Below are 70510 nucleotides of genomic sequence, written 5' to 3'. Positions count from 1 at the left end.
CGTGGCCTTGTGTATGAGACTTCCCATGGGGCCCAGCAGCACACTCCTCTCTGGTCACTTGAGCTATGTGCTCAGGTGGGCTCTTTTGTTGTGGCAGGGCTGGCTACTGTGGATGTGCTGGTAGGTGAAGTTGGCCCCTGACTTGGTTGGCTGCCGGGCCCTGCCTTGTGCTTGCTGGTGTTGGGGGGCTGGGGCCTGGTGTGGCTGGCTGCACAGCCTGGGGGGTCCTGGGACTGCTGCAAGTCCGTTGGTGGGCAGGCAGGCCCCCGGCGCTAAAAGACTCGAGGGAGGACTTCAAAATGGTGCTTGCCAGCCCCAGGGTCACTGTGGTAGAACAAGATCCCCAAAATGACTGCTGCCAGCACCTATGTCCCCAGTTGCCTCCTTCCTCTCTGGGAGCCTCTCCGAGATCAACAAGTGGGTATGACCAGTGTCCTTTCAAATTATTGCCTCTGTGCTGGGGCTCAGAGTTTGTGAGATTTTGCACGTGTCCTTTAAGAAGAGAGTCTGTTTCCTACAGCTCTTTAGCTCTTCCATAGGCAAACCCCGCTGGCCTTCAAAGCCAGGCATTCTGGTGGCTCGTCCTCCCAGTGCAGGAACCCGGGGCTGGGGATCCCGATGTGGGGTTTGGACCCCTTGCTCCTTGGGGAGAACCTCTACCGTTGTGATTATCCTCCTGTTTGTGGGTCACCTTGCCTGGGGAGTGGGTACTGACTATACCCTGTCTCACTGTGGTTCCTTCTTTATAGCTTTAGTTGTGGGAAGTCTTTTCCACTAGTCTCCAGGTCATTCTCATAGACAGTTGTTCTGGAAACAGTCATGACTTTGGTGTGCCCCTGGGAGGAGATGAGCTCAGGGTCTACCCACTCTGCCATCTTGGCCACATACCTCAAGAAACATTTTTTTTTTATAGTATTTTGTGGTTTCTGAATTGTTTTCACGAACATTGTGTTATCAGTGAGGTAGGTCTTATTATTTCTATTTTATACTAGTTAAGACTGGGGTCGGAGAGGCTCAGCAGCTATTTGAAAGGTTCTGGCTGAGCCCCATAAGGGTGCTCCCTGACCAGCAGCAGCATCACTCAGGGAAAGTGAGAAATGCGCATTCCCAGCCCCCACACCCTAGACTTCCTGAATCAGAAACTCTGGGGTGGGGCCCAGCGATCTGTGTCTTAACAAGGCCTCCTGGTGATTCTGAAGCACACTCCAGGGTGAGAACCACGCCTCAGTCTACCCAGGAATTTGTTAGGTTAAAAAAATAAATGAAAACAAAACACTGATGTCCGTTTGGACCTTTCTCCAAAATCTTAACTCCTCACTTTGACTCTAGAGGCAGTTACTTTCATCATGAAAACAGAACTAATCACAGCTGCTGGGTGTTTTTAGATGAACCCATTTTGTCTTTTGTAGGTCACATTGCAGAGGAGAAGAGGGATAAAGAATCCTCTCTATTCAACAGGGATGTAAGTGATGAGCAGTTAACAACCATAAATAAAGGAACAGTTCAAGAAGCAATCAGTCCAGGTAATAATCTATAGAGTGTGAGCTAAATAAGGTGCCTACATATGGATGACTTCAGAATGCAACTTTTGCCTTTCATGGTGTTTTAATGGACTAGATGTCAGCACACCTTTAATTTACCCATGAAAGCACATGATCTACAGTTAAAATTATGCATTAAACTAACTCTAGGAATTTGCCACCCAAATTCAAAAAGATGCTGCTTTTTTTTTTTTTTTTTTTTGCGGTACGCGGGCCTCTCACTGTTGTGGCCTCTCCCGCTGCAGAACACAGGCTCCAGACGCGCAGGCTCAGTGGCCATGGCTCACGGGCCTAGCTGCTCCGCGGCATGTGGGATCTTCCTGGACCGGGGCACGAACCTGTGTCCCCTGCATTGGCAGGTGGACTCTCAACCACTGCGCTACCAGGGAAGTCCAAAGATGCTGCTTTGATGTTGTTTCTACAAGCCAGGGTCATCCATAACATGGGCATCATAATCACAGTCCTTGACATTACTGAGCACTGATGCTTTCTACCAAACAGGAGGGATTAAATGCCAAAGGTTAACCTAGTCCTTGATCTTCATCCTTGGATTACTTGAGGCTGGGCCCATTCAGAGTGAGTAGAAACTTGCCGTCATGGCAACGTGCTGGTACCAAGTCCAGGACGCCCCCTCCATGTGGCTACCCACTAACAGAATTGTACCTGGTTGTCACTTCCTAACTCTAAGAAATTGAATGCTGAATTATTCCAACAGAGCCCTTAAAGTTGCTTGATGCTGCTGCCTCTTGACATAGCATCGACGAAGGTGGGAAGTTGGACGTGCCTCAGTTTTCTCCCCATAACCCAAGAAGGCCCTTGGCCAGTATGTCCCGCCTGCATCACTAGGCTCCCCTCAGCGGCTCTCCACATCTGATTCCTATCATCGTACCTCTGTGCCCCATTTCCCTGATTCTTTTATCTCTTTTGGGTCACATTACAAATGGGGTAACAGAAGCTCTGAGTCCCCAGTGGCAGCTGATGACTGCTTCCCTTGAGATCTAGCTAAGATTGCCTTGGACAGTATTCCCAAGCCCACATGCAGTGGCATTCCAAATCTACCCTCAAGGTTTCTACAAGTCCCTAAAGGGTTGAAAAAGCTTGGGATCATCTTGGCATCATGTTTGCCTTATGTCTTGAAATTCCCCCAAACCTACACACCCGAGGCAGATAATGTATATGGCAGAATTACCTGGAGCTGGGGGTGGGGGAGGAGGGATGAGGGACAGCAGAGAAGAGGTTGTATCACTGCCCTGTGAAAGCTTCAGACTGAATACTTGACTCCATTATTTTTAATTGAAATATAGTTGATTTACAATATTGTGTTAGTTTCGGGTATTCAGTAAAGTGATTCAGAATATACCTATACATATATACACACACGCAACACACACACACACACACACACACACACATATATATACATATATATTCTTTTTCAGATTCTTTTTCATTATGGTTTATTACAGGATATTGAATGTAGTTCCCTGTGCTATACAGTAAGACCTTGTTGTTTATCTGTTTTATATATGGTAGTTTGTATCTGCTAATTCCAAACTCCTGATTTTTCCCTTCCCCCCCTTCCCCTTTGGTAACCATAAATGTGTTTTCTTTGTGAGTCTGTTTCTGTTTTGTAAATAAGTTCATTTGCATCCTTGTTTTAGATTCCACATATAAGCGATATCGTATGATATTTGTCCTGGTCTGACCTACTTCACTCAGTATGACCATCTCTAGGTCCATCTGTGTTGCTGCAAATGGTGTTATTTCACTCTTTTTTATGGCTGTTGACTTCATTTTTCTTTTTTTAGATTTATTTATGGCTGTGTTGGGTGATTCCATTTTTCTTAAAAGCCATTGTAGTGGGACTTTTCATCTCCTGTAGTGGCCCCGTCTCCTCCCTCCATCTTCACTCTCCTCTATTCCTCTCCTGACCTCCAAACTCGTTGCTTTGCTGTTTGCCAGCTCATACCCTCAGCATCTCACCTCCACCATCAAAGGTTAGGAATGTCTTTTCCTAAACACAGCCAGTTTATTCCCCAAGAGGACTTGTGGAACCAGCAGCTAAGATGCCAAGGTTTTCATTCTGGCTCCAAGCAGAACCAACCAGGTGTCCCTACAAAGGCGTACAGGGTCGTCGCTCTCTGTTTACTCGGCCGTGCGTCTTCTCATTTAGATGTTCCAAGCAGGAGTATGCCATGCGCACAGCTTCTGCGCTTTCTGTAGAGGGACATCAGCGTCGCCGCTGTCTCGGTGGCAGGAATCCTCACGGCCACAGTGTCGCTGCTGCTGGTGTTGGTCACGTACATCAGGAAGAAACAGCCATTGTGAGTAGCTCTTAGCGCCCGCCTTCCTTCCAAGAACTCACAGATTTTTGTACCAACGTTGCCCCCAAATTTCCTCTGACCCTGGATTTAGGAGGACAGTGGGGACCTCTGAGCCTGGCTGTGCGTCAGCATCAGCTGACATGCCTCCTAGGCGTGCAGATCACCCAGGCCATTGGTTTTCAGACACTGCCTTGTGGTTCTGATGCACAGCTGGGTTCAGGGTTTCCTGGTTTGGGCCATCCTTGCCTCTGAAGGCCACCAGAGGTGAGGCCGCACCTCTTCCCATACTGAGGACCACTGAAAGACGAGATGGTACAGCCTCTGGCTGGAAGATTGGAAAACAGGAATATGGATGTAGAAAAGAAAGGCAAAGTATAGCTCCAGGTGTGTGGGGATGGATGAGGCTGAGGAGGAGAGGAGAGGAGGCTGACGTTCGGCTCGTTCAGACTGCTGCAGCCGCGCTGATGGTTAGAATATTGAAAGATGCCTCTGTTGGTTGGTAAACAGCCCCTTTCCAGGACCTCCCCACACTTCCCAGTCTTCCCCATGACCCAGCAAGTGAAGGGTTAATGGCTGGTGCGGAGGGGCGGAGGGGTGCGGTGAGAGGGCCTCCAGGGCTCTACTCCATCAGTGGCCATTTTCAATAGTCAGTGTATGTCTGTACCACTTGTTAAGTACTTCAACTATCTCCCTGATGAGAGGGCTCAAGCACAGTGGCGCTAACCAGGAGCAGGCACTAGAAAGCAGAGTTTACAAGATTATGCATTTGCAGTAATTGCGCCTCGAAATTATGTGCCTTGGTCTGTATCCCTTGGGACCCACATTCCTGATCACGGGGAAAAGCAGCTCTCCAAGGCCCCTCACGTCCTGCCCAGCACTGTGTTAGGTCCTCGGCCTGTCCACAGAGAAAGGAGGCCGTGGTGTGTGATGAGGGGTGAAGTGTCCACCCCCCATCCCATCCCTGCCAAACTCTGCAGTATTTAAATTTCCCCACAAGAGTTGCATTGCTTTCCCTAAGTGTGCTTAAAAATGCCAGGCTCCCGGAACCGGTAACCCATTCCGGCCAGCCACCATCGCCTCCCACCCAGCTTTCTGGGAGAGGAGAGAGAGAGCAGTGGGTCCCCTGAAGCGAAAGGGGAATCCTGAATATGGCAGAAGTTAGAGAAGATTTAAAGCCCTCTTGGAAATAAGTTTGACGGGCTTCACAGTTCTGACTGGGGCTTATCCATTGGATTCACCATTTCCCTTCCGTGTCTCTCAGAGGTATCAAAAGAAGTGGTGAAGGGGAATTCCCTGGCCATCCAGTGGTCAGGACTCTGCGCTCTCACTGCGGAGGGCCCGGTTCGATCCCTGGTCAGGGAACTAAGATCCTGCAAGCTGTGTGGTGCAGCGGGGTGGGGTGAAGTGGTGAAGACTGGCTCCGTCCCACAGAGACGAATCAAAGCTGTGGAGAGCCTGTGTTAGTTATGAGAACGTGGTGGGAAAGGATTTTCCCAGAGACTCTGTGGTGCCCCGAGGCAAAATGAATTTCACCCGCGACAAGCCTTCCTGATGGGAAGTACATAGGGTCCTCACCCCGCAGAAACATCAGCCGCTATTTCCTCCCACGGAGTAGCCGGTAGGAATTGCTACCCATTTAGTTGTGCGGTACAGTTCCTGTGTGCTTTGTTTTAGATCTCCTCCAGCAAACATGACCTACAGTATTTTTATAATGAATGGAAAGACTTGGTGGCAAAAGTCTCAAGCAAAGAAGACCAGAAAACATGGAGGAAAACAGGAACAGTTGAAGTTACAGTCCAGTGTCTAAGCCAGGTGATGGGGCCAGCCAACCAGCACCCAAAGCCGTGACGCGAGGCGATTCTCCATCCGGACTCCGTGGAGAGGCAGTTGGATTTCTGGCTGTGAGGTGCACGCTGCAAAATGTTTACCTTTTCCTCTCAACTTTGAATGGACCAAGAAAATTTTGACCACAGAATGCTCATAATGGTAATGACTAGTACGGGAGACTTAGCACATTTCCCCAAAGACTGACCTGACACACAATGGATTCATTTATTATAGCAGTGCTTCATTTTCTCAGCCGTTCACTGAACAGATATGAATTGAGCACCCCATATACAGACAATATCAAAATACATGAGGCAACCAAAGATGCTCGAATCAGCAGGCATGGCCCTCGCAGGTTTCTGAGGACATGGCAGGCAGCTGGCTGAGGGCCTTTGGTAGTCGGTCTATGCCTCTCTGTCCCCATGGCCAAAGGGGCCAGGGGTCTGAGGGCTGGGGTCCAGAGGAGAAAGGTGAGAAGGGGGGGACTCAAGTTGGTGTTGCAGGCTCAAGAGAGCAGCCATTGCAGCTCAGGCAACTCTCGCCCCTACACTGGAAGGCAGGGTCCAGAGAGAAGGACGCTGCCCCGCCCCCCACCCCGCGGGAGGGAGGGTCCTGAGGCTGGGGGAGGATGTGTTACGCCACACGTGCGGCCACAGCGGCCCCTCAGGTCCACGTGCTCCAGGTCTGATTCATGCCTTCTCGCCTCGACCTGAAGAGGATGCACACTGTCTTGTGGTGCCAGTCAGGGGGTGCAGAAGGGGCAGTGGGGTAGCCCAGCCACGAGCACGCTGGCGGGGGCGTCTCAGCCGCACTAGGAAGGGCGAGGACGGGAGCGAGATCTGAGGTCAGAGATGCAAAGAAGGGGTGTGGCCTAAGCCAAGGGTCCGAATCAAGGGGTGGGGGGACCTGGCCAAAGACACCCGTGAGGGGCATGGCCTGAGGGCCCAAGCGAGGGCTTGACTTGAAGGGGTTTGGGGTGGGGCGTGTTAACCGGGGAGGGAACGGGGCTCTAGGGAGGAGGTGGCCTCGCGAGGGCCGAGGGCACACCGTGCTGGACCTGCCAGCAACGGGTAGACTGGAGCGCAGATGGAGAACCCGGGAGGGGCGCGTCAGGGAGGGCATGGTCCAGGGACCAGAGGCGTGGCCGGGACGTAAGGGCATGGCTGGTGTTCACCCCTCCCTGGGGGAGAATGTCCTCTGGCGCAGGGATGTTGTTGGCTGCTCTTGTTGTAGGAAACATCTGCGGTTTCCCCAGGGGTAGACCTCTTGCAGGCCAAGACGCCCGCCCAGGCTCGTACTCCCCCTGGCTGGAGAGGACCCAGGCCTCCTGCTAGCTGCCGGCCTCCACACTCCTTTCCTGGGTCTCAACAAGTCTCTTGGGTCACCTTCCCGGCTTCAGCCTGGGACCCATCCTCCACCTTAATAAGCTACACTTACTGAGACCCTGTTATGTGTGTAAACTCTCGATCCATATTGAAGTATAGTTAATTTACAATGTTATGTTAATTTCTGCTGTACAGCAGAGTCATTCAGTTATACATATGTATATTCTTTTTTAATATTCTTTTCCATTATGGTTTATCATAGGATATTGAATATAGTTCTCTGTGCTCTATAGTAGAACCTTGTTGTTTATCCATTCTATATATAAAAGCTTACATCTGCTAACCCCAGCCTCCCATTGCATCCCTCCCCCAATCCCCTCCCCCTTGGCAACCACCAGACTGTTCTCTATGTCCATAATTCTATTTCTGTTTCATGGATATGTTCACTTGTGTCATATTTTAGATTCCACATATAAGTGATATCATATGGTATTTGTCTTTCTCTTTCTGACTTACTTCACTTAGTATGATAATCTCTAGGTCCATCCATGTTGCTGCAAATGGCATTATTTTGTTCTTTTTTATGGCTTAGCAGTATTCCATCGTATATATGTACCACATCTTCTTTATCCATTCATCTGTCTGTGGACATTTAGGTTGTTTCCATGTCTTGGCTATTGTGAATAGTGCTGCTATGAACATAGGGGTACATGTATCATTTTGAATTGTAGTTTTGTCTGGTTATATGCCCAGGAGTGGGATTACTAGATCATATGGTAATTCTATTTTTAGTTTTCTGAGGAACCTCCATACTGTTTTCCACAGTGGCTACACCAACTTACATTCCCACCAACAGTGTAGGAGGGCTCCCTTTACTCCACAACCATTCCAGAATTTGTTATTTGTAGACTTTTTCATGATGGCCATTCTGACTGGTGTGAGGTGGTACCTCATTATAGTTTTGATTTGCATTTCTCTAATAATCAGCAATGTTGAGCATCTTTTCATGTGCCTATTGGCCACCTGTATTTCTTGGAGAAATGTCTATTTAGGTCTTCTGCCTATTTTTTGATTGGATTGTTTGGTTTTTTTTGTTGTTGAGTTGTATGAGCTGCTTATATATTTTGGAAATTAAGCCCTTGTCGATCACATTGTTTGCAAATATTTTCTCCCATCCTGTAGGTTGTCTTTTCATTGTGTTTATGGTTTCCTTTGCTGTGCAAAAGCTTGTAAATTTGATTAGGTCCTATTTGTTCATTTTGTTTTTATTTCTATTGCTTTTGGAGACTGACCTAAGAAAACATTGGTATGATTTACGTCAGAGAATGTTTTGCCTAGCATTTCTAAAAAGCTAGTCTACCCCCAGATCCCACTTGTGACACCTCTTTCAGAGGTCTGTCTTACCCCAGCCCTGCCTTGGGCTTCCTCTCCACAGAGAGGCATTGTAATGTAACTGGATGAACGTTGGGCCACTCTTGGGAGACCTCAACTCATCTCCCCTCTGTGGGCCTCAGTTTCCTCTTCTACAGGATGGGCAGCCTAAGGTTTGCCTTGCCTACATTGCAGAGTTGTAAAGGGCAAGTAACAGAGTCAACATGAAATGACTTGCATAAAATGCCCTGTCGCTGGGTAATAATGACTACATCTCTGTGAATCAGACACTAGGCCCAGCACTTTACATATATTAACCAATTTACAGAGAGTAAATCATTTCCCCCTTTGCTTTTAGGGATGGAAGATGTTTCTTCAGGAAAAAGAAAGAAAGAAAAGAAAGACTGAATTCAATGTAGTTCAGTGCCCACTGTATGTGCCACACCCACACCTCTATATTGCCCCTCCCCCCTCTTCCCATTGATAAACATTAGTTTGTTCTCTATATCTTTTGAAATGAAATTTTAATAGCTGCTCTATCTCCCTTTGAGTTAACATAGCTCTAGCTTGGACATAGCCTGAGTACATTTGAATGGTGGCCCCTGAAAAGATAGTCCACATCCAAATCCCTAGACCCTGTTACCTTCTTTGGAAAAAGGGTCTTTACAGATGTTATTAAGGATCTTAAAATGAGATAATCTGGATCACCTGGGTGGGTCCTAAATCCAAGGACAAGTGTCATAAGAGACAGAAGAGGAATAGACACGAAGAGAAGACAGAGGTAGAGATTGGAGTCATGTGGGCACAGCTGAGGAAGCCAAGGATTGCTGACAGCCCCCAGAAGCTGGAAGAGGTAAAGTATTTCTCCCCTAGAGCCTCCAGACCTACTGGGTCCCTGATGACACCTTGATTTCAGACGTGTGGCCTCCAGAATGTGATGGTCAATTTTTGTTGTTTTAAACCACCCAGTTGGTGATAATTTATTGTGGCAGTCCTAGGAAACAAATACATGGCCATATGAACTGTCTCTGATACTTGAGTCTTGAGGGCACGTAGGATTCGGCTGGAGGGACGCTGGGGATTGAGGCGGTGAAGAGAGGGGGATTGTGTTTAGGGCATCAAGGGAAGTGCACAGTGGTGGGGCAGACCCTGTGGTTTGTGGCTGGCAGGTTTGCAGTTTCCTGGGGACAGCTGGTGGGGAGCCCTGGAACCCCTGGATCCCTGGGCCCGTCTTATGCTGGTCTGGGCAGCATCACTTAGCAGCCGCCCAGAAGCCCTCACCACCAGGGAGGGAGGGACCATGGGAGGAGGTGAGGGGAAGGCACTTCCGGAGAGCCTTCTGTAAAAACCCCCTGCCAGCCAGGCCTAGCGCCCAGGGGGTGGGGGTGGGGGTGGAAGGAGAAGCATTGGGTGGGAGGGGGTGAGAGAATAAGGTGCGGGAGGGGGAAGGGGTGGAATAAGGTGGAGGGCAGGGATGAGAGAGGAAGGGGGGGCTGACAAAATGTCTTGAGGAAGAGGAGGGCTCGGGAAGAGTAAAGCAGGAGGGTGGGGGAGGGGAGAAAAAATAAAGGGGGGGGCAGGTGGGGGAGGAAAAAGCAATAAGGGGGTGTAGGTGGGAGAGTAGAGAAGTGGGGTGATGGAGGGGGAAGACTTGGATGGAGGAGGGGGTGGGAGCAAGGAGGGGGGAAGGAATAAAGAAGGAGGGGGCTGGGGAAGAAGAACGGGGAGACTTAGCGAATGCGGCAGAGGGGTGGGGGAGGGGCTCTCCCTAGTCAGCATCAACAACAGTGTTACTATTGAGCGCTGGTCCCCACTCAAGCAAACATTTAGTGGGCACCTCCCTGTGCCAGACACAGTGCCCTGGGGGCAAATACATCCCGACTCACACGCCCTCCCAGAGCTCTGCTGGGAGATAGCATGGCTCTGCCCTTGGCCTCTGTGATCCACCCCCTTCAGTCATGGGGTGGGCACGATCATTCCCATTTCATAGACAAGGAAACTGAGGCTAGAGAGGGGAAGAGCAAAAGTTCTGTGAAAGCAGGGCCCTGGTTACCCCAGGCGGGCAGCTGCCCCATAGGTCTCTGAGTGCCTGGCCAGCCATTTCCACCCGAGGTCCATCTGCTCCAGACTTCACCGCCACGGCATTTCCCAGGCATGCTCCCCGGGGAAGCTGGGCCCAGCTGGACCCCAATACTTCTCCGAGCCTCAGTTTCCTCATCTTGGCAACGGGGGTAAGAATTTACCTCCTTCACGGGGCTGTCGGGTGGTTCATTCAGCAAACATTTCTTGAGCTCTCGCTGTGTGCCAGGCACTGTGCTGGGCTGGGCGCTGGGGATGCCGAGGGGAGCACGTGGATCAGCTGCCCGACAGCAGGCTGCTGGTGGCCTCCTGAACGTGGAAGGAGATGTGGCTGTCAGGGCTCGGGTATACAGCAGGCACACCATAAATGCCAGATTCTTCCTTGAGCTCCCGACAGGTTGTACGCCTGTCCTCATTCCATCCTCATCCAGACCTCTCAGGACCCCAGACCTGAGAGGCAGGCCACCCTCCCACTGGCCTCCTACCCCTACCTCAGCTTCCATTTGAGAAACAAGTTGGGGTCATGTGCCTCTAGCCTCCACCAGCGGCCTCCCCAGCCCCGTGGGCCCACTGGGAGCCTGCCCTGAGCGGTCTCTCCCTCTTTCTCTATCAAAGAGGTGGTTTCCTTTGTGTTCCCAGTTTGCTCAGGGCTTCCACCTCCAGCTCAGTGGTTGGTCCAGCCAGCCTGGCCCTGGCGTGGTGAAGGGTGGCTACCACACAGCACAGGAGATTTCAGGGCTGAGCCTTGTGGAGGCTCTGGGCTCCATTTGAGCCAGCAGACCTCAGGCTCTGCCATTTACTAGCTGTGAAATCTCAAGCTTCAGTTTCCTCTTGGCCTCAGTTTCTGTATCTGTAAAACGGGGCTAACCTGCTTCTTGTGGCTGTTGTGAGCATTAAATGCACCTTAGCTGGAGTCAACACACAGGAGTGCTCAATATAAATGAATAAATACATCTTAGCTGTTATGATTGTTCTGCAAAACTGTGGCTTTTTACCTGTCCAGCATCCTTCCAGCCGTAGCCTCCAACTTCCCTTTGGGTTCTTCTCCCCGGTCTCAGTGTGGTGTGGATGGGCTTTGTGACTGGGTCCTAAGCCACTCTCACATCCAATCCGCTGGTTCCAGGGACTTGGTAAGGGATGGACATGTGATCCACTCAGCCAATGAGCTGTGATGGAGCTTATGCTGGGAATACTGAGAAATAGATGTTTTCTCCTGAGTGGGATTTGAAGCTGAGTTGTTATCTTGGACCCCGGGGAGAAAAGTTATCTGAGAATAAAGTCAACAGATAGAGGAGGTAACAACCCTGAGGCCATCATTTGAGCCTTGAGTAAGTTGTTCCTGAAGCCCATACCTGAGCTTTTCATCCATCATGCTATATTTGTTAAACTCCATTATGTGCCAACTGCGACTCTAGTTGCTGGGGATGCAGCCGGGAACAAGATAATCCCCACCTCACAGAGGTCCAGTCTTGCCCCAGGGCCTTTGCATCTGCTGATCCCTCTGCTTGAAATGCTGTTCCCCCAATATCTCCATGGCTCCCTCCTGTACCTCCTTCAAGTCTCGACTCACAGGTTATCCCCTCAGTGAGGCCTGCCCTGACCCCTCTGTTCAAATTCACACACCTATGAACCTCTTCCACCCTTTCCTGATTTATTTCACTCCTTAGCGCTTGAGCCACCTGATATACTCCATGGAATACTTGATTATTTTGTTACTTCTCTGTCTCCCCCACTAGACTGTCAGCTCCACAAGAGAAGGGATTTTCATCTGTGTTGTTGACAGCAGCTCCATAGCGCCTAGAACAGAGTGTGGCATAGAGTAGGTACTCAGTGTTGAATGAATAGGGAGCCCCGGAAGGCCTATCTGAAGAGATGACATTGTCATTGCGGTTTGGACGTTTAAGAAGAGCGGTCCATTTGATGACCCCCAGAGGAGGGCACAGCCTATGGCTGCTGTAGCAAATTGATTCTCTTCTGACTTAAGCCAGGTTGGATTAATTTTCTTAATCCACTTTCAACCTTTAGAATCCTAAATTGCTCTTGGAAGGATGCTGTACTCAAGAGCTGCACCCTGGAGGGCGCAAGGAAATCCTGTTCCTGACCTTGGACGTGCAGTCGGTAGCACACTATCGAAATTGGGGAAACGGAGAGATGATGGTGGTGGTGATGATGATGGCGATAATGGAGCATCTGCTTTGATGCTCATGAGGTGGGTACCACTATCATCCTCATTTCCTGAATGAGGAAACTAAGGCACAGAGAGGTCAAGTAACTTGCTCAAGGTCCCTCAGCTCTAAGTGGAAGAACCAGACAAGAACAGCAAGGAGGTAAATGTCACGTTGTCTGACCACCCAGAGGAAAGGCGGGTGCTGCCCGGTTGAAGACACCCAGGTGGGAGGGCATTCGGTAGGGGCCCTGGGGGCATCATGCGCTGAGATGTGAGTCTTCTCTGGCAGCCTGAAACCTCCACCCCAGGGCCCACCTGCCGGGTGTTACCCCTGCAGTGGCCTGGCGTCTTTTTGGCTGTGGAACCAAATCTGGCCGGCTCAAGGGCAGGTGAAACCAGCACAGAGTCCCACCCCACCCAGTCTGAGGATGGGGAAGGCTTACTGGAGGAAGCTGCATGTAATCAGAGACCTGGAGGAGAAGGAAGAGTCAAATGGAGGAGAAGAGGTGGGGAAAGGGTTCAGGCGGGGACCAGCTGGGCAAGGGCCCGGGGTGGGGGTGGGGGTGCGTGTGAGTGATCAAATTCTTCTGAGGCTCTTTGCACGTCTAGAGTGAATATTTACCCAGACCCACACTGGGCAAACACACCGCAACTTTTCCAGCCCACTGTTCCATCCGCTCTTTCGTCTGCACATTCAAAAGACTCATCCACCACCCTCCACTTTGGCAAAACACATGGCGTTATCTGCAGGCCAATCTCAGAACTGTCTGAGCACCCAGCTGGCCTGGGCCCCTCAGGACGTGGTCTCTGAGATGGAAGTGGGTTAGAGGGTTGCTGAGCCAGTGCCTTGCAGAGGCTGGGAGCCCCTTTCTCAGGCCTGAAGACCCCAGAGACAGCAAGCCCCAAATGCTGCTGCCCCTCGGGCACCCCACAGGCGGCCTGCTCAGCTTCCAGCTCTCTGGGAGGCCGGCCCCACAGGGAGCTATTTTGCAATCAAGCTTTCCTCCTCCCATGTCCACCATGACCTGGGCTATGGGGCCAGACTGCCCTGCTCCCATCATGCCTGGCCACTTGGAGTCGGTTGTTTAACCTCTCTGGGCTTCACTTACCTTATCTGGAAAATGGATTCAATGGGTTAAACTGTAAACCGCTCACAACATTGTGTGGCACGTAGTAAGTGCTCAGTAAGTGCTGCTATTATAATTGTAGCTTATGTGGTTCTGATGCTGTGATTTCTCTCCTCTTCAGTTTGCTGGGGCATTCTTCTCTCATTACCCCAGGAAAGGAGCATCCAGTATGGAAACAAAGATTTTATTCTGCCTCCTGAATTTCACGATGTCTGTGGGGAAAGGGAGCTCTTCTAACGAAAACAGTTTTGGGAGAAATCTATGTAGGGGGAAAGTACCCAGCCTGAAGCTTAGAAAAAAGATTTCCTGAGTAGGAGGGGGGATTTAGGGAACTGGCGGGTAGTAGAGGCTGGGGGAGAGGGTCCCAGGAAAGGAGTCCTGGGGTAAAGCATGAAGGAAATGCCAGGCCAGTTGGGGAGCTGAACCCACGTCCCCCAGGGCGCAGGTGCAAGAGAAGAAAGATTTTTTTGGTCTCAACGGTGGGCCTAGGACAGCCCATGTAGGTCCCCAAGGCCCCACGGGTGACGAGCCACTGAAGAGGTGAGAGAGCCCTCAGAGCCTCAGGGCAGTGGGGGTAGATGGGGCAGAGTGGATTCCAGGACAGGCCCGGCCTTGTAGCCCCACAGCTCCGTGGGCCGCCGAGGGAGCAGATGTTAGATGTGGTCAAGTGGTCAGAGGGTGGGTGAGTGAGGAGGAGAAGAGGCTGAAGAAGAGGTTGTGAGCAGCGCAGGAGGTGGTCAGGTGCAGTGCAGTGTGCACTGCAGCCAGGTGCAGTGCACGGGGCTGGGCTGGGATCGGGTGCGTGCTGGGGGACACACCATCTCCGTGTCTTGACGACATGACCGATCCTTCTTAGAAGCCATCCCTGACACCCCCAGGCTGTGTCGGGCTCCTCTGTGTATACACAGTGTCCAGGCTTCTGCCTTCCCAGCCCTGGTCATCCTGGTGACCCAGCTGGCCCCTCGCCTAGACCGTGAACCATCTGAGGGCAGGCACAGGGCTGTCGTTGTTGACCTGATGGCTGGCACACAGGAGGTGCTCTGACCTTTGCGGTGTGGACCTACTTGGGAGGTTTATCGTCTCTCCGGCTTTAACCTGTCTGTGGAATAAATAAATCACTCATATGAGCAATTCAGCCAGGGACAGGCCCCGGGTCCATGTCCCCTTGGGAAGGGAAAGTGGGGGCATTCCAGTTTCCAATGAGTCCTGGGGATCCCCCTCCCACTGCCACTACCCCACCCCCATTCCGGCACACAGCTCCCCTCCCTTACCCTCTCCAGGTTTAGGGGATGCTGTTGGGATCATCATTCTAGCATAACCCCTGCCTGCAGCTCGCCTCATTCCCCCCACTGCTGGGCAGGCTCTGCTTGGCCCCGGAAGTGCCATCTGCCCTCCCTGGAGCTCATGGCTTGCGATTTTCCTTGAACACAGCACTTTGTGACTTTGACGTAAACTTCAAACACAGCCCCCTTTCCTGTCTTCGCATCAAGGAAACAGGCTGAGTTTCAGAGAAAGGCGCTTCCAAGAGCACATCAGGCCTTCCGGGCCAGTCCCTGCCCAGCTTGGCTGCCGTGCTCCGCTGGGGTGTCCAGGTGAGTGGCTGGCCTCCGGCCTTCTGCCTCTTTCTTGCCAGCACGGCACCGCAGGGGCTTCCGGGGCAGCCAGCAGAGGGTGACTCAGATTCCCCACCCCCTCCACCCCGAGTGAGAAACCCTGGTGGGGTATGACCTCCTTACCCCTTGCCAGGGTGTATGAGTGGGTGGTTAGCCGGTGGTGGCTTCAGGCTGGGGGCTCGGGCTGCAGAGAAGCCCAAGTTAGTTTCTCGGACCCCAGTTCTTCATCTAGAAGCAGCTGTCTGTTGGCTTTGGGACCAGAGACCTTGCAGGTGGCCTGTGCCTCCACACCCGTCAGCACATCCCCAGGTAAGTCATCCCAGATGGGGCAGCACCCAGCCGCCATCTCCAGGGGTGGTCTGGGTCTGGTGAAGGAGGACAGAGTCAGGAGGACACTGTGGTACCAGAAGGGCTGTAGGACCGAGGTGGGTGACACCCAGCTGGGAAAGGAAGCAGGCACGACCTGTGGCCACCCTGAGGGAAGGAGGTCTCGCTCCAGCGGGCCCGCCGAGTGGTAGTGGACGCCTATATCCAGGGGCCACAGAGGTGCCTGCTCAGTCCCTAGCCTCCTGCAGGGCCCCATCAGTGCAGCAACCTTGACTTCAGGAAGCAGAGAAAACTCCAGAGAAAGCAAACGTGTGCTCTGTCCCCCAGGGCCGTGAATATGAGGGTGGCTCAACAGGGCTGTGAACTTGAACATCAAAATGCCTGATGATTCCCATGAGGGGACCCAGGACAGGCTCCAGCCATTTGTAGGGGAGCTCAGGTTAAAGGGGAAACAGAGATGTGAAGAAGGAAACAGCTCGAATCCTGCTCAACCGCTGTGTGTCCTTGGCAAGTTGCTTGGCCTCTCTGAACCTCACTTTGCCCATGTGTTAAATGCAGATGCAAATGTTGGCAACTAGTAGGTGCTTGGCTCCTGACTGTGGGGTGAGAGGTTGCGAAGGGTGTCCCAAGCAGGAAAGGGTCTTGGCAGGAAGGAACAGGGGTTCGTGTGGTGAACGGCTCAAGATGAGCTTTGTCGCTCTTGTCTTAGCCACGGCAGCAAGCGCACAGTAGGTGCTTAACAAAGCTTTGCTGAGAGATTAGGGTCAGGGACTCCTGTGCTGGAAGGTCCTTGGGTATCACCTGTGAGGGCTCTTACCCTGCCAGTGCAGAGCTGCTTTTTCCTGTTGTCGCCTGTCCTCCAGCCTTGCCACACAGCCCCGGCAGGGACGCTGGGCAGGCAGGCGGCCCAGCTGGATGGTGTTTCGTGTACACCCTGGAGCCAGGAGGCCGATTTGAGGCCTGGCTCTGCCACCTACTGTGTGTGCCGTGTGACCTTGGGCAATTTCCTCCTTCTCTGGGTCTTCAGGTGTCAAATCCACAAATCCTCTACACACAGCATTCTCTCGAGGATTAGGCGAGTGAATTTCTCTCGAGTGCCTGGCACACAATAGTGCTGTATAAGCATATTGCTAAAGTCCTAATTATGATCACTAGCTCTGGGCGGCCTCATAGCTCCTGGAGACTCTCCTGGGGGCCGCAGCAGCCAGACCTCTCCATGCTGGCTGCTCCCCGCCGCACCCCAAAGCATAGCGTTAAGGAAGTGCTTCTTAACTGGAGCCAGTTTTGCCTCCCCCATGCCTGCTGGGGACATTCAGTGCCATCTGGAGACATTTTTGCTTGTGACTCAGGGGGTGTTACTGGTCTCTAGGAAGACAGAGGCCAGGGGTGCTGCTGAACACCCTACAATGCACGGATAGCACCGTGCGGTCCCCACTGTCAGGCTCTGTCCTCCTGACTCATCCCACCTTTTCTGTCCCCTAAGTCTTTTCCCATCTCCTGTTACACAGAGCCTGGCACCCAGAGAGTGATAGCTCCTTGCAGAGGTTACACAACCCTTAGAACGCCAGCAGCAGAGGTTGAAATCGCTGGGGAGTGGTGGCAGTGGGGACTGATCTCGTGGCATTATTCAGTCAGTTGGTCAACAGATAGAGTCTGTTTGAGGCCTGAGGACCTGCTTCCAACCCCCAACAGGCCAGCACTCTTTACCCTGACAGTTGAAGGCAGCTCAAAGTGCAGCGACACCTGGGCCAGGCAGGCGTGGGAGCCCCTGGGGACCCAGATCAGAGCCGTGGATTGCATTCTCCCAATGGCCACGCACTAGAGTGGCTAGTGCTGGCTGCTGGTCAGAGAGACCTGTGTTCAAATCCTGACTGCCACTCACAGGCTACATGATTCTGAATGTGACATTAACCTCTCTGAGCCTCAGTTTCTTTAGCTGAGGAATGGGGATAACAGTTCCCATTTGATGGAATTGCGGTGAGGATTAGATTAAATGGATAATGCTCAGAAGAGGTGTCGTAAAGTCTTCGGTACAGAGGCTATTGTTATTGTTGCCCGCTTGACAAATATTTGTCGGGAGGAAGCAGGGGCTATCGTGAAAACAAGACGGGCATAGGCTCTGCCTTGGGGAGCTCATGCTGGCCAGAGTCGGTGGAGCAAACAGACTGATCATACGTGGCCACCAGGGCTGTGATGCGGGAGGACGGGGCCCTGGGAGAACAGAGGAGGTGCCTGACTCAGCTGGGGAGGGAGGGGGAAAATCATGGAACACTTCTGGGTGGAAGGGACAGCTGAGGGTGGCCTGGAGAAGGGTGTGGGCACTGTTCCAGGCAGAGGGAACAGCCTGGGCGAAATCTCCTCCGATTGGTCCTCTCCTCTCCCACCACTGGTTAGTGGAGGAAGCCGCTAGATCCTCCGTTCACTATTCTCTCCTAAGGAGGCCCCCACAGCCCCTCATCCCTCATCAGGCTGCCAAATTCCAAAGACCTGCAGAGGGGTCTCCACCCACCACAGCGGGCTGCATACCTTCCCAGGTACCCCAGTATCAGTAGCCTCTGCCCACCACGAACATTTATGGGGCACCTACGATGTGCCTGGCTGGTATAGGCAGGGGCAGGAGACCATGTCCACTCTCACCGTGCTTCCATTCTAGCAGGGGACAAAGATCCTGTGGCAACAAGTTGACGGTACATCACATTTTCAGTGGTGAAGAGCAGTAACGCTGGGTCAGGGATAGAGAGAGAAGGGGAGGCGATTTTAGAGAGGGAGGTCAGGGAAGACCTCTTGGAGGAGGAGGTGACATTTACACAGAGACCCGAATGAAGTGAGGGGTGTTGGGAGAAGTGTGTTCAGGCAAAGGGAACAGCCAGTGCAAAGGCCCTGAGGTTGGACCAGGCCTGATTTGTTTCAGTGCTCTGAACAAGTAACATAAGGAGGCCCGTGTGGCTGGTGGGGAGTAACTGAAGGCCAGGAGGCAATGGGGCAGATTGGGCAAGGCCGCTGTAAGAACCTGGGCTTTAACCTTGAGTGACGTGGGAGTCCTGGAGGGCTGCGAGCAGAAAAGGACGGGCCAGGACAAGGGCGGGCCAGGCCCCATGCTCAGTGTTTGGTGAACCTTCTCTCACGGAATCCCCGCAGCCCCGCAGCGCTAGGCACCTTCGTTGGTGCTGTGTTCCAGGTGGGTCTGGCGAGCATGGCTCCCCGCCCAGGACCACACTGCTACTACCCAGTAGATCCATGATTTCATGATCAGATCTGATGCCCTGGTGTCAGGGAAAGGATAAGGAGCCTGTTGCCATCCAGGGCACAGCGCTAACTGCTGTCTTTGTGACTTGGAACGTAACCAAGATGGCAGCTGACAAATGTCTGTGCTGCCTCTGTTGGTGGCCTGCGGACTGGGGAGCAGGAAGGGTGGCTTTAGGGGGGACTTGGGGTCTCGGGCAGTGAGGGGCTGCGCACCCATTCCTTGGGTGGGGACACTTGATGTCTGGCTGTGGGTGGCACCTGGGGCCTCCAGACCTGCCAGGTCCAGGGGGATCATCTCATTCCGTCGGCAGCCTGACTGCCTCAGTCTTCCCTCTGGTGTCTCATGGTAGACATTTAACTGGGGCTTTGGATACTGAGTCTGTTCTGTGGAACAGCAGCACTTCCAGGCCGTGCTATGTAGGTGTGAGGATTAAACAAAGCTGAAAAGCGTCGTCCTTTCCTGGCAGGTCTTCTCAGAGCCTTTAATATGCAAATATGCTTTCCACAGCTTTTGTAAACATAGTTGATCTCTTGACCCGTATTTCCTTCAAAGTATGTTTGGGGCATCCTGTGTGTCTGGAACAGGTAGAATTTAACCCTGCCTGTCCCCAAAAAGGATGCTTAAAGGGTGGGATTTCAGGCAGCTCCCTCTAGCCAAGGATCAAACTCTCCTCCCCTTTCCCCAGGACCTGGGCTGTGAGAACGAGGCTGGGGTCCCGTGGTCTCTCTGTGGAGCTGCAAACCATGGGAAGGCCAAATGAGCATCTCTGAACTCACGAGGACCTCGCAAGCTCAAGGGGAGGATGGAGGGGGTCAGCCCAGGCAGGAGTGGGGTGGGGAAGTCTCATGGTGGGCATGTCTCTGAGGAAAGCCGTGCAGCCTGCAGGGACATGGCTCAGGACAGAAACATCTGATCATCCAGGAGGCTGCCAACCGGTCAGGCTTCTCTGAAAGCTGTTGTTATTACTGTTGTCGTTGTTATTGGCAAAGGGACAGGGAAGTGGGAATAAAGCTGAGAATGCGTGGGGAAGGCTTCTGCCTCTGACACCTTGGACTCAGGTCCGACATGGCCAGTCATGGCTTCTGGCCCTGGACTGGGTCTCAAGAGGCAGCCTCTCCCCACTGCCACTTCTGCACTCATCTGCCTCCGGCTACCCAGGCTGCACCTGTGGCCACCACAGGGTGGAGCTTCTCAAACTGTGTTGTTGACAGTTTCCTGCCACAGCTTCCTGCCCCAGAGACCAGCTTCACTACCCCCATCCCTCCCCATGGTCCCTGGACAAACCCTCTCTTCGCTGCCTTGCCTTAGGTCCTGATACCCTGTGGGGAGCAGGGCCGTGAGTCTGCCAGGCAGGGCTGGCTGGACTCGGGGAGTGGAGAGAAGTGGGGAGGGTATATCCGGCGGAGCACAGTGCATGGAAGTGCATTTGAAGGAAGGCTGATAGTGCAGCCTGGCTGGAGCAGAGGGAGGGCCGAGGAATTTAGTCTGATTCAATGATGTAGGCAGGAGGGAGCCACAGTAGGTTCTTGAGCAACGGAGGCCTTGGGGAAGAATCGCCTAAAAGCAACTTGCAGATCCCGGAGCTTCAGCTCATGTGGGAAACAGACTGTGGGGTTCAGCCGACCACAGTCACCGTGTGAGTTAGATCTGGATCTCAGGTTTTATTAATAGACACAGCAGGTGGAGATCAAAGGAGGTGATGGCAGCACAAACCGACCTCAGGGGAGAGATCTGGATGAGACAAGTGGGAGTGGCAGCATGGGTAGCCACAGCCGGGATGGCCTAAGTAGGGGACGGGGGTTGGAGAGGGAGAGAGAGCAGGAACCGTCAGAGAGGAAGGCGGCAAGCCAGGGGGTTGACGAAGGACCCAAGAGTGTGTGTGGGGGGGTCACAGTGTCCATCACGCAGGGGACCCAGCCTGGAAGAGGGCACGAAGTGCTTGCCTGGTGCCCATCAGGTGGTGATATCGTGCTCTCTGCAGCTGGAGAGCACCCTGGTGGAGGTGAGGGGAGCAGACTGTGAGGCTGGATGAGACAGAGGGAATCAAGGAAGTGAGGCAGGAGTGTAGACAGCTCTCTCTTTCCTATTTCAGTTAATATTTGTAGTGCCTGGTGTGTCTATACCTTCCAGCTCCCTTTCTCCCCTTTTAATTAAAAAAAAAAATTAAGGTATCATTTACATACAGTAAAATTCACCCCTTTTAGTGAAAAATTCTGTGAGATTTGACACATGCATACAGCTGAGAAACTGCGGTCTCAGTCAAGGTATAGGCTATTGCCCTGAATTCCCTCATACCCCTTTGCAGTCCATCCACATCCCATCACCCCTGCTCCCCACTGGGCCTGCTGCCTCTGGCAGCCACTGCATGGCCCTGCAGTTTTTTGTTTCGTTTTGTTTTTATTCCTTTTATGTTATTTATTTATGTATACAGCAGGTTCTTATTAGTTATCTATTTTATACATGTCAATCCCAATCTCCCAGTTCATCCCACCAGCACTGCCCCCTCCTCCGCTTTCCCCCCTTGGTGTCCATACGTTTGTTCTCTACATCTGTGTCTCAATTTTTGCCCTGCAAACTGGTTCATCTGTACCATTTTTCTAGATTCCACGTATATGTGTTAATATACGGTATTTGTTTTTCTCTTTCTGACTTACTTCACTCCGTATGACAGTCTCTGGGTCCATCCACATCTCTACAAATGACCCAATTTTTTTCCTTTTTATGGCTGAGTTATATTCCATTGCATCTTCTTTATCCATTTGTCTGTCAATGGGCATTTAGGTTGCTTCCATGACCTGGCTATTGTAAATAGTGCTGCAATGAACATTGGGGTGCATGTGTCTTTTTGAATTGTGGTTTTCTCTGGGTATATGCCCAGGAGTGGGATTGCTGGGTCATATGGTAGTTCTGTTTTTCATTTTTTAAAGGAACCTCCATACTGTTCTCCATAGTGGCTGTATCAATTTACATTCCCACCAACATTGCAAGAGGGTTCCCTTTTCTCCACACCCTGTTCTACAATTTTGAATGGAATCATATGGTTTGTAGCCTTCTGAGTCTGGCCCCTTTCACTTAACCTGACGCCTTTGAGATACATTCATGTGTGTATCAGCATTTCCTTCCATTTCAGGCTGAGTAGTGTCCCACTGCATGGATATACCACACTTTACCTGTTCATCTGTTGGGAAACATTTGAGTTGTTCCTACATTTTGGCAGTCGTGAATAGAGCTGCTGTAAACATTCCTGTGCAGGTGTTTGTGTGAACGTAAGTTTCCATTTCTCTAGGATGAATACCTAGGAGCCCTTCTGACTCTTTTAAAACACTCTTCTGGGATGGTGACCTGCATCTCCAGGTCCCCGATTAATCACCTGCCTGTTACTATTGGGACATCCAAGACCCCCAAAGCCCTGGCTCTCCCAACCCCAGCGTTAGACGCTATCTGGTTAGAACGCAGATTCCGGCCCCTCCTCCAGCTGTGCCGATTCAGACCTCACCTGATTCCCGCTCTAGTATCTTCCTCTTGGCTCCAGTGCCCATCCTTGCATGTTCCTGAACGCCCAGGGAAAGGCAGCCTTTCTCAATCCACAAAAGCTTGCTTTGCACCCCCTGCTTACAATTGCTTAAGTAAGAAGGGTACCCAAGGAGCCTTCCTTGAATGCAAAACTATGCCTGGGTGGCCTTAAGTGGGCCCATCTCAGTAGAGAAACGACCAGAAACTGTTAAGGGGAAATAATTTTTTTCAACATTATCTAAAAACTTACAAATATACAGAAAACAGGAACAATTAGTTGCACAAATTATCCACCCCCTAGATTCTACAATGGACATTTTGCTATATTTGCTTTCTCATATACGGTTAATCCTCATTATTATTGGATTCCATATCTGCCAGTTCGCCTACTTGCTAAAATTTATTTGTAACCACCAAAACCAATGCTCGCTGCGCTTTCACGGTCATTGGAGGGCGTGTGCAGAGTGGTGTGAAATTTGAGTCAACCGATGTGCTGGTTCTTTGAGGTTGAGCAAGGTGATGCTTTGCCTTCTCGATTCAGCTCATACTGTAAATAAGTCTCTTTCTCACAGTCTATTTAGTGCCACATTTTTGTGCTTTACGTCGGTGATTTCACTGTTTAAATGGCCCCCAAGGACAGCGCTGAGGTGCTGTCTAGTGTTCCTAAGTGCAAGAAGGCTGGGCTGTGCCTCACAGAAAAAGTATGTGTTGGGTAAGCTTATCGTTATAGGGCTGCTGGTCAAGAGCTCAATATTAATGAATCAACAATATAATTATGTAAGTTGTCTTTAAACAGTAGTACATAAAACAAGGTTATGTACTGATCGGTTGATGAAACTATTGTGACCAGAGGCTTCAAGGAACCTGACACTGGATCTCTTCTAGAAGCAATGGCTCAGTACTTCCTAATTCAATACTTTATAGAAATACTGCGAATAGCAAGACTCAACTTTATCAATCTGCTTATCCATCCATCCATCCACATTAGTTTTTGGATGCCTTTCAAAGTAAATTACAGTCATCACTACCCATCACACCTAGATATTTCTGCACGCAGATCACTGACCAGGGTTCAATATTTTATGGTTCTTTTTTTACTGAGGGGCCCAAATACAATAAAATGAACAACTCAAGTTGGTACATTTTCTGAATTTTTTTTTCATTTTCACATTAATTTAATTTTACGTTCTCTGACTTTTGAGCAATTCAGACACCTGTGTAACACAACGCTTCTCAAGATATTGGACATCACCATCACCCTAGAAAGTTGAAGGTGGATAATTTCAGGTTAGATATCTTCCTCACCAGGTATCTATTTATCTATATGTCCTTACTTCCTCCTCCCCATATAGGGTCATACTTTCCAAACCTCCTTTTGTTTAATGACTGTATCGCAGTTCACATTGGAGTTAAATCCTAATGTATTTAACCAATCCCCTATTAATGGATATTCAGATTAGCTTATGCTTTCTAGACACTCGTTCATGAAGGGGGCAGGGCTAAGGGGAATTTCTAAGGTTGCTGGGAAAGGGTCAGAGGAAAGAGTCGGGAAGGCTAATGGAGTCAAGGTCCTTTGATGAGCAAAGTTGTTCCAGCTTCCGGGCCCTGGGACTTGCTGTTCCTTCTGCCTGATGTGCTCCCCTCCATGCTGTTTGAGAAGTGGGCTCCTCCTTTTCCTTCGGATCTCAGCTCAAATGCTACCTCCCCAAAGAATGTGACCATCCCAGCTCCAGTGGCTTCTTCCCTCTTGATCTCACTCTATTTATTTCCTTTAGAACACTGACCTCAATCTGTAATTATTTTTGTCTCTCCTTGTTTATTGCATCCCCTCTCCCTCAGACTGTTATCTTCAGGAGGGCAGGGATCATGTCTCTTATTCACCCATATCTCCATCCTGAAACACAGTAAGAATTCAACACGTGTTTGGGAGGTGGATGAAGGTTCCAGGTGCTGTTGTGTCGTGGCCAGTGGGGCGCTCCGTACTAGGTCTGAAAAGTCAAAGGCTGGTTTGGGACTCCCCAATCTGAGTCCCGTAGGCTGGGCCTCCTTTCCAAGTTGACTCCGGCACAAATCAGGCTCTGCACGATCGGCACACTCAGCTGTGCCGCACGGATGCCCTTTAACGCGGGCTCTCTCCTACTATCTCTGGGTACAATGGACGGGTTCAGGAAGGGAAACCGAGGCCCTGACGTGCCCCCAATCCTGCTCTGAACTCACAGAGTCTGAAGAGGCGCAGGGGCCCGTACCCTGCTCAGTGCAGCGGCGGCGATGCCGGACCCCGCGGCGCACCTGCCCTTCTTCTACGGCAGCATCTCGCGCGCCGAGGCCGAGGAGCACCTGAAGCTGGCGGGCATGGCCGACGGGCTCTTCCTGCTGCGCCACTGCCTGCGCTCTCTGGGCGGCTATGTGCTCTCGCTCGTGCACGACGTGCGCTTCCACCACTTCCCCATCGAGCGCCAGCTCAACGGCACCTACGCTATTGCGGGCGGAAAAGCGCACTGCGGCCCCGCTGAGCTCTGCGAGTTCTATTCGCGCGACCCAGACGGGCTGCCCTGCAACCTGCGCAAGCCGTGCAACCGGCCGTCGGGGCTCGAGCCGCAGCCCGGGGTCTTCGACAGCCTACGCGATGCCATGGTGCGCGACTACGTGCGCCAGACTTGGAAACTAGAGGTGAGAGCGCGGGGCCGAAGGGGCGGGTCTTGGGAGGGCGTGGCCGGAGGGGGACCAGATTTTGGGAGGGGGCGGGTCTTGGGAGGGCGGGACCGGAGGGGCGGGCCTTGGGAAGGCGGGGTCGGGAAGGGCGGGCCCTTGGGGCCGAGGGAGCAATGGAACTGGGGGAGAGTGGTGGTCTTCGCCAGCCTGTATTATGCTGTGCTGCGCCCGTTTTAGATGCTGGAGGGTTGGGGCCTGACTGGGGGCGGGCCTGGGAGGAGGCCTCGGAGGCAGGGGCCTGAGCGATGCTATGGTGCTTGTCAGAGGCAGATGGCAAAGTGGAGGTCGGGGTAGGTGGAGGTCACGCTGAGTCCAGAGGAGGCGAGGCTCGGGCTGGGAGAGGGGCCTGAGAGGATGGTGGGGGCGGTGCTCTGGGGTAGGTTGGCCGGCAGGGGCGGTGGGTTGTGGTCTTCGACAACATGCAGTGCACCATGGGGCGCGATTACCAGTGTTAGATCTTCAAGCTGGAGATGAGCTTGGAGCCGGCTAGAAGGCGGGGCCTGGGCCGTGGCCCTGGATGGGCGGGGCCTGGATGGCTTGGGGCGGAACCATAGAGATGAGGGGGCTTGGCTTTCATTAACAGCCTAAATGACTCACCCCCTAGGTGCGCCTGGGTGGGTGGGCTGTCTCATGTGGAAGAGGCAATTGGGAGGGTCCAGGAGATGGAAGAGGTGTCCTGTGGCCGCCTACTTGGAGACACAAGTCTTCTCCACCCTCCCGTTCTTCCCTAGGGCGAGGCCCTGGAGCAGGCCATCATCAGCCAGGCCCCTCAGGTGGAGAAGCTCATTGCCACGACGGCTCACGAGCGGATGCCCTGGTACCACAAAAGCCTGACGCGCGAGGAGGCGGAGCGCAAACTCTACTCAGGCTCACAGACGGACGGCAAGTTCCTGTATGTGGGGCTTAGAGCCTGGGGCTGTGGGGTGGTGAGGCTGGGGCAGACCTCAGTGTGCAGGTGGGCGGTGAGGGGTGTGCCTGCGCTCACAAGTGTGAGTGGGTAGTGCTTTTCTGAATGTGCGCAGGGACGTGATATGCGAAAGGGGCAGCAGTGGTGAGGACTTCAGAGTTGGGCGGCTTGGGTTGGAATCCAGCGTCTGCTACTTACCATCTGGGAACGCTGGGCAGCTATCGGAGCTGCCTACTTGGATTTCCTCTCCTGCATTCACCAAATATTTGTTGAACAGTTACCACATGCACTGTTCCGGGCATTGAGGACGTGGCAGTGCACAGGACAGACACAAATCCCCGTCCTTGTGGAGCAGGTAGACAAAGGATGAATCACTAAAACATAGAGGATGTCAGAGGGTGGCAAGTGCTGTGTGTGGAGCTGGGGAGGGGGGCTCCAAGTTGAGCTTAGGTGGCCAGAAAAGGCCTCTCCGATCGGGTGGCTTCTGCGTAAAGAACCGAAGGAGGTGAGAAGTGGGCTGTGAGCTCTCTGGGAGAAGGTGTTCCTGGCAAGAACACAGACCAGAAGGAGGTTCTTGGCATGTTCCAGAATCAGCAAGGAGGCCAGTGTGCTTGGAGCTTAGTAAGCGAGGACTGGAGTGGGAGGGGGAGAAGGCAGGGAGGTGACTTTGGCTTTGACCCTGAGTGAGGTAGGAGCGCTGGGAGAGCGTTGAAGCAACTCCCTCTACCTGCACTGTGAATGATGGTAGTACCTACCCAAGGGTCTCTTATGGGATCGCAGGAATTAATATGTGTAAAGCAATAGTATAGTATTTGGCATATACTAAAAATGCACTAAGGGTTATTTTAAGTGGGTGAATGTGCGTATCTCTGCCTGAGCATGAGCCACAGCTGAACCATGTGGCTGTTCGTGAGTTTGTTATTATGAAAGAGTCTGTCTAAAGCCCCCTGCTGGGGCTGCTGCTTTCTGGTCTGGACATGGGTTCGTTGTATAGCAGATGTTATCCGGATGTCAGCTGAGGCCACTCAGGCCTTGAGATATGGAGAAACTTGGTGCCTGTCTCTTTCCTGTGACCTCAGGAAGTCTAGCATCCTCCCCTTGAGATGTTAATTCTCAAGGGTCTCTGTTCTCATGGTTGCTTCTTGACCTGAGATCCTGCCTGGCTGAATCCTTGCTCTCACCCACCTCCCTGCTGGGCTGTTCCCTCTCCTGGGGCCATCCCACTTGGAGGAACTGACCCCTTTCCCTTGATTTCTCCCACCCATATGAGGTTTGAGCATGTGTACCAGATTACCTGCAGGTCTCCCACAAGATGCAGGTCCCTCTACAAGACTCTACTGTCAGCTGATAAAATAATTTTTTTTTCACCCTGCCTAACAGATTTAGGCTGTAAATTTAGGCTGTAATTGCATGTTACAGATAATACTCAGCTGCAAGGACGGCTTGTGAACAGATTAAGATAGGTCTGTTTTCTCCAAGAGGGAAACTCAACTTTGCATTTGTATCAGTTAGCTTTTGCTGTGTAACAAGCTGTCCCAAGACTTACTGACTCAAAACAACAGTTTATTACTTCTCATGATTCTGTGAGTCAGCTGAGTAGTCCTTCTGGTTTAGGTCAGCTGGGCCGGGACTGAATAGGTTGAGATGACCATGGCTCTGGCTGTTGGCTCAGTGTCACCTGGGCGATAGGGATGAGTAGGCTGCAGTGCTGTCATCATCGAGCAGGCTAGCCTGGACTTGTTCACATGGTGTTGGTTGCAGGGTTCCCAAGAACAATCAGAGAAGGCAAGTTACAATACACAAGCACTTTTCAAGCCTCTGCTTGTGTAATGTAACTGATGTCCTCTTGGCCAAAGCAAGCCACTTGGCTCAGACCAGAGTCACTGTGGGGAAGGGACTACCCAAGGGAGAATAATTGAGGCAGCCATTTTTGCAAACAGTCTATCAGAGGATTAGAACAAGGAGGCCATAATGAGGGTGATGGGCATCTCAAAGGTGGGCATTTGGGGCATCTTTCCTTTTGGACTATGAACTGGAAGGCAGAGCCTGCATCTGGTCCTTCTAGAGGGCTCCACCTTCTAGTACCTAGTGATGGCCGGTACTTGTCCAGATGTTTGTCACCTGCTTCATCAGGATACTGCACGCTCCCCCCCTCAAGCGTGATGCTCACTAAGACCTTCTTGGCCATTGGTCACACATCTCCCCACGTTCACATCTCACTTGCTCTTGCACAAGTTACCCCAGGTACCTAAGTGTCCAGGGGCTCTCTCCAAGCCGGACACAATGAAGGGGGGGGTTCTCCACCTTTCCTGTTGGTGCAGCCAATTCTTTCTCCTTGTAGCTACTTTCTCCTTTGTAACATGTAATTTCATTTTTCTTTCTTTTTACAGTCTAGGTTCCCTTCTCTGGTTTCATCTCATGTCCCCAGTTCAGCCTTTCATCACCTCACAGTCTTTGCCTCTCTTTTGTCTTGGTTTTTTTTTCTTTTTCTTTCCTCCCCACCCCTCCCTTCCCCCATCTCTCCTTCCTACCTCACGCAAACACACGTACTCATAGAGATAATGATTCCACCATTCCAATGGTTTAAAACTTTCTCCCAGATTCCCTAAGGCCCCCGACAATATCAAAAGATTCTGGGGGGAGGGGGTGGAAGAAGTGAGTAGAGGGTGGAGCAGGGGGGGGATTCTGAGCCCCATCCCAACTCAGCTTTTTTTAAAAAAATTAATTCATTAATTTTTGGCTGTGCTGGGTCTTCATTGCTGCGTGCGGGCTTTCTCTAGTTGTGGTGAGCAGGGGCTACTCTTCCTTGTGGTGCACGGGCTTCTCATTGTGGTGGCTTCTCTGGTTGTGGAGCATGGGCTCTAGGTGCGTGGGCTTCAGTAGTTGTGGCACGCGGGCTCCAATAGTTGTGGCTTGCGGGCTCTATAGCGCAGGCTCAGTAGTTGTGGAGCACGGGCTTAGTTGCTCTGCGGCATGTGGGATCTTCCTGGACCAGGGCTCGAACCTGTGTCCCCTGCATTGGCAGGAGGATTCTTAACCACTGCGCCACCAGGGAAGCCCCCCCCCAGCTCAGCTTTGACGTGTTTCTTATCTTAAGTTTCTATGGAAGATGTTGCTTGACAAACAATTCCACTGCCCAAAGGAAAAGTTTGCAAACTTTCTCCATTAACACAGCAGAGTTTATAACAGGCTTGGAGTTAACCAGTCTGTTGGGATAAGAGGAATCTCTGGAGAACCAGGGCCAGCGGCTGTAGGTGCTTTGGATATCGAGGTGGCTTGAAGTCTCAGAGGTGGGTAGGACCAGCATTGGCCACAGCAGGCTGAGACTGAGGGAGCTAGGATCTGGGTACAGTATAGAGACTGGGGCTGATGCTGGGGTTCAGAAGCAGTTGGAGCAATGACATTATGAGGGACAGTGGCTCATGCAGGGAAATGTCAAGAGGCCAGAAGCCCCCACCATGAACCAGACTCCTGGAAAGTTAGGCAGGACATGCTTCTGACAGAAGCACTGTAGATTTTTCTGTGGTTCCTGTTGTCAGTAACTGCTTTCTCAGTATGTGGGTAGTTAGGGGCTGAAGGTCAAAGCTGTAGGCGCAGAACCTCTCCTGAGGCAGGGGTGAAGGGACATCCCTGATGCATCACGATGCCTGGGACAAGCCCAGGACCGGTCTGGTTCCGTGGTAAGGGTGCGGGTGTGATAGAAAGACACACCACTGTGGCCTGGAATGCTTACCAGTGACCACCGTTCAGAGCTGCTGATGAATGGTTGGAATTATACCTAACGCTGTTTGCTGTCAAAGCTCGCTTCCTTTCTGCATAATTGCAGCATCTGTGGGACTGGTTGATTCAACTTGAAAAGACACTTGACCCCTGGAAAGGGCCTTCAAGAACATATTGTTAATTGTTTCTTAATGGATCACTGACCCCTTTGGGAATTTTAGTGAAGCTGAACCCTTCTCACAATCCCCCAAACATATTTACCCCAAAGATTATGCCTACAGTTATATGAGATCACGGTTGATCCTTTGGAGCCCTAAAGTCTGGGTTAGTTCTGTGTTTTCATTTTACATGTGAGGAAACTGAGGCACACGGAGAAGAAGCAACTTGCTGTGGCTGGGCTGGGTGTCAGTCCCATGTAGCAATTAACTGGAGAGTCAGAAATGGATTGGCATCCTGGCTCTACCCCCAATCAACTGTGCAGTTTAGGCAAGAGGTGCAGTGTTCTTGAGCCTCAGCTTCCTCCTCTGCAAAATGTGGATAATGAGAGGACAAGGTAGGTGTCTTGTGGAGAATGCTGTGAAGACTAAATGACAAATATGTGAAGAATTTAGAACGAGCATCTTAATAAATGGTAGCTCTTATTTTTTTCACTGTTATCAGGTTCTATATATTATTTTTAAAGTGGAGGGAGTTCCCTGGCGGTCCAGTGGTGAGGACTGCATGCTTCCATTGCAGGGGGCACAGGTTTAATCCCTGGTTGGGGAATTAAGATCCCACAAGTCTCATGGCATAGCCAAAAAAAAAAAAAAAGTGGAGATACAAGTTGATTTCTTAGCCTGTACCTCTAGTTTAAGTTCAGGCCTGAACTACAAGGATGAAGAACTGCCACCACCTGGTGGTTTTTTTGGTAAATAAAGTAGAATTTGTGACATTGAAATATATATGGTGACCACACTTGTATAGTAGTCTTTGCCTACGTGGGATTGGTGGCTGCTCTTTTGTGAACTCACATGTCTCTTTCCAAAGACAGTGTATCAGTTAGCCTTTGCTGTGTAACAAAGCACCCTAAACTGTTGTAGCTTAAAATAACATTCATTTATTCAGCCTTGATTCAATGGGTTGGCTATTTGGGCTTAGTTCAGCTGGGTGGTTATTCAGCTGGTTTCTTTTGAGCTCAGTTGTGTGGCCGCAGTCAGCTGAAGGATTGACTGGGCCTTGATGGTCTGGGATGGCCTCACTCACATGTCTGGCAGATGGCAGCCTGGGATGCCTTGATTCTCCTTCATATGGCTTCTCCAGCAGGCTAGTGTGGACTCACTTCCATGGTCGTTGCAGGGCTTCCAGGAGAAGCAAGAAAGGGCAGGCAAACCCCAGTGTCAACCACTTTTCCAGCCTCTCCTTGTGTCCTGTTTGCTAATGTCTTATTGACCAAAGCAAGTCACATGGTCAATCCCTGATTCAGGAGATACAGAACTAGATTCCACTTATTGATGGGAAGAAAGGTCTAATATTGTGCTGTTTTTTTTCAATATTCCACACACGTTTGCTGATGAGTGGCTGAGCGTTGAGTTTTTTTATTTTTTTGAATTTTATTTTATTTATTTTTTATACAGCACGTTCTTATTAGTTATCTATTTTATACATATTAGTGTATACCTGTCAATCCCAATCTCCCATCCACCCCCCCAACATTCCCCCCTTGGTGTCCATACGTTTGTTCTCTTCATCTGTGTCTCTATTTCTGCCTTGCAAACCAGTTCATCTGTACCATTTTTCTAGGTTCCACATATATGTGTAAATATACGATATTTGTTTTTCTCTTTCTGACTTACTTCACTCTGTATGACAGTCTCTGGGTCCATTCACGTCTCTATAAATGACCCAAGTTCGTTCTTTTTTATGGCTGAGTAATATTCCACTGTATATATGTACCACATCTTCTTTATGCATTTGTTTGTCAAAGGGCATTTAGGTTGCTTCCATGACCTGGCTATTGTAAATAGTGCTGCAATGAACATTGGGGTGCATGTATCTTTTTGAATTATGGTTTTCTCTGGGTATATGACGAGTAGTGGGATTGCTGGGTCATATGGTAATTCTATTTTTAGTTTTTTAAGGAACCTCCATACTGTTCTCCATAGTGGCTGTATCAGTTTACATTCTCACCAACAGTGCAAGAGGGTTCCCTTTTCTCCACACCCTCTCCAGCATTTGTTGTTTGTAACTTTTCTGATGATGCCCATTCTAACTGGTGTGAGGTGTTACCTCATTGTAGTTTGATTTGCATTTCTCTAATAATTAGTGATGTTGAGCAGCTTTTCATGTGCTTTTTGGCCATCTGTATGTCTTCTTTGGAGAAATGTCTATTTAGGTCTTCTGACCATTTTTTGATTGGGTTGTTTGTTTTTTAATATTGAGCTGCATGAGCTGTTTATATATTTTGGAGATTAATCCTTTGCTATTGATTCGTTTGCAAATATTTTCTCCCATTCTGAGGGTTGTCTTTTCATCTTGTTTGTAGTTTCCTTTGATTTGCAAAAGCTTTTAAGCTTCATTAGGTCCCATTTGTTTATTTTTGTTTTTATTTCTGTTACTCTAGGAGGTGGATCAAAAAAAATCTTGCTGTGATTTATGTCAAAGAGTGTTCTTCCTATGTTTTCCTCTAAGAGTTTTATAGTGTCTGGTCTTACATTTAGGTCTCCAATCCATTTTGAGTTTATTTTTGTGTATGGTGTTGGGGAGTGTTCTAATTTCATTCCTTTCCATGTAGCTGTCCAGTTTTCCCAGCACCACTTATTGAAGAGACTGTCTTTTTGCCATTGTATATCCTTGCCTCCTTTGTCATAGACTAGTTGACCATAGGTGCATGGGTTTATCTCTGGGCTCTCTATCCTGTTCCATTGATCTATATTTCCAGTTTTGTGCCAGTACCATATTGTCTTGATTACTGTAGCTTTGTAATATAGTCTGAAGTCAGGGAGTCTGATTCCTCCAGCTCCATTTTTTTCCCCTCAAGGCTGCTTTGGCTATTCGGGGTCTTTTGTGTCTCCATACAAATTTTAAGATTTTTTATTCTAGTTCTGTAAAAAATGCCACTGGGAATTTGATAGGCATGCATTGAATCTGTAGATTGCTTTGGGTAGTATAGTCATTTTCACAATATTGATTCTTCCAATCCAAGAACATGGTATATCTCTCCATTTGTTTGTGTCATCTTTGATTTCTTTCATCAGTGTCTTATAGTTTTCTGAGTACAGGTCTTTAACCTCCTTAGGTAGGTTTATTCCTAGGTATTTTATTCTTTTTGTTGCAATGGTGAATGGGATTGTTTCCTTAATTTCTCTTTCTGGTCTTTCGTTGTTAGTGGATAGGAATGCAAGTGATTTCTGTGCATTAACTTTGTATCCTGCAACCTTAGCAAATTCATTGATTAGCTCTAGTAGTTTGCTGGTGGCACCTTTAGGATTCTCTATGTATAGTATCATGTCATCTGCAAACAGTGACAGTTTTACTTCTTCTTTTCCAATTTGTATTCCTTTTATTTCTTTTTCTTCTCTGATTACTGTGGCTAGGACTTCCAAAACTATGTTGAATAATAGCGGTGAGAGTGGACATCCTTGCCTTGTTCCTGATCTTAGAGGAAATGCTTTCAGTTTTTCACCATTGAGAAAGATGTTTGCTGTGGGTTTGTCGTATATGGCCTTCATTATGATGAGGTAGGTTACCTCTGTGCCCACTTTCTGGAGAGTTTTTATCATAAATGGGAGTTGAATTTTGTCAAAAACTTTTTCTGCATCTATTGAGATGATCATATGGTTTTTATTCTTCAATTTGTTAATATGGTGTATCACATTGATTGATTTGTGTGTATTGAAGAATCCTTGTATCCCTGGGATAAATCCCACTTGATCATGGTATATGATTCTTTTAATGTGTTTTTGCATTCTGTTTGCTAGTATTTTGTTCAGGATTTTTGTATCTGTATTCATCAGTGATATTGGTCTTTAATTTTCTTTTTTTTGTACTATCTTTGTCTGGTTTTGGTATCAGGGTGATGGTGGCCTCATAGAATGAGTCTGGGAGTGTTCCTTCCTCTGCAATTTTTTGGAAGAGTTTGAGAAGGATGGGGGTTAGCTCTTCTCTAAATGTTTGTTAGAATTCATCTGTGAAGCCATCTGGTCTTGGATTTTTGTTTGTTGGAAGATTTTTAATCACAGTTTGAATTTCATTACTTGATTGGTCTGTTCATATTTTCTATTTCTTCCTGCTTCAGCCTTGGAAGGCTATACCTTTCTAAGAATTTGTCCATTTCTTCCAGGTTGTCCATTTTATTGTCATAGAGTTGCTTGTAGTATTCTCTTAGGACGCTTTGTATTCTGCAGTGTCTGTTGTAACTTCTCCTTTTTCATTTCTAATTTTATTGATTTGAGTCCTCTCCCTCTTTTTCTTTTTTCTTTTCTTTTCTTTTTTTTTTTTGCGGTACATGGGCCTCCCATTGCTGCAGCCTCTCCCGTTGTGGAGCACAGGGCCCGAACACACAGGCCCAGTGTCCATGGCCCACGGGCCCAGCCGCTCTCCGGCATGTGGGATCCTCCAGGACTGGGGCACGAACCTGTGTCCCCCGCATCGGCAGGCGGACTCAACCACTGCGCCACCAGGGAGGCCCTCCCTCTTTTTCTTGATGAGTCTGGCTACAGGTTTATCAATTTTGTTTATCTTCTCAAAGAACCAGCTTTTACTTTTATTGATCTTTGCTCTTGTTTTCTTTGTTTCTATTTCACTTATTTCTGCTCTGATCTTTATGATTTCTTTCCTTCTGCTAACTTTGGGTTTTGTTTGTTCTTCTTTCTCTAATTCCTTTAGGTGTAAGGTTAGATTGTTTATTTGAGATTGTTCTTGTTTCTTGAGGTAGGCTTGTATTGCTATAAACTTCCCTCTTAGAATTGCTTTTGCTGCATCCCATAGGTGTTGGATCATCGTGTTTTTGTTGTAATTTGTGTCTAGGTATTTTTTGATTTCCTCTTTGATTTCTTCAGTTATCTCTGGTTATTTAGTAACGTATTGTTTAGCCTCTATGTGTTTGTATTTTTTACGTTTTTTTCCCCTGTAATTGATTTCTAATCTCATAGCGTTGTGGTCAGAAAAGATGCTTGATGTGATTTCAATTTTCTTAAATTTACCGAGGCTTGATTTGTGACCCAAGATGTAATCTGTCCTGGAGAATGTTCCGTGTGCACTTGAGAAGAAAGTGTAATCAGCTGTTTTTGGATGGAGTGTCCTATAAATATCAATTAAATCTATCTGGTCTATTGTGTCATTTAAAGCTTGTGTTTCCTTATTAATTTTCTGTCTGGATGATCTGTCCATTGGTGTAAGTGAGGTGTTAAAATCCCCCACTATTATTATGTTACTGTTGATTTCCTTTTTTATAGCTGTTAGCAATTGCCTTATGTATTGAGGTGCTCCTATGTTGGGTGCGAATGTATTTATAATTGTTATATCTTCTTCTTGGATTGCTTCCTTGATCATTATGTAGTGTCTTTCCTTGTCTCTTATAACATTCTTTATTTTAAAGGTTATTTTATCTGATATGAGTATTGGTACTCCAGCTTTCTTTTGATTTCCATTTGCATGGAATATCTTTTTCCATCACCTCACTTTCAGTCTGTATGTGTTCCTGGGTCTGAAGTGGGTCACTTGTAGACAGCATATATATGGGTCTTGTCTTTTGTATCCATTCAGCGAGCCTGTGTCTTTTGACTGAAGCATTTAATCCATTCACCTTTAAGGTAATTATTGATATGTATGTTCCTGTTACCATTTTCTTAATTGTTATGGGTTTGTTTTTGTAGGTCCTTTTCTTCTCTTGTGTCTCCCACTTAGAGAAGTTCCTTTAGCATTTGTTGTGGAGCTGGTTTGGTGGTGCTGAATTCTCTTAGTTTTTGCTTGCCTGTAAAGCTTTTGATTTCTCTGTCGAATCTGAACGAGATCCTTGCTGGGTAGAGTAATCTTGGTTGTAGGTTCTTGCCTTTCATCACTTTAAATATATCATGCCACACCCTTCTGGCTTGTAGAGTTTCTGCTGAGAAATCAGCTGTTAACCTTATGGGAGTTCCCTTGTATGTTATTTGTCATTTTTCCCTTGCTGCTTTCAATAATTTTTCTTTGTCTTTAATATTTGTCAGTTTGATTGCTATCTGTCTCAGCATGTTTCTCCTTGGGTTTATCCTGCCTGGGACTCTCTGTGCTTCCTGGACTTGGGTGGCTATTTCCTTTCCCACGTTAGGGAAGTTTTCAACTAGAATCTCTTCAAATATTTTCTCGGGTCCTTTCTCTCTCTCTTCTCCTTGTGGGACCCCTATAATGCTAATGTTGTTGCATTTAATGTTGTGCCAGAGGTCTCTTAGGCTGTCTTTATTTCTTTTCATTCTTTTTTCTTTATTCTGTTTTGTGGCAGTGAATTCCACCATTCTGTCTTCCAGGTCACTTATCCATTCTTCTGTCTCAGTTATTCTGCTCTTGATTCCTTCTAGTGTATTTTTCATTTCAGTTATTGTATTGTTCATCTGTTTTTTTGTTCTTTAATTCTTCTAGATCTTTGTTAAACTTTTCTTGCATCTTCGCGATCTTTGCCTCCATTCTTTTTTTGAGGTTCTGGGTCATCTTCACTATCATTATTCTGAATTCTTTTTCTGGAAGGTTGGCTATCTCCACTTCATTTAGTTATTTTTTGGGGTTTTATCTTGTTCTTTCATCTGGTACAAAGTCCTCTGCCTTTTCATTTTCCCTATCTTTCTGTGAATGTGGTTTTCTTTCCACAGGCTGCAGAATTGTAGTTCTTCTTGCTTCTGCTCTCTGCCCTCTGGGCATTGAGTTTTTGTTGTCAGTTCAAAACTTAAGGTTTTGACCTTATGAAGTATTTTCACTTCTCAAAAGAAGAGAACTAGTATTTAGAGACAATCACCTCCAGGCCAGCCCACCAGTCTAGTTATGGAAGCTCCTTCCTTTCTGTGGGACATTTGCATTTCTTAGTTTGTTGTGGGATTCTCTTCCTTGCCTTTGGTGCTCCCCCATTGCTCCCCACCCTGTTTGCTATCTCTCCACGTATCCAGGTAGGCTGCCCTGGTCACTATGTCAGCCTTCACTGCATTGTTCTTTGGGGAACTTGCTGTCCGGCAATGGATGGGATATTCACAGCCACCCCTCCATCCCTCACTCATGTTTTGCCATGGAGATTTAAGGGACATTTCTCTGTCTCTTTGGCCTAAGGAAGAGTTGCAAGGTGGGCTCGTGTCTGTCTTGTTCACCACTGTACTCCTGCCTTTAGAATAATGCCTGGCATGTGGTCAACACTTAGTAAATATTTGTCCAGTGAATTAATATCCATGGGCAGGGCCCAAGCCCTGAGAGTTTACACTTTGATGGTGCCCACCTGTGGGTCATCCCATGGCTATTTCCTGCTGTGCGCTCCCAGCCAGCTCTTGTGTAACTTAGTTCAATCCCCTAGATTATTGGTCTGTTGTCTACAGTGTCCACAGAGCCTGAGACCACCTCCAGAAACAGCTGCCCCTCCCTCGTCCATTAGAAATCTACACTTAACCCTTGAATAGAAACTTGTGCTGGGAACTGAAGACAAAACTATTTTGTGGGAGATGCTGACTAGTTTTACAATAGGATGGGAGGGTACAGGTAGCCCTAAATTGGTCCGTGTGTGTGTGTGTGCGCGCATGTGTGTGCGCGCATGTGTGTGTGTGGTTGGACAGGTTCTTACTGCTTGAAGGCACCATCTTTTAGGGGCTTAATTCTGATCGATAGACATGGAAGATTTATTTGTTTTGGCAAATTTCCAGAAGAGGACAATCAAGGGTTTCATTCTGTTAAAGGTCATCTGTTATGATAACTGGTGGGTCTCTTGTGATGGCAAGGTGACTTGTGCTAATGTGTACGAAGGTGCCCTGTGATCTAGCCATGGACTTGCACTTGCCTTTATCGCTCTATGTATAGAAACAGCTTTGTCTCCCCAAGAGAATGGTCTTAAGTCTGTGTGTCCCCCGTGAGTGGCTCTGTGTCCACCATAGATGAAAAAATATCCCTCCAGGAATCGCCAAGTGCCTCCCCGCCCCACACCTGTGGCCAAGTGTCCAACCATGGGTGGCCTGGTATTCAGCCATGGAAGACCAGGTGCCCCCCAGCGTATGGCTGAGTGTTCCCCCCTGAATGGCCAAGTGTGCAGCCGTGGGTGCCTGAGCATCAGGCCCTGCAGGGCTGCGTGTCCACCGTGGGTGGCCCAGTATTCCCCTGTGGATGCCACATACCTGCCCTTGGATGACTGTGAACATGGCCATTCACCTCTCTGCTCACCCCGGCACCCCCTCCGCCAGCCCCACGCACGGCCTGTTACCAGTAGGTCTGGAGGTCGAGTGGGGCCTGACCTCAGCTCCCGCAGCCCCTGCCACTTCTCCATGAGGCTCTGGGGTGCAGAGCCCATAGGGCGTGTGTGTGGGAACTGGGGCCTAAGTAGGAGGGCACCACGGGGGAGGGGACCCATGTGGTTGTAGGGGTGACACTCCCTCCATCCCCCGCCAGGCTGAGACCCCGGAAGGAGCAGGGCACCTATGCGCTGTCTCTGATCTATGGGAAGACTGTGTACCACTACCTCATCAGCCAGGACAAGGCGGGCAAATACTGCATTCCCGAGGGGACCAAGTTTGACACGCTCTGGCAGGTAGGCCGCCCACGCACCCTGTTGTGGGGAGAGGCTGCGGCGGGGTGCTCAGGCTTCTGGGGAGGAGGGGAGACCCGGCCCTGACGCTCCTCCCTGCAGCTGGTGGAGTACCTGAAGCTGAAGGCTGACGGGCTCATCTACTGCCTAAAGGAGGCCTGTCCCAACAACAGCGCCAGCTCAGGTGAGCGGGGCAGCGGGGCACAGGGGTGAGCGGGAGACCCCGGCCCCCACCCCCTCACTGTCCCTTCTGCTCCCCCAGAGGCCGCTGCTCCCACACTCCCCGCCCACCCATCCACATTCACCCAGGTGAGTCAGCAGCACCGTAGACTTGGGGCCTTGGGGATGGAGCTGGGTGGGCAATGGGTCCTGTTCCCAGGGTGGGGCTCCGGGCAGGAGATGGGGGGAGAGTGGGGCTGCCGTGGAACAGAAGAGGGCACCCCCAGCACCATCTCTGGGAGTCCTCAGACGATGTGGGTCTCATGAGAGGGGCTGGGTGCCCCCAGCTCTGGCCCTGCTGACCCTTGCTGACCCCATGACCTTTAGCCTCAGAGACGGATCGACACGCTCAACTCAGACGGATACACCCCTGAACCAGGTGAGTCGGCAGAGATGGAGGTGTGTAGGGGTTCGTGTCAGACCAAGAGCAGGGTCCTGGCTGGGCCCTGGGGTGTGTCAGGGGAGGGACGTGTGCCAGGCCTGACCTGCGGCGGTGGGCCTGGTTGCCCTGTGCATGCACTGTGCCTGCAGGTGTCCACGTGGGCACATGCATCATGCCCGCCTGTGAGCACGTGCCCGGGGGCATGCTGACGTGCAGGGGAGTAGACCTGGCCATGCCTGGGCCAGCCCGGGTACAGACACACATCTGTTAAGCACCTACTATCTGCCAGTCATGACCCAAGCTCACTGAGTGTATGAGCTTTGCTGAATCCTCCCGACAAGCACATGAGGCGGTCATGGTAATTATTCTCATTTTACAGAAGAGAAAGGAGGGCCGGGAACTGTCATGTCCCGCAGCTAGGCAGTGGTGGAGCTGGGGTTTGAACCCAAGGAGGCAGGCTCCAGAGCCCAGGTCCCTGAAAGGCACTGTCGCAGATGCTCCTGTGTTTCATGTGTGGATGTAAGCCTGTGCACGTGTGTGTAGAGAACATACACGGTTGCCTGTGCACAGAGAGGCTCATCTGCAGCCCTTGTACACCTGGCTGCGTGGTGCATACGCAGACCTGGGCAGGCGTGACACGGGTGCAGACGTGTCAGTGCACGCACACCCATAGGTGTGCACGCCTCAGCTGGCACTGTAGTGGTTACTTGTGCAGACACGCCTTTCGACCCCCATCACACACCGAGACATGGGTGAGAGTGTACGTGGGTGTTATGCGTGAACACGCAAGGACGCATGTGTGTGCACACTCTAGCCAGTGCACACTAGAGTCCTCTTGGACGTGGCTTCCCAGCTCACCCACAGAGGGGACCAGGAGTGCACACAAATGCACGCACGCACATGATCACACACGTGTGCACGTGTGCCTGTGCGTGCTCTGCACGGTGCACCCTGTGCCTTGCGGCGACGTGCCTGGTGGGCACCGAGGCTGCCCTGCCCAGCCCCCATCCCTCTCCCTGCTCCTGACTTGGGAGCACACGCCTGTGTGTGTGCCCAGCATGCCTAGCGTCCTCAGAGAAGCCGCGATCGATGCCCATGGACACCAGCGTGTACGAGAGCCCCTACAGCGACCCCGAGGAGCTCAAAAACAAGAAGCTCTTCCTGAAGCGCGAGAACCTCCTCATGGCTGACATAGAACTTGGCTGCGGCAACTTTGGCTCCGTTCGCCAGGGCGTCTACCGCATGCGCAAGTAGGCTGCCCAGCCTTGGCTGGGGAACCGCTGTGGGAGGGGCAGAGGGCGCGCTGCCTCCCAAGGCCTTGGGGGTTGGAGCCAGGATGTGACTTCAGGTTGCCTGGGAAACAGACGCTGGGACAGGAAATTGCCTGCTAGGCGGGGTTACCTGGGGGAGCCCAGGGCAGCACCCGAGAGGGAGTGAGAGGGGCAGGTCTGGGGCAGAGAGAAGTTGGGCTGAGCTGCAGATGCAACAGAGTCCCCCTTGTCTACTCCATTGGCTGGTCACTTGGTACAGGCTGCCCCTGGGGAGGGTGACACTTTGAGCCGGTTCTTTTCAGCAAGGGGCAGTTCCTGGGAGGGGCTTGGCTGTGAGCTGTGAGCCGTGAGCTGCAGGGAGGACTGGGCGGCAAACCACAGCATCTACTACACAAGTCCAGGGAGAGGAGAGGCAGGTCGGGTTGGGATGAGGGGGCCAGGTCGGGCCCGTGCCGGCTCACGCGTGTCCCTCTGTGCGTCACGGCAGGAAGCAGATCGACGTGGCCATCAAGGTGTTGAAACAGAACACAGAGAAGGCGGACAAGGATGAGATGATGCGGGAGGCGCAGATCATGCACCAGCTGGACAACCCCTACATCGTGCGGCTCATCGGCGTGTGCCAGGCCGAGGCCCTCATGCTGGTGATGGAGATGGCGGGCGGCGGGCCGCTGCACAAGTTCCTGCTCGGGAAGAAGTGAGCCTCTGGGCCGGCCAGGTGTTTGGGGCTGGGGGCGTGGGCGGGAATGATCCTGTCCGCCCACGGGTGCGTTCCACACTCATTTCCCCGCGTTTATAGACACACTCACAGCTGCTGCCCACACTCACGCCCATGACAGATCTGACCCCAGGTTTGACTTTCGGCTCTGCCACTAACTGGTGTGACCCCAGGTGGGTTTCTTAATTCACCTGTGCCTCCGTTTCCTCATTTGTACCACGGCGATGCGCAGTATTTACGTCCAGGGGCTCTTGGGAGGGTCAGATGAGTTGATGTCTATCCATAGAAAGTGCTCAGAACGATGCCTGGCGTTGCTTATAGGAGCTTTGTAAGTATCAGCTCTGTCACAACTGCCACCTCTGTTCTCTCGGCCAGTTCATGGCGCACGGGAAGTTGCCGACGGTTGACGGTCTTGGACCTGAAGCAGGGTTGGGAAACTGCAGCCAGGCTTGTGTTGTACAGCCTGCTTTCGCATTTTTAAAGGTCTATGGAAAAAACAAAGAGGGCTATGTGGCAGAGACCATATGTGTCCAGCAAAGGCTGAAATATTGACTCTCAGGCCCTGTAGAGAAAAAATTGGCCTATCTCTAATCCAAAGAAATTGGTTTCGTTTGTGTTCCCTCGTGCCTCAAACTCTTACCCTCACGACGCGAGGCACATGACCTTGAACCCGAACTCTTGCTGGAGTGCGTGCCTTCACGGGTCCCAGTTCATGTACTCAGTTATCCCATGGGTGTTCACTGGGCAGTTTCTCTGTGACAGGGACCATTACCAGCACTTGGGATTATCAGCGAACAAAGAGACAAAGTTCTCTGCCCTGTAGTTTGGTTGGGAAAGAGAGGCTTTAAATAATCATTATAATACCGTAAAGTATAGAGTATGTTGGAAGGTAAGTACTATGGAAAGGGGGGTTGGGAGTGTCAGGGTAGGAGGTGAGAAGTGAGAAGGTGAGGCAGCCAAGTGCAGCTCTGGGGGAAGAGTGGTCCAGACAGAGGGCACAGCCGGTGCAAAGGTCCTGAGGTGCCTGGTGTGGCAGAGGAACTGTGAGTAGGGCCCCGAGGCTGAAGCAGAGTGAGTGCGGGGGAGTGGGGAGCTGACGTGGGCAGGGAGGTGATGGGGAAGATGGTGCAGGGCCTCGTGGGCCATGGGGAGGACGTGGACATTTACCCTGAGTGAGGTAGGAGCCCTGGATGCCGTGGGCCGAGGAGGGGCAGGACCTGACTCCAGTGTGGGAAGGACAGACCGTGCCGGGTGAGGGCAGAGGTGGCTGTTCTGGTCCAGGCTGGCCATGATGACGGCTGGGTCAGGGTGGCAGAAGCAGACGTGGAGAGAAGCAGGGGGATTCTGGAGGGATTTTGAAGTCAGGGCTGCCAGGGTTTGCTGATGGATTGGATATTGGGTGTGAGGAAAAGGAGCTGAGGGCAAGGCCAGTGCTTCTGAGTAAGTGAAAAGATGGAGAGAGAGGAGTGTGTGTGTGTGCGCGCACGCGTGTGTTTGTACAATCAGGAACTTGGCTTTGTCTTTATTATCTTTGAGATGCCCGTGAGACCCCCTGAGGGCACACAGAGGACGCAGGTAAATGTGTTAAGTCTGGGAATCCCAGTATATGGACGAAATTTAAGGCCTCGAGCCTGGATGAGGGCAGAGGTTTGTGCCTGTTTTGCTCACGCCGTGTCCCCCCGCCCCATGCCTGGCACACAGCAGGTGCCCAATAAGCACCTGTTGAACAGAGGCTCAGCTGGGTCAGAGAAGTGGGCTTTGCCCCTGCCTTCCCCTGCACCCCAGGGAGGAGATCCCCGTCAGCAATGTGGCGGAGCTGCTGCACCAGGTGTCCATGGGCATGAAGTACCTGGAGGAGAAGAACTTTGTGCACCGTGACCTGGCGGCCCGCAACGTCCTTCTGGTCAACCGGCACTACGCCAAGATCAGCGACTTTGGTCTCTCCAAGGCACTGGGTGCTGATGACAGCTACTACACCGTGAGCCCCCGGTCCTGGGGTGCCCAGGTGGAGGGGGCGGTGGTGTGGAGGGTCCCCGAGCCCTGTCCCGGCAGCATCTCCCACCCTCCAGGCTCGCTCGGCGGGGAAGTGGCCGCTCAAGTGGTACGCGCCTGAGTGCATCAACTTCCGCAAGTTCTCCAGCCGCAGTGACGTCTGGGGCTACGGGGTCACCATGTGGGAAGCCTTCTCCTATGGCCAGAAGCCCTACAAGGCAGGTGTGGGGCAGAGGCGGGCGGACAGCTGGGTGGGGAGACGGGCCGGGGGGGGAGGGGCCCTGGTCACTCACATGCGTACTTGGCTCTGGCTTGAGCAGAAGATGAAGGGCCCCGAGGTCATGGCCTTCATCGAGCAGGGCAAGCGGATGGAGTGCCCACCAGAGTGTCCGCCCGAAATGTACAAGCTCATGAGCGACTGCTGGACCTACAAGTGAGTGCCAGCGGGCAGGAGGGTACCTGGCTGGGTACCTGGCTGAACTGACACCCAGGCCTGGGGCAGGAGGTCGTGGTGCCCAATAGTCCAACTAACTCATCCCACCCAGAGACTCACCCAATTCATGGCCTTTCCAACCCTCGGTACCTTTATTCCCCCTGCATCTATGCTCAGCTCTCCAACAGACTGACCCTACAATGCTCCACTGGTCCAGCACCCCAGCACCCTACCTGCGGAAACCCACTGCTCCAGCATCTAAAACCTCAGTCTCCCACCAGCCAATACTCAAATGATCCTGCAACACTCAGACAAGTCAGTACTGTTACCCAAACTATGATACCAATACTCAGGACATGGGATGATACTCCATTATATAATTCCTGTTTCCCATCAGCCAACATTCAACACCTAATTACCCATTCAGGCCAACACCAAAGCACCCAGATACTCAGTGCCCTCCCACCTCTGTCTGCTCGAAGCCCGGCGCTTGAACATGCCAACTCCTAACACCATCAATACCTCCCCTTCCCATCACACAACAGGCAACATGCACCCAAACAAGCTATTACCCTACACTAACCCTGCAATGCACGGGCATTCCAATATTTGGTACCTTTCCTGCCCCAGCGCCCATTATTCCACTGGCCAACACCTTCCACACTGATACCCAAACACCCAAGCACTCCAATAAATACACACCCTACTTACGATAAATGAATAAGAAATGATCAGCCCATCCCTTCTCCACCAAGTATTAACTCAACCTCTACCAAGAAACAATACACCAACACCCCAATACCCAAAGAGGCTAGCATCTAACACCCCAACGCAATACATGGATATTCCACACACATACCGTTAATACCCTGACTCTCCACTAGCTGCACCCATCCTCACACCATTAATTCCCTGACTCCCCACTAGCTGCACCCATCCTCCAGACGCCAATGTTCCTCTCCTTTGCAGGCAGCATACTTGCATCCGTGTGAGCCCATACCCAGCACCCCAATACCCTGGCCAAATGCACACGCTCAGCACATCACCATTCAACATCCCAGCTCCCCGTGGTCCACAGTTGTCACCCCTGCACTCAGGGAGCTCCCTTCCCTGAGTCTTTGCCAGTCAACACTCAGTATATGGTTCCCCTGCATCCTGGATGTCAGCTCTTCACCTAGGCGATACGGCCAACCCGGGATTGCGGTCCTCTCACACCCAGGAGACCCCTCCATTACCCGATACCCACCCCCCACCCCAGGCACACTGCTTCCTGAGCCCCGGGCATGTCCACCCACCAGCTGAAGTCGGGTTCTGGGGGTGTGGTCTGGATCAATCAGGATCCAGTCTGGATCTCCCCGACCCCTCACAGGTGGGAGGACCGTCCAGACTTCCTGACCGTGGAGCAGCGCATGCGCACCTACTACTACAGCTTGGCAAGCAGGGCCGCGGACCCTGCGGCCGAGGCTGCGTGTGTCTGAGCTCCAGCCTGCCGGCCCCTACGCCCCAGCTTTTCCTCCTGTGTCCTCAGCTCCCTCCCAGGACCTCCAGTCTGGCTGAGCCCAGCTCAGTTTCTCTCCCCCACACCAGCTGGGCTGTGAGAAGGGGGACAGCTCAGACCTCCGGCCCACACTGGTCTAGTATTCCCTGCCTGGTCACCTGGCCCCTCTGGCTGGGGTAGGAGGCCGAGACCCAGGCAAGGTGATCCTGGGCTGGAATCTACTGGGAGGCCCTGAGCTGAGGGGGCGTTGCTTACAGCAAGGACCCTCCTTCCTCTGGGCCCAGAGGGCGGACTCCCGGAGTTCTCAGGTGGCAAGACCCCAATCATTGGAATAAACGCAGCTTCTCTCTTGTCTGAGATCCCTCATCTTTCCGGGGTGAGGGCGGGGGGACCAGGAAAGGGGCTGGGTCATCGGAAGGGGTCCATGAGAAGTGCCTGATGGTGCAATGCACGGGCATTCCAATATTTGATACAGCTTTTCTCGTGTGGGCCTGGGGGCTGGCATTCCCGCCCTTGTGCCCCGGGGACATCTTTACCAGCGTGAGGGGCTGCAGCAGGTGAGCGTGGGGACTTAGGGGCCGCGTGCCTGCTGGCCACTCAGCTCCCCGAGCCTCACGGACGGCGTGAGACAGGTGCTGCCCGTGTTCGCGGCGTGTTATCATCACCTGGAGAGAGTTTAACACACGCTGATCCCGCCCCGTGCATTTTAACGTCTCTTCAGGTGATTCGGCCCCTTCTCAGCTGCCTCCCCTTCCTCCCTGGGCCCAGACAGTCACAGCTGGGAATCCTTATCACCTGATGCCCCGAGGGCCGGCTCAGTCCGGCTCAGTCCCGCTCAGGAGAAGACCCGGCTCCAAGTGCGTGCTGCTTCAGTGTCCCCACGTGAACTGGGGTGTTGGAGCACAGAACCCGACAGGTCGGGTGAAGTGGAGCCAGGCCCCTGCATTTCTTTTCCGGACTTGCTCGGCTGCAGTTGGCCCCCATGCCCTGCAACGCCTCCTCCTCTTGGCCCGGCCCCGCAGAGCCACGGGCTCCAGGGTGGCCATGCAACCCACTCAGCGCCAGGGAGAGGCAAGATTTTCTGCGGCTTCTGAGAAGGTAGATTTTCTTTCTTTTTGTTTGTGGAGCTCTAGAAAGCCTGGGGCTGTTTTGTGGCACTGTCGGATGGGGTGTGGGGACTGGGGCTTGAGGCCCAGGCTGGTGACGCCCGAGAGGAGACCCCAGAACCTTGGTGATGTGAGTGCGTTGTCGAAACCAGGAAATTGACATTGGGGTTATTAGGTACGGACCTTGCTCTGATTTTACCGCGCACGGAGTTTTAATAATTCATGGGTAAGCTTCATGTTAGCGTATTCTTTTTTTTTTTTTTTTTTTTTGCGGTACGCGGGCCTCTCACTGTTGTGGCCTCTCCCGTTGCGGAGCACAGGCTCCGGACGCGCAGGCTCAGCGGCCATGGCTCACGGGCCCAGCCGCTCCGCGGCATGTGGGATCCTCCCGGACCGGGGCACGAACTCGTGTCCCCTGCATCGGCAGGCAGACTCTCAACCACTGCGCCACCAGGGAATTCCCTAGCGTATTCTTTAATGAACTTTGTATTCTACCTGGAAAGTAGTTCAGAGAGCCGCCAGTTAGAGAGTCAACTTCAGACACACGAAGACTCTCAGCTCTGTGTTTGTTTGGGGACTAAATCTGTAATGGTTTGCAATTGTTTGAGGGTCTCCAAGCCCTGCCAGACGATATCTTCCTGCATTTAGATTCGAAACAGATGAGCAGAGCACAGCGATTGTAAAGATTGACACAAACTCAGTTCCTTCCATTTTGTCATTCTCTGCAGCCGCTTGAAGGTTTTGTGTTTAAAATGTAAAACAGTGAAGTTTGCAAGCCATGCGATATATTTTTAGTTGGTAAATGCACATATTAGTTCATAAGCTAACTCTATTACTGACGTTGAATAGCACCATTAAAATGCAAAAATTGTTTTTTAACTAATTGTTTTAAAACTAATGAACAAATCAAGAAAAATTACATCAGTGGTACAATTTCGTGGCTTCCGAAATTGTATTGTTTGCAGATATTTCAGTTTTATTAAATCCACCTGTTTGTTACTGGATAATTATTTACGTTGTTACATAAAGTATTATGTCAGAAGGGAAATACATTTTCGTTGTCTGCATTTCTTTTGTGGTCATCATTATTATTTGTTTCATGTTATGATTATTGCTGAAGATAACAGTATTTAATGGGGAGGAGGTGTTAAAAGTGATCCGTTCTGGGGATCAAATACATTGAGAACGCTATGTGCTCGCAATAAATGACTGTTGAACGAACCAATGAAAGAGGGTGTAGTTCCACGTATATACCACCAGGTGGCGGTGTTCCCCAAGCCAAGACCGCTCAGCTGCTCAAACCCGGCTCTCGCCTCCTGCCCCACTTTGGTCATCTTCTGCCTGGAGCAGGACCCCAGGCTCCTCCCTGGTCTCACAGGCCCCTAGTCCCGTCCCCTGCAATCCGTTCACCCCAGAACCGCTTGAAGGGTCTTTTCTACTAGCAGCTCTGACCAATTCCCTCCATCCTCTTCCAGGGTTCCCCAAACATATTCATGCTGACTCTCACCTCTGGGCATTTGCATCTACTGTTCCCTCTGCCTGGAATTATTTTCATCCCCATTTTACTAATGTCCACAAGGAAAACTTATCCTTAAAGTATGAGTAAGTTACTGGGGGAAGTTTCTTAATCTCTCTGTGCCTCAGTTTCTTTGGGTGGTTTGGCCAGAAAGAGAAGGTAAATCCAGGTCAAGGAGTTAGAAAACCTGCAGAGGAGTGTCCTGGGATGTAAGGAGAGAAAGGCCTCCCCTTCCTCCTGCCCTCCAGGGGTAGGGGGCTCTGGCTTTGGCCAACCCGAGCCTCCTTGATGGGTCCCCAGTGGCTGGACGACAGGGTCTTCTGCTCTCCGCATCCTCCCTGGTGGGGATGTTTGCACCCTGCTGACCCCCTGAGCCAGCCTCTGGTCCCTGAGAAGACACCAGGTGTGTGTGTCGGGGGGTCAGTTCCCACCGGCAAGCTATGAGCTGCAGGTGGGGCCTGGGTGTCACCTTTATGGAAGTGCTGGTGACTCCCTCCCACACTGAGGAGCTTGGAGGCTGCATGAGGCTCACGGGACTCACTGCGACACAGCCGGGAGGGAAGCCTTGTGTGCAGGTAGGGACCTGGCTCAGCCCACTGGCCTTCAGGGGGCTGCGGGGGTCCTTGGGGTGGCATCCAGCATTACTTCCCCCGCCTGTTTCAGCCTCTCTTCCCAGCTCTGTCCTCCCCACTCTGTCTCCCTCTCTGCTCCATCTCTATTTCTCTGTGATAGTCTTAAGTCCCTTAAGAAGAAAGAGCCTTCTCCCCTCTGCCTCTTTCTGTGTCTCTCTCTGTCTCCTTGTCTCTGCCCCTATCTCTCTATCCACTGTTGTCTCTGTTGCCCCTTTTGACCCCATCCTTGGGCTTCTCAACCCTGAGGGTCCCTCCCCTCTCCTCCTCCCTGGGTTCTGCTGCTTCTGACACCAGTGCCCCGAGAGGGAGAAGGAGGCTGCTGCCCAGGGAAGGGACAGGGGACAGGCCAGGGCCAGGTGCCCAGCACAGCTGCCCCGTGGAGCATCAGACCCCAGTGCTGAGCTCCATTTTGGAAGGGTCTTTCTCACAACCATCTGGTCCTCATGGCCACCTACTCCCCATGGGCCACCTCTTCCCTTCTTGCCCTTTCTCATCACCAGACTCTGACCTCCTTCCTGTTTCTTTGTTTCTTCTGTGGGTGTCACCGCCCCCCCTCCACCGCCAGTCCTCTGGCCCATGACCCGGCTGCCTACATGCTGCAGCTGCTGGGGGTGCCTGTTTTTCACCAGCCACGGCCTTCTTGATGCTAACTGAGTGCCAGTCCTAGGCCACGTGCACCTCCGCAAAGGCTCTGTTATCTTTGGTCCTTATATTATTGTTGGCTGGGCAGGGGGTGCGCTTGGGGACTCGGAAGACAGCGCTTCGGGGGCCAGGGAGTGTCCAGCCACTGTGTGGCTCTAGGGGTAGGTGTTCTTGGGCTTGGCGGTAGAGGTGGGTGAGGCTTGTTACCGGGGAGTCCGGCTTTGCCGTGGGGGTCTGACTGTCGTGGGTAAGCAGTTGTTGTAAAGACCTGGGGCAGCTGCGCTGGTACAAGGCTCAGGCTGCTGGATCTGTGTGGGGTGTTCCATGCCCTGGTACCATGTGTTGTTCCTGAGCTGGGCTGTTGGGGGTCAGTGGTTGTCCTTGGCTTGGGGAGGCTGGCTGCTGGGGTGCCTTGTTCCGCACAGTTGACAGCTGAGGTCTGGGACGGCTGCTGGGGAGTCCCAGCTGCTGACTTAGTAGTGAGTATGTGTTGCAGGTGGTCAGTGCTGACAGACCTCGGGCAGTTGTCTGCTGGAGTCTAGGTGTTGTGTGGGGTGTGTCTTGGGGGTGTAGTTAGTGGAGGTCAGCTCCCCGCATCTTTCCTTCTTCCTGTGTTTTTTGTTCTCTGTCCACATCTCTCTGTTTCCATCTTGCTCTCTCCATCTGCACTTCTCACTTCCACTCACACGTGTTGAGCGCTTACTGTATGTGTGTATCAGTTGTAGCAGGTCTCTGGGGGCTCTGGGCCCTGCTCACAGGGAAAGAGGTGGGGCCCCCCCTCTCCTGAAGACTGGCCCTGGGGCTGGAATCGTTGGTTCAAGTGGGGCAAAAGGGCTGGATGCTGTGTCAGAGGCCCCTTGATCAGACTCCTTCCCTTGAACTGTAAGCCCCAGTCTGAGGGGGCTTGGACAGGCCTTGGATTTGTGGGGTCAGGGGGATCTCAGTCACAGACTTTGGGCAGGTGCAGGGACTTTCCCCTAGGGACAGAAGAGTTGTGGGCATCAGGAGAGAAAACAGCCATGCTGATACCTGGTGGGGAGAGTGTTCCAGGCGGCAGGAAGAGCTTGTGCAAAGGCCCTGAGGCACAACAAGGAGGCCAGTGAAGCTGGGCAGGGTGAGCAAGGGTCAGGCGGGAGGGGTGGGGGCAGAGTGTGCAGGGTTTTGGCTTCAGTCCAAGTGAGGTGTGAACCTCTGGGGCTGGGCACACACAAGGCTCTGAGCACAGACTAGCCCAGGCTCCACACATGGTCCCTGCGTGATGCCTACTGTCATGGTGGATGTAGTGTTGGTTGAGCCCAGGTGGGACTCATTCTAAGGCTTTCATGTACCAGGAGCCTTCTCAGAGTGAGAGTCACGGCCCCCGAGGGCTTCTGAGGAATGGACTGGGCTACCCAAAGCTGTGGGAACAGCCCCTGTGCACCCCCCCGCCCCCCACCCCCTGCCGCCAATCTCCCCTGGGCAGCCTTCCGAGCAAGAGGAGAGAATACAAGGCACAAGGAGTAGCTTGGGGCAGAGGGCACTGGACAAAGGCCTGGAAGGAGGACTGGCTTTGGCCTAGGCTCCCTAGGTGTGAAGCACAGGGGCTGAGGGAAGCAGTTTCTGACATCTTCTTGCATAACTTCCTGTGATGAGCAGCTCATTACCTACCAAGGCAGCCCAGGCTGGGTCGTGAACTAGAATTCTTAGAATGTTCTTTCAAATGCTGACCACAACCTGGACCTCCACCCCTCTCTTCATGGTCCCGAGGCCACTCAGAACTCACCTCTTTCTCCACATATTTCACTCCTCCAATATTTACCATGTGCCTATTCTGGAGATGTGTGTCATGGGTACACAGACCCCGAGTAATTGCTGCGGTGATGGTGGAAGGCCATGCGGCCCTGGTGGTCCAGAAGTGGCTCCTGACCTAGCTGAGAGGGGGTCAATCTGGTGGACTTCCTGTCGGAAGTAACGTCTAAGCTGAGTCCCCTGTAGGATGAGTGAGATTTGGCCATGGAAGAGGTGAGGAAAGAGTATTCCAGGCACAAGCAGCAGCATATGGAGGAGAGAGAACATCCTTTTGGAAACCAAAAGAGGTTTTGAGTGGCTGGGGCACTGTGTTTGTGGGGTGCTGCTGAGGCCAGCAAAGGGATAACAGGAACCCTGGAGCAGTGACCCTCTGGGAGACAAGTGGCCTTTTCTTTTGTATTTCCTGGTTGCTCTACAAGGAAGCAACTTATTCCCCCACCCTCCCATGGCTGCAGCCTTCCTAACATGGGTTTTATAACTTTTTCCTCTTCTTTAAAATTGAAGTGTAGTTGATGTACAATATTATATAAGTTACAGGTGTACAGTATAGTGATTCACAATTTTTAAAGGTTATGCTCCATTTATAGTTATTATAAAATATTGGCTATATTCCCTGTGTTGTACAATATATCATTGTAGCTTTTTTTTTGAATTTTATTTTATTTATTTTTTTGTACAGCAGGTTCTTATTAGTCATCAATTTTATACACATTGGTGTATACATGTCAATCCCAATCTCCCAATTCATCACACACACACACCCCCACCACCACTTTCCCCGCTTGGTGTCCATACATTTGTCCTCTACATCTGTGTCTCTATTTCTGCCCTGCAAACCGGTTCATCTGTACCATTTCTTTAGGTTCCACATATATGCGTTAATATACAATATTTGTTTTCCTCTTTCTGAATGACTTCACTCTGTATAAAAGTCTCTACATTCATCCACGTCTCAACAAATGACCCAATTTCTTTCCTTTTTATGGCTGAGTAATATTCCATTGTATATATGTGCCACATATTCTTTATCCATTCGTCTGTCAATGGGCATTTAGGTTGCTTCCATGACCTGGCTATTGTAAATAGTGCTGCAATGAACACTGGAGTGCATGTGTCTTTTTTGAATTATGGTTTTCTCTGGGTATATGCCCAGCAGCGGGACTGCTGGGTCATATGGTAATTCTATTTTTAATTTTTAAAGGAACCTCCATACTGTTCTCCATAGTGGCTGTATCAATTTACATTCCCACCAACAGTGCAAGAGGGTTCCCTTTTCTCCGCACCCTCTCTAGCATTTGTTGTTTGTAGATTTTCTGATGATGCCCATTCTAACTACTGTGAGGTGATACTTCATTGTAGTTTTCATTTGGATTTCTCTAATGATTAGTGATGTTGGGCAGCTTTTCACATGCCTCTTGGCCATCTGTATGTCTTCTTTGCAGAAATATCTATTTAGGTCATCTGCCCATTTTTGGATTGGGTTGTTTGTTTTTTTTAATATTGAGCTGCATGAGCTGTTTGTATATTTTGGAGATTAATCCTTTGCCATTGATTCATTTGCAAATATTTTCTCCCATTTTGAGGGTTATCTTTTCATCTTGTTTATGGTTTCCTTTGCTGTGCAAAAGCTTTTAAGTTTCATTAGGTCCCATTTGTTTTTTTTGTTTGTTTGTTTTAATTTCCATTACTCTAGGAGGTGGATCAAAAAAATCTTGCTGTGATTTATGTCAAAGAGTGTTCTTCCTATGTTTTCCTCTAAGAGTTTTATAGTGTCCGGTGTTACATTTAGGTCTCTAATCCATTTTGAGTTTATTTTTGTGTATGGTGTTAGGGAGTGTTCTGATTTCATTCTTCTCCATGTAGCTGTCCAGTTTTCCCAGCACCACTTATTGAAGAGACTGTCTTTTTGCCATTGTATATCCTTGCCTCCTTTGTCATAGATTAGTTGACCATAGGTGCGTGGGTTTATCTCTGGGCTTTATATCCTGTTCCATTGGTCTATATTTCTGTTTTTGTGCCAGTACCATATTGTTTTGATTACTGTAGCTTTGTAGTATAGTCTGAAGTCAGGGAGTGTGATTCCTCCATCTCCATTTTTTCCCCTCAAGACTTCTTTGGCTATTCAGGGTCTTTTGTGTCTCCATACAGATTGTGAAATTTTTTGTTCTAGTTCTGTAAAAAATGCCATTGGTAATTTGATAGGGATTGCATTGAATCTGTAGATTGCTTTGGGTAGTATAGTCATTTTCACAATATTGATTCTTCCAGTCCAAGAACATGGTATATCTCTCCATCTGTTGGTATCATCTTTAATTTCTTTCATCAGTGTCTTATAGTTTTCTGCATACAGGTCTTTTGTCTCCCTAGGTTGATTTATTCCTAGATATTTTATTCTTTTTGTTGCCATGGTAAATTGGAGTGTTTCCTTCATTTCTCTTTCAGATTTTTCATCATTAGTGTGTAGGAATGGAAGAGTTTTCTGTGCATTAATTTTGTATCCTGCAACTTTACCAAATTCATTGATTAGCTCTAGTAGTTTTCTGGTGGCTCTTTAGGATTTTCTACGTATAGTATCATGTCATCTGCAAACAGTGACAGTTTTACTTCTTCTTTTCCAATTTATATTCCTCTTATTTCTTTTTCTTTTCTGATTGCCGTGGCTAGGACTTCCAAAACTATGTTAAGTGAGAGTGGCGAGAGTGGACATCCTTGTCTTGTTCCTGATCTTAGTGGAAAAGTTTTCAGTTTTTCACCATTGAGAATGATGTTTGCTGTGGGTTTGTTGTATATGGCCTTTATTATGTTGAGGTAGGTTCCCTCTGTGCCCACATTCTGGAGGAGAGTTTTTATCACAAATGGTGTTGAATTTTGTCAGAAGCTTTTTCTACATCTATTGAGATGATCATATGGTTTTTATTCTTCAATTTGTTAATATGGTGTATCACATTGATTGATTTGTGTATATTGAAGAATCCTTGCATCCCTGGGATAAATCCCACTTGATCATGGTGTATGATCCTTTTAATGTGTTGTTGGATTCTGTTTGCTAGTATTTTGTTGAGGATTTTTGCATCTATATTCATCAGGGATATTGGTCTGTAATTTTCTTGTAGTATCTTTGTCTGGTTTTGGTATCAGGGTGATGGTGGCCTCATAGAATGAGTCTGGGAGTGTTCCTTCCTCTGCAATTTTTGGAAGAGTTTGAGAAGGATTGGTGTTAGCTCTTCTGTAAATGTTTGATAGAGTTCACCTGTGAAGCCATCTGGTCCTGGACTTTTGTTTGTTGGAAGATTTTTAATCACATTTTCAATTTCATTACTAGTGATTGGTCTGTTCATATTTTCTATTTCTTCCTGCTTCAGTCTTGGAAGGTTACACCTTTCTAAGAATTTGTCCATTTCTTCCAGGTTGTCCATTTTATTGGCATAGAGTTGCTTGTAGTAGTCTCTTAGGATGCTTTGTATTTCTGTGGTGTCTGTTATAACTTCTCCTTTTTCATTTCTAATTTTATTGATTTGAGTCCTTTCCCTCTTTTTCTTGATGAATCTGGCTAATGGTTTATCAATTTTGTTTATCTTCTCAAAGAACCAGCTTTTAGCTTTATTGATCTTTGCTATTGTTTTCTTTGTTTCTATTTCATTTATTTCTGCTCTGGTCGTTATGATTTCTTTCCTTCTGCTAACTTTGGGTTTTGTTTGTTCTTCTTTCTCTAATTCCATTAGGTGTAAGTTTAGATTGTTTATTTGAGATTTTTCTTGTTTCTTGAGGTAGGTTTGTATAGCTATAAACTTCCCTCTTAGAACTACTTTTGCTGCCTCCCATAGGTTTTGGATCGTCGTGTTTTCATTGTCAAAATTTGTCTCTAGGTATTTTTTGATTTCCTCTTTGATTTCTTCAGTGATCTCTTGGTTATTTAGTAATGTATTGTTTAGCCTCCATGTGTTTGTGTTTTTTACGTAGTTTTCTCTGTAATTCATTTCTAATCTCATAGTGTTGTGGTCACAAAAGATGCTTGATATGATTTCAATTTTCTTAAATTTACTGAGGCTTGATTTGTGACCCAAGATGTGATCTATCCTGGAGAATGTTCTGTGTGCACTTGAGAAGAAAGTGTAATCTGCTATTTTTGGATGGAATGTCCTATAAATATCAATTAAATCTATCTGGTCTGTTGTGTCATTTAAAGCTTCTCTTTCCTTATTTATTTTCATTTTGGATGATCTGTCCATTGGTGTAAGTGAGGTGTTGAAGTCCCCCACTATTATTGTGTTACTGTCGATTTCCTCTTTTATAGCTGTTAGCAGTTGCCTTATGTATTGAGGTGCTCCTATGTTGGGTGCATATATATTTATAATTGTTATATCTTCTTCTTGGATTGCTTCCTTGATCATTATGTAGTGTCCTTCTTTGTCTCTTGTAATAGTCTTTATTTTAAAGTCTGTTTTGTCTGATATGAGAATTGCTACTCCAGCTTTCTTTTGATTTCCATTTGCGTGGAATATCTTTTTCCATCCCCTCACTTTCAGGCTGTATGTGTTCCTAGGTCTGAAGGGGGTCTCTTGTAGACAGCATATATAATGGGTCTTGTTTCTGTATCCATTCAGCAAGGCTGTGTCTTTTGGTTGGAGCATTTAATCCATTCACGTTTAAGGTAATTATCGATATGTATGTTCCTATGACCATTTTCTTAATTGTTTTGGGTTTGTTTTTGTAGGTCCTTTTCTTCTCTTGTATTTCCCACTTAGAGAAGTTCCTTTAGCCTTTGTTGTAGAGCTGGTTTGGTGGTGCTGAATTCTCTTAGCTTTTGCTTGTCTCTAAAGCTTTTGATTTCTCCATAGAAGATGAATGAGATCCTTGTCAGGTAGAGTAATCTTGGTTGTAGGTTCTTCCCTTTCATCACTTTAAGTATATCATGCCACTCCCTTCTGGCTTGTAGAGTTTGTGCTGAGAAATCAGCTGTTAACCTTAAGGGAGTTCCCTTGTATGTTATTTGTTGTTTTTCCCTTGTTGCTTTCAATAATTTTTCTTTGTCTTTAATTTTTGCCAATTTGAGTACTATGTGTCTCGCCCTGTTTCTCCTTAGGACTGGGACTCTCTGTGCTTCCTGGACTTGGGTGACTATTTCCTTTCCCATGTTAGGGAAGTTTTCAACTATAATCTCTTCAAATATTTTCTCGGGTCCTTTCTCTCTCTTCTCCTTCTGGGACCCCTATAATGCGAATATGTTGCATTTAATGTTGTGCCAGAGGTCTCTTAGGCTGTCTTCATTTCTTTTCATTCTTTTTTTTTTATTCTGTTCCACAGCAGTGAATTCCACCATTCTGTCTTCCAGGTCATTTATCCATTCTTCTGTCTCAGTTATTCTGCTATTGATTCCTTCTAGTGTATTTTTCATTTCAGTTATTGTATTGCTCATCTCTGTTTGTTTGTTCTTTAATTCTTCTAGGTCTTTGTTAAACATTTCTTGTATCTTCTTGATCTTTGCCTCCATTCTTTTTCCGAGGCCTGGATCATCTTCACTATCATTATTCTGAATTCTTTTTCTGGAAGGTTGGCTATCTCCACTTCATTTAATTGTTTTTCCAAGATTTTATCTTGTTCCTTCATCTGGTACATAGCCCTCTGCCTTTTCATCTTGTCTATCTTTCTGTGAATGTGGTTTTTGTTTCACTGGCTGCAGAATTGTAGTTTTTCTTGCTTCTGCTGTCTGCTTTCTGGTGGATGAGGCCTCTGAGAGGCTTGTGCAAGTTTCCTGATGGGAGGGACTGGTGGTGGGTAGAGCTGGCTGTTGCTGTGGTGGGCAGAGCTCAGTAAAACTTTAATCCACTTGACTGCTGATCGGTGGGGTTGGGTTCCCTCCCTGTTGGTTGTTTGGCCTGAGGAATCCCAACACTGGAGCCTACCCGGGCTGTTTGGTGGGGCTAATGGCGGACTCTGGGAGGGCTCACGCCAAGGAGTACTTCCCAGAACTTCTGCTGCCAGTGTCCTTCTCCCTTGGTGAGCCACAGCTGTCCCCTGCCTGTTCAGCAGACCCTCCAACACTAGCAGGTAGGTCTGGTTCAGTCTCCTATGGGGTCACTGCTCCTTCCCCTGGGTCCTGATGCACACACTACTTTGTGTGTGCCCTCCAAGAGTGGAGTCTCTGTTTCTCCTAGTCCTGTTGAAGTCCTGCAATCAAATCCCACTAATCTTCAAAGTCTGATTCTCTAGGAATTCCTCCTCCTGTTGCTGGACCCCCAGGTTGGGAAGCCTGATGTGGGGCTCAGAACCTTCCCTCCAGTGGGTGGACTTCTGCGGTATAAGTGTTCGCCAGTCTGTGAGTCACCCAGCCAGCAGTTATGGGATTTGATTTTACTGTGATTGCGCCCCTCCTACCATCTCATTGTGGCTTCTCCTTTGTCTTTGGATGTGGGGTATCTTTTTTGGTGAGTTCCAGTGTCTTCCTGCCGATGATTCTTCAGCAGTTAGTTGTGATTCCGGTGTTCTTGCAAGAGGGAGTCTGTAGCTTATTTTATATATAGTATTTGTACCTCTTACTCCCCTCCCCCATCCTGCCCCTCCCCCCTCCCCTCGCCCCACTGGTAACCTCTAGCTTGTTCTCTATATCTGTGAGTCTGCTTCTCTTTTGTGATATTCTCTAGTTTGTTGTATTTTTTAGATTCCACATATAAGTGACATTGTACAGTACTTGTCTTTCTCTGACAGTTCACTTAGCATAATGCCTGCCAAGTCCATCCATATTGCTGCAAATGGCAAGATTTCATTCTTTTTTTCTATGACTTAATGGTATTCCATTGTGTGTGTATATATATATCACATCTTCTTTATCCATTCATCTGTTGATGGATACTTAGGTTGATTCCATTCCATATCTTGTTACTTATAAATAATGCTACTATGAACATTGGGGTATATTATCTTTTTGAAATGGTGTTTTTGTTTTTGTTTTTCAGATATATACCCAGGAGTGGAATTGCTGGGTCATATGGTAGTTCTATTTTTAGTTTTCTGAGAAACCTCCATACTGTTCTCCATACTGATTGCACCATTTTATATTTCATCAACCGTGTATGTGTACGAGAGTTTCTTTTCTCCACATCTTCACCAATGTTTGTTATTTGTGTTCTTTTGATGATACCATTCTGACAGGTGTGAGGTGATATCTCATTGTGGTTTCGATTTGCATTTCCCTGATGATTAGCGATGTTGAGCCGATTTTCACGTGCCCATTGGCCATCTGTATTTCCTCTTTAGAAAAATACCTATTCAGCTCTTCTGCCGATTTTAAAATCAGGTTGTTTTTTTTGATGTTGAGTTGTTTGAGCTATTTATATATGTTGGATATTAATCCCTTATTGCTCATAGAGTTTGCAAATATTGTCTTCCATTCAGTAGGTTGTCTTTTCTTTTTGTCAATGGTTTCCTTTGCTATGCAAAAGCTTTTAAGCAGAACCGCTAATGAGAACCTTGGAGCAGTGACCCTTGTGAGACACAAGTGGCCTTTTGTATTTCTAGTTGCTCTTCCAGGAAGCAACTTATCCCCTTCCCCCCCCACCCCTGCCCCTCCCCCACCCACGTCCCCCCTCTTGTTCTTCCCGTGGCTGCATCCTCCCCAGCATGGGTTTTATAATTTAAAAAATCTTTTCAAACTTCAGGTGGGGAAGATTATGTCTTATTGTGTAAATGAAGACAAATTAACATTTCTTTTGTAAGTGGCATGGTCAGACAATGTTTTCAGATATGCCTGTGAGTATTATGAGGCCTCATACCCACCAGAAAATGTGCATCATCTCAGGAGCGAAAGAAAAGTTCCGTGCTCTGGCCATGTGGGTGGGGAAGTGATGTGGCAGTCTCCCTGCTCTCTTTTGATTCATATTTTTTTCTTCTCCTTTTATATCCCTTTGCAGTTTTAAATTTCTCTCTTCTGTGTTGGAGGCTGGGGTCTCTGTTGGTGCCTGTAGCTTTGTTCTTAGTATCTGGGTTGTCTTTGAGCTCAAAGGACAGGGCTATGAAGCCCCAGGAGGTGTTCCATGTGAGAAAACTCTGATGTGCTGAATGTCTTATACATCCCCATTTAATTTTCAAAACATCTGTCTATGGTGGGGACCTTTATACCCACTTAACAGATGAGGAAACTGAGGGTCAGGGAGGTTAAGACACAAACCCAGCATCCAATGACCAATATGGAAGAGGCAATTCTTTTATTTCTTTTTTAATTTTTTTTATTTTTTCAGTATGCAGGCCTCTCACTGTTGTGACCTCTCCCGTTGCGGAGCACAGGCTCCGGATGTGCAGGCTCAGCGGCCATGGCTCACGGGCCTAGCTGCTCCATGGCATGTGGGATCTTCCCGGACTGGGGCACGAACCCACGTTCCCTGCATTGGCAGGCGGACTCTCAACCACTGCGCCACCAGGGAAGCCCCTATTTTTTAATTATTATTTTTTATTGTAGTATAGTTGATTTACAATGTTGTATTAATTTCTGCTGTATAGCAAAGTGACTCAGATACATACATATGTATATATATATTCTTTTTTATATTCTTTTCCATTATAGTTTATCATAGGATATTGACTACAGTTCCCCATGCTATACAGTAGGACCTTGCTGTCCATCCATTCTATATGTAATAGTTTGCATTTACCAACCCCAAACTCTCAGTCCATCCCTCTGCATCCTGCCTCCCCTTTGGCAACCACAAGTGTATTCTCTATGTCTGTGAGTCTGTTTCTGCTTCAGAGATGGGTTCATTTGTGTCATATTTTAGATTCCACATATAAATGATATCATGTGGTATTTTTCTTTTGAAGAGGCAATTCTGTTGGTTGCTTTTCTAGGCTTTACTTAACCAACTCCTCTTCAGAAATTAAGATTCTGTTTAATTTAATTCAAGTTCCAGAGGAGAGGGCTGCTAACTCTCCACCTCAAAGAGAAACCTATTGTCTCACCCCACCCAGTCAAGGAATAGAAGCCCTGTCTCTCAACTAGAAAGGGGCTATGGAGTTCAGTCCTTACACCAGCCTTCCACTTCAGGGAGAGATAAGAGAAACAAGAAAGAGAGAGGAAAACAGAACATCCATTCTCCTCAGAGAACCTAACTCCTGAGTCCAGCCTTGGTTCTAGTTCCATATCTACCATCAAAATCTGATGTGACCTTGTTAAATTCCTTCCCAGCTCTGGGTCCGTTTCCCCATCTGTTGAGTTTTTATTCTATCAATTATACTCTTTATATCTAACTCTGAGCTCTTTTATATCTGCCTGTTTCTGTTTCACAGTCTCCTGTTCTTGTTTTATGTCAGATTTTCCTTCCTTTATCTCTTTGAGTGATTTAAATATATTTGATGTTAAGCCCTTTTTAGATTGTTCTTTTTCTCTGTTTCCTCAGATGTAAATTCTTCTAGTTGGGGAGTTTTTGGGAACTCCATGAAGTGGTTGTGAATCCATCGTCACTGCTGGGTATTTCTCCCATGTGCACCTGGGCAGGACTATATAAGAGCACGTGTTCTTAACCTCATATATTAGGTGCTCCTGCGCTGGTCCCAGCCTCCCATGGGTGGGTGAGTGCCTCAACCCTTGTCATTGGGCACCTCTGCTATGGTTTCTTGTTCGTGTTAGTGTTTTCCTGTCACTTCTAAGTGCTTGGAGTGGAATGGGTAGTTGTCGGTGTGTACCTGGTTGGCTATTTTGAATGAAAGTCCAATTGTATCATCTGTAAACATTTCACAGATGAGGAAATGGAAGCTCAGAGAGGTAGCCTGACTTGCTCAAGTACACACAGCTAGAAAGGAGAATTATAATCTGGTTAAACCCTCTCCACTCCTCTGCATCTGGCAGCCTGGGTACTAATCTCGGCTCTGATTCATTGCTGGCTGTGTGTTCTTTAGATACTTTTCTTCCTCTGTGAGCTGAAGAGACTGACCTCTACCCTTCAGCGTGCAGAACAAACTCAAAACTGTGTCCTTGGCAGAAGTGAAAAAAAACTGACAAGGTTTAACCTGGTGTATTAGAAAAGGTGTGAGTTCTGGAGTCTGGTTTTATGACCTCAGGTAGGTCACTTAGCCTCTTGGAGTGTCAGTTTTCTCATGTATAAAATGGGGATAATAATCACACTTAACTCTCTGAGTGCTGATAAGTGTGAAGTGAGAAAGTGCATGAGTTTGGCACATAGTAGGTGCTTAATAAATATTCCTTCCTTCCTTCCATGGAGGAAAGCAGACTGGGGGTAGGGGAGTGGAGGACGGGGACAGCTAATGCATCAAATCCCTCAGGGTTTTGGGAGCCAGAGGGCAGAGAGGTTCTCCAAAGACAGAACAGAAAATATCAGGAAAGGTCCAGGGAAGGCAGATTTTAGCTCCATTTTAGGAAAATGATGAGAGCTTACCCAATCTGGAAGGAGTTGATTTTAGAGGAAATGAGTTCCCCATCACTCAAGGTGGGCAGAAAGTCCAGAAATAAACCCATACATCTATGGCCAATTCATTTTTTTTAGTTGAAGTATGGTTGATTTATAATATTGTGTTAGTTTCAGATGTATAGAAAAATGATTTGTTTATATATATGTGTGTATATGTATGTATATATTTCTCTTCTTTTTATTCTTTCCCATTATAGGTTGTTACAAGATATTGAATATAGTTCCTGTGCTATATAGTAAATCCTTGTTGTTTGTCTATTTTATATATGGTAGTGTGTATCTGTTAATTCCATATACTCCTAATTTATCCCTCCCCCCTTCCACTTTGGTAACCATAAGTTTGTTTTCTATGTCTGTGAGTCTGTTTCTGTTTTGTAAATAAGTTCATTTGTACTGTTTTTTAGATTCCACATAGAAGTGATATCATATAATATTTGTCTTTGTATGATTTACTTCACTTAGTATGATAATCTCTAGGTCCATCCATGTTGCTGCAAATGGCATTATTTCACTCTTTTTCATGGCTGAGTCGTATTCCAGTGTGTGTGTGTGTGTGTGTGTGTGTGTGTGTGTATACACACCACATCTTCTTTATCCATTCATCTGTTGATGGACACTTAGGTTGCTTCCATGTCTTGGCTATTGTAAATAGTGCTGCTATGAACGTTGGGGTGCATGTATCTTTTTGAATTCAAGTTTTTGTCTTTTCTGGATATATGCTCAGGAGTGGGATTGCTGGATCATATGGTAACTCGTTTTAGTTCTCTAAGGAAACTCCATACTGTTTTCCATAGTGGCTGCACCAATTTACATTCCCACCAACAGTGTAGGGGGGTTCTCTTTTCTTCACACCCTCTCCAGCATTTATTATTTGTAGATTTTTTGATGATGGCCATCCTGATTGGTATGAGGTGATGCCTCATTGTAGTTTCGATTTGCATTTCTCTAATAATTAGTGATGTTGAGCATCTTTTCATGCGCCTATTGGCCATCTGTATGTCTTATTTGGAGAAATGTCTGTCTTCTGCCCATTTTTTGACTGGGTTGTTTGTTTTTTTGATATTGAGTTGTATGGAATGTTTGTATATTTTGGAAATTAAGCCCTTGTCAGTTGCATCCTTGGCAAATATTTTCTTCCAATCTCTAGGTTGTCTTTTCATTTTGTTTATGGTTTTCTTTGCTGTGCAAAAGCTTATGAGTTTGATTCAGGTGTCATTTATTTTTGCCTTTATTTCTTTTGCCTTGGTAGACTAACCTAAGAAAATATTGCTGTGATCTATGTTAGAGAATATTTTGCCTATAATCTCTTCTAGAAGTTTTATGGTGTCCCACCTTATATTTAAGTCTTTAAGCCATTTTGAGTTTATTTTTGTGTATGGTGTGAGGGAGTGTTCTAATTTCATTGATTTTTATGTCCAACTTTCCCAATACCACTTGCTGAAGTGACTGTCTTTTCTATATTGTATATTCTTGCCTCCTTTGTCGAAGATTAATTGACTATAGGGGTGTGGGTTTATTTCTAGGCTCTCTATTCTGTCCCATTGATCTATATGTCTGGTTTTTGTGCCAATACCACAGTGTTTTGATTACTGTAGCTTTGTGGTATCGTCCGTATGGACAATTGATTTTTGAAAAGGGTGCTAAGTGCATTTATTGGGAGAGAGAATAGTCTCTTCAACAAACGGTGCTGGGACAACTGGATAAACACATGCAAAAGAGTGAAGTCAGATCTTTACTTCACACCATACACAAAAATTAACTGAAAATGGGCCAAACACGTAAATATAAGAGTTAAATCATAAAATTCTTAAGAGAAAACATAGGGGTAAATCTCCATGACCTTGGATTTGGTAGTGGATTCTTAGATATGATGCTAAAATTATAAGAACAAAAGAAAAATAGATAAACTGGTCTTCATCAGAATCAAGAAGTTTTGTGCATCAAAGGACATTATCATGAAAGTGAAAAAACAACCCACAGAATGGAAAAAATATTTACAAATCATATATCTGATAAGGATTTAAAATCCAGAATATATAAAGAACATCTACAATTTGACAACAAAAAGACAATTAACCCACTTAAAAACTGGACAAAGGACTTGAATAGACTTTTCTCCAAAGAAGATATAAAAATAGCCACTCCAAAGAAGATATAAAAGTAGCCAGGGGCTTCCCTGGTGGCGCAGTGGTTGAGAGTCCGCCTGCCGATGCAGGGGACGTGGGTTCGTGCCCCCGTCTGGGAGGATCCCACATGCTGTGGAGCGGCTGGGCCCGTGAGCCATGGCCACTGAGCCTGCGCGTCCGGAGCTTGTGCTCCGCAATGGGAGAGGCCACAACAGTGAGAGGCCTGCGTACCGCAAAAAAAAAAAAAAAAAAAAGTAGCCAGTAAATACATGAAAAGATGCTCAACATCAGTAGTCATTAGGGAGATGTAAATCAGAACCACAATGAGATACCATTTCATATCTACTTAAATGGCTAGAATAAAAACATTTAAAAATGAAAAACCAGAAAATAACAAGTGTTGGTGAGAATGTAGAAAAATTGGAACTCTCATATATTACTGGTGGGAATGTAAAATGGTGCAGTACTATGAAAAGTTATTTGGTGGTTCCTCACAAAGCTAAACATAGAATTACCGACACAGATACACCAGAAATACATCTACGCGTGGAACAACTCCTACGGAGCACCTACTGAACGCTGGCAGAAGACCTCAGACCTCCCAAAAGGCAAGGAACCCCCCACGTACCTGGTTAGGGCAAAAGAAAAAACTAAACAGAGACAAAAGGATAGGGACGGGTCCTGCACCAGCGGGAGAGAGCTGTGAAGGAGGAAAAGTGTCCACACACTAGGAAGCCCCTTCGCGGGTGGAGACTTCGGGAGGCGGAGTGGGGGAGCTTGGGAGCCGCGGAGGAGAGCACAGCAACAGGGGTGCGGAGGGCAAAGCGGACAGATTCCAGCGCAGAGGATCGGGCCGACCGGCACTCACCAGCCGAGAGGCTTGTCTGCTCGCCCGCCGGGGCGGGCGGGACTGGGAGCTGAGGCTCCGGCTTTTGTCGGAGCGCCGGGAGAGGACTGAGGTTGGCGGCGTGAACACAGCCTGCAGGGCGTTGGTGCGCCGCGGCTGGCCGGGAGAGAGTCCGGGGAGGGGTCTGGACCTGCCGAAGAGGCAAGAAACTTTTACGTCCCTCTTTGTTTCCTGGTGCACGAGGAGAGGGGATTAAGAACGCTGCTTGAGAGAGCTCCAGGGACGGGCGCGAGCCGCGGCTAAGAGTGCGGAGCCCAGAGACGGACATGGGACGCTAAGGCCGCTGCTGCCGCCGCCAGGAGGCCTGTGTGCGAACACAGGTCACTAGCCACACGCCCTTCTGGGGAGCCTGTGCAGCCCGCCACTGCCAGGGTCCCGGGATCCAGGGACGGCTCCCCGGGAGAGCGCACGGCGCGCCTCAGGCTGCAGCGTCACGCCGCCCTCTGCCGCTGCAGGCCCGCCCCGCCCTCCGTGACCCTCCCCTGCCCCGCCCCCCCCCCCCCGGCCTGGGTGAGCCAGAGCCTCCGAATCAGCAGCTCCTTTAACCTCGTCCTGTCTGAGCAAAGAACAGACGCCCTCCGGCGACCTACACGCACAGGCGGGGCCAAATCCAAAGCTGAGCCCCTGGGAACTGTCAGAACAAAGAAGAGAAAGGGAAATCTCTCCCAGCAGCCTCAGAAGCAGCGGATTAAAGCTCCACAATCAACTTGATATACCCTGCATCTGTGGAATACCTGAATAGACAACGAATCATCCCAAATTAAGGAGCCCTGTGGATGAAAGGCTCTTGGTGCTGCAGCCAGGACTCAGTGCTGTGCCTCTGAGGTGGGAGAGCCAACTTCAGGACACTGGTCCACAAGAGGCCTCCCAGCTGCACATATCAATCAGCAAAAATCTCCGAGAGATCTCCATCTCAACGCCAGCACCCAGCTTCACTCAACGACCAGCAAGCTACAGTGCTGGACATCCTATGCCAAACAACTAGCAAGACAGGAACACAACCCCACCCATTAGCAGAGAGGCTGCCCAAAATCATAGTAAGTCTACAGACACCCCAAAACACACCACCAGACGTGGACCTGCCCACCAGAAAGACAAGATCCAGCCTCATACACCAGAACACAGGCACTAGTACCCTCCACCAGGAAGCCTACACAACCCACTGAACCAACCTTAGCCACTGGGGACAGACACAAAAAACAACAGGAACTACGAACCTTCAGCCTGCAAAAAAGGAGACCCCAAACACAGTAAGATAAGCAAAATGAAAAGACAGAAAAACACACAGCAGATGAAGGAGCAAGATAAAAACCCACCAGACCTAACAAATGAAGAGGAAATAGGCAGTCTACCTGAAAAAGAATTCAGAATAATGATAGTAAGGTTGATCCGAAATCTTGGAGATAGAATGGACAATAGAATGGACAAATTGCAAGAATCAGTTAACAAGGACCTAGAAGAACTAAAAATGAAGCAAGCAACGATGAACAACACAATGAATGAAATTAAAAGTACTCTAGATGGGATCAATAGCAGAATAACTGAGGCAGAAGAACGGATAAGTGACCTGGAAGATAAAATAGTGGAAATAACTACTGCAGAGCAGAATAAAGAAAAAAGAATGAAAAGAACTGAGGACAGTCTCAGAGACCTCTGGGACAACATTAAATGCACCAACGTTCGAATTATAGGGGTTCCAGAAGAAGAAGAGAAAAAGAAAGGGACTGAGAAAATATTTGAAGAGATTATAGTTGAAAACTTCCCTAATATGGGAAAAGAAGTCATTAATCAAGTCCAGGAAGCACAGAGAGTCCCATACAGGATAAATCCAAGGAGAAATACGCCAAGACACATATTAATCAAATTGTCAAAAATTAAATACAAAGAAAACATATTAAAAGCAGCAAGGGAAAAACAACAAATAACACACAAGGGAATCCCCATAAGGTTAACAGCTGATCTTTCAGCAGAAACTCTGCAAGCCAGAAGGGACTGGCAGGACATATTTTAAGTGATGAAAGGGAAAAACCTGCAACCAAGATTGCTCTACCCAGCAAGGATCTCATTCAGATTTGATGGAGAAATTAAAACCTTTACAGACAAGCAAAAGCTGAGAGAGTTCAGCACCACCAAACCAGCTCTACAACAACTGCTAAAGGAACTTCTCTAGGCAAGAAACACAAAAGAAGGAAAGGACCTACAATAACGAACCCAAAACAATTAAGAAAATGGGAATAGGAACACACATATCGATAATTACCTTAAATGTAAATGGACTAAATGCTCCCACCAAAAGACACAGATTGGCTGAATGGATACAAAAACAAGACCCATATATTTGCTGTCTACAAGAGACCCACTTCAGACCTAGAGACACATACAGACTGAAAGTAAGGGGATGGAAAAAGGTATTTCATGCAAATGGAAACCAAAAGAAAGCTGGAGTAGCAATTCTCATATCAGACAAAATAGACTTTAAAACAAAGACTATTAGAAGAGACAAAGAAGGACACTACATAATGATCAAGGGATCGATCCAAGAGGAAGATATAACAATTGTAAATATTTATGCACCCAACATAGGTGCACCTCAATACATAAGGCAAATACTGACAACCATAAAAGGGGAAATCGACAGTAACACATTCATAGTAGGGGACTTTAACACCCCACTTTCACCAATGGACAGATCATCCAAAATGAAAATAAATAAGGAAACACAAGCTTTAAATGATACATTAAACGAGATGGAGTTAATTGATATTTATAGGACATTCCATCCAAAAACAACAGAATACACATTTTTCTCAAGTGCTCATGGAGCATTCTCCAGGATAGATCATATCTTGGGTCACAAATCAAGCCTGGGTAAATTTAAGAAAATTGAAATTGTATCAAGTATCTTTTCTGACCACAACGCCATGAGACTAGATATCAATTACAGGAAAAGATCTGTAAAAAATACAAACACGTGGAGGCTAAACAATACACTACTTAATAATGAAGTGATCACTGAAGAAATCAAAGAGGAAATCAAAAAATACCTAGAAACAAATGACAATGGAGACACAACGACCCAAAACCTGTGGGATGCAGCAAAAGCAGTTCTAAGGGGGAAGTTTATAGCAATACAAGCCCACCTTAAGAAACAGGAAACATCTCGAATAAACAACCTAACCTTGCACCTCAAGCAATTAGAGAAAGAAGAACAAAAAAACCCCAAAGCTAGCAGAAGGAAAGAAATCATAAAAATCAGATCAGAAATAAATGAAAAAGAAATGAAGGAAACAATAGCAAAGATCAATAAAACTAAAAGCTGGTTCTTTGAGAAGATAAACAAAATAGATAAACCACTAGCCAGACTCATCAAGAAAAAAAGGGAGAAGACTCAAATCAATAGAATTAGAAATGAAAAAGGAGAGGTAACAACTGACACTGCAGAAATAAAAGAGATCATGAGAGATTACTACAAGCAACTCTATGCCAATAAAATGGACAATCTGGAAGAAATGGACAAATTCTTAGAAATGCACAACCTGCCAAGACTGAATCAGGAAGAAATAGAAAATATGAACAGACCAATCACAAGCACTGAAATTGAAACTGTGATTAAAAATCTTCCAACAAACAAAAGTCCAGGACCAGATGGCTTCACAGGCGAATTCTATCAAACATTTAGAGAAGAGCTAACACCTATCCTTCTCAAACTCTTCCAAAATATAGCACAGGGAGGAACACTCCCAAACTCCTTCTACGAGGCCACCATCACCTTGATACCAAAACCAGACAAGGATGTCACAAAGAAAGAAAACTACAGGCCAATATCACTGATGAACATAGATGCAAAAATCCTCAACGAAATACTAGCAAATAGAATCCAACAGCACATTAAAAGGATCATACACCATGATCAAGTGGGGTTTATTCCAGGAATGCAAGGATTCTTCAATATACGCAAATCTATCAATGTGATAAACCATATTAACAAACTGAAGGAGAAAAACCATATGATCATCTCAATAGATGCAGAGAAAGCTTTTGACAAAATTCAACACCCATTTATGATAAAAACCCTGCAGAAAGTAGGCATAGAGGGAACTTTCCTCAACATAATAAAGGCCATATATGACAAGCCCACAGCAAACATCATCCTCAATGGCGAAAAACTGAAAGCATTTCCACTAAGATCAGGAACAAGACAAGGTTGCCCACTCTCACCACTATTATTCAACATAGTTTTGGAAGTTTTAGCCACAGCAATCAGAGAAGAAAAGGAAATAAAAGGAATCCAAATCGGAAAAGAAGAAGTAAAGCTGTCACTGTTTGCAGATGACATGATCCTATACATAGAGAACCCTAAAGATGCTACCAGAAAACTACTAGAGCTAATCAATGAATTTGGTAAAGTGGCAGGATACAAAATTAATGCACAGAAATCTCTGGCATTCCTATATACTAATGATGAAAAATCTGAAAGTGAAATCAAGAAAACACTCCCATTTACCACTGCAACAAAAAGAATAAAATATCTAGGAATAAACCTACCTAAGGAGACAAAAGATCTGTATGCAGAAAATTATAAGACACTGATGAAAGAAATTAAAGATGATACAAATAGATGGAGAGATATACCATGTTCTTGGATTGGAAGAATCAACATTGTGAAAATGACTCTACTACCCAAAGCAATCTATAGATTCAATGCAATCCCTATCAAACTACCACTGGCATTTTTCACAGAACTAGAACAAAAAATTTTGCAATTTGTATGGAAACACAAAAGACCCTGAATAGCCAAAGCAATCTTGAGAACGAAAGAAGGAACTGGAGGAATCAGGCTCCCAGACTTCAGACTATACTACAAAGCTACAGTTATCAAAACGGTATGGTACTGGCACAAAAACAGAAAGATAGATCAATGGAACAGGATAGAAAGCCCAGAGATAAACCCACGCACATATGGTCACCTTATCTTTGACAAAGGAGGCAGAAATGTACCGTGGAGAAAGGACAGCCTATTCAATAAGTGGTGCTGGGAAAACTGGACAGCTACATGTAAAAGTATGAAGTTAGATCACTCCCTAACACCATACACAAAAATAAGCTCAAAATGGATTAAAGACCTAAATGTAAGGCCAGAAACTATCAAACTCTTAGAGGAAAACATAGGCAGAACACTCTATGACATAAATCACAGCAAGATTCTTTCTGACCCACCTCCTAGAGTAATGGAAATAAAAACAAGAGTAAACAAATGGGACCTAATGAAACTTAAAAGCTTTTGAGCAGCAAAGGAAACCATAAAGAAGACCAAAAGACAACCCTCAGAATGGGAGAAAATATTTGCAAATGAAGCAACTGACAAAGGATTGATCTCCAAAATTTATAAGCAGCTCATGCAGCTTAATAACAAAAAAACAAACAACCCAATCCAAAAACGGGCAGAAGACCTAAATAGACATTTCTCCAAAGAAGATATACAGAGTACCAACAAACACATGAGAGAATGCTCAACATCACTAATCATGAGAGAAATGCAAATCAAAACTACAATGAGATATCATCTCACACCAGTCAGAATGGCTATCATCAAAAAATCTAGAAACGATAAATGCTGGAGAGGGTGTGGAGAAAAGGGAACCCTCTTACACTGTTGGTGGGAATGTAAATTGATACATCCACTGTGGAGAACAGTATGGAGGTTCCTTAAAAAGCTACAAATAGAACTACCATATGACCCAGCAATCCCACTACTGGGCATATACCCTGAGAAAACCATAATTCAAAAAGAGTCATGTACCAAAATGTTCATTGCAGCTCTATTTACAATAGCCCAGAGATGGAAACAACCTAAGTGTCCATCATCGGATGAATGGATAAAGAAGATGTGGCACATATATACAATGGAATATTACTCAGCCATAAAAAGAGACGAAATTGAGCTATTTGTAATGAGGTGGATAGACCTAGAGTCTGTCATACAGAGTGAAGTAAGTCAGAAAGAGAGAGACAAATACCATATGCTAACACATATATATGGAATTAAAAAAAAAAAATGTCATGAAAAACCTAGGGGTGAAACAGGAATAAAGACACAGACTTACTAGAGAATGGACTTGAGGCTATGGGGAGGGGGAAGTGTAAACGGTGACAAAGCGATAAAGAGGCATGGACATATATACACTACCAAACGTAAGGTAGATAGCTAGTGGGAAGCAGCCGCATAGCACAGGGAGATCAGCTCGGTGCTTTGTGACCGCCTGGAGGGGTGGGATAGGGAGGGTGGGAGGGAGGGAGATGCAAGCGGGAAGAGATATGGGAATATATGTATATATATAACTGATTC

The 70510-nt window shown here is 48.3% G+C and overlaps 2 protein-coding genes across 4 annotated transcripts in view; both read left to right on the top strand.

Annotated features, from left to right (window-relative positions):
* The window catches only part of CUNH2orf92 (chromosome unknown C2orf92 homolog), a gene marked incomplete at its 5' end in the record, with an annotated part of 30076 nt that extends 24086 nt beyond the window's left edge, over positions 1-5990 (top strand). Inside the window, 3 exon segments of the mRNA XM_027128626.1 lie at positions 1410-1523; positions 3715-3865; positions 5540-5990. Of these exon segments, the coding sequence (XP_026984427.1) occupies positions 1410-1523; positions 3715-3865; positions 5540-5672 (398 nt within the window).
* Positions 5991-15242: 9252 nt separating this feature from the next.
* ZAP70 (zeta chain of T cell receptor associated protein kinase 70) lies at positions 15243-45384 on the top strand. Of its 3 annotated transcripts, none has more exons than XM_027128911.1 (14): positions 15243-15353; positions 15595-15683; positions 24681-25131; positions 25905-26065; positions 38387-38525; positions 38625-38706; positions 38785-38831; positions 39069-39120; positions 40181-40373; positions 40882-41088; positions 42895-43087; positions 43179-43319; positions 43422-43534; positions 44904-45384. In XM_027128911.1, the coding sequence occupies exons 3-14, from the start codon at positions 24730-24732 to the stop codon at positions 45010-45012; spliced, it is 1839 nt and encodes a 612-aa protein (XP_026984712.1). In that variant the 5' UTR covers positions 15243-15353; positions 15595-15683; positions 24681-24729; the 3' UTR covers positions 45013-45384. The 3 variants fall into 3 exon arrangements, with proteins under 3 accessions (XP_026984712.1, XP_026984714.1, XP_026984711.1); XM_027128913.1 differs by having other exon boundaries at positions 15275-15353; positions 15580-15683; XM_027128910.1 differs by lacking the exon at positions 15243-15353 and having other exon boundaries at positions 15496-15683.
* Positions 45385-70510: the final 25126 nt, after the last annotated feature.

The sequence above is a fragment of the Aethalodelphis obliquidens genome, unplaced genomic scaffold, assembly GCF_003676395.1.
Source record: "Aethalodelphis obliquidens isolate GAN/ISIS:26980383/991018 unplaced genomic scaffold, ASM367639v1 scaffold35, whole genome shotgun sequence".
NCBI lineage: Eukaryota > Metazoa > Chordata > Mammalia > Artiodactyla > Delphinidae > Aethalodelphis > Aethalodelphis obliquidens.
Note: the sequence above shows the minus strand (reverse complement) of the source record. Positions and strands in the feature narration are given on the sequence as shown.

Bases quoted from the DNA above. Each gene is read 5' to 3' on its own strand.
- ZAP70 (XM_027128911.1), top strand. From the start codon at position 24,730: ATGCCGGACCCCGCGGCGCACCTGCCCTTCTTCTACGGCAGCATCTCG. The intron at 25,132-25,904 runs GTGAGAGCGCGG...GTTCTTCCCTAG, and splicing joins GCCAGACTTGGAAACTAGAG to GGCGAGGCCCTGGAGCAGGC. The intron at 38,526-38,624 runs GTAGGCCGCCCA...TCCTCCCTGCAG, and splicing joins AGTTTGACACGCTCTGGCAG to CTGGTGGAGTACCTGAAGCT.